The sequence below is a fragment of the Mus musculus genome, chromosome 7 (genome assembly GCF_000001635.26).
Source record: "Mus musculus strain C57BL/6J chromosome 7, GRCm38.p6 C57BL/6J".
Lineage (NCBI taxonomy): Eukaryota > Metazoa > Chordata > Mammalia > Rodentia > Muridae > Mus > Mus musculus.
The window spans coordinates 71,656,404-71,728,492 of record NC_000073.6 but is presented as its reverse complement, the minus strand read 5'-3'; the positions used below and the strand labels follow the sequence as shown (position 1 = coordinate 71,728,492).

The 72,089-nt window shown below is 38.7% G+C and overlaps 1 long non-coding RNA gene and 2 pseudogenes across 2 annotated transcripts; 1 reads left to right on the top strand and 2 right to left on the bottom strand.

Annotated features, from left to right (window-relative positions):
• Gm17988 (predicted gene, 17988) lies at positions 10,121–10,688 on the bottom strand (annotated as a pseudogene).
• Positions 22,416–46,712, top strand: Gm44689. Of its 2 annotated transcripts, XR_003946799.1 has the most exons (4): positions 22,416–22,523; positions 25,975–26,371; positions 40,060–40,146; positions 45,448–46,712. It is a non-coding gene; the product is annotated as a predicted gene 44689 (long non-coding RNA). The 2 variants fall into 2 exon arrangements; XR_003946800.1 differs by lacking the exons at positions 40,060–40,146; positions 45,448–46,712 and adding an exon at positions 37,041–37,434.
• On the bottom strand, positions 31,094–31,801 carry Gm7675 (annotated as a pseudogene).
• Positions 46,713–72,089: the final 25,377 nt, after the last annotated feature.

Here is a 72,089-nt window from a genome sequence, read left to right as displayed (position 1 = left end):
TATGAGAGAATAGGAAAGCACACCCCTCTGGGTAGATCTGTGAGGTCTTTTCAAGAGGACTAAATCATCAAGACCTTGACCTAGTGAATGAACTAAACCCTTGACGGAGCTGTAATGTGAGGGCGTTACTGGGAGATGATGAAAGGGCTTTATTGGAGGAAATGGAGTTGCAGCAGCTATAAATTGCATATTCACTTCCTGTATATACAGGCTGCCAGAAACTGAGAGTTACTCTGCTCTATAATATTCCTCCAGGCATGGTGTCCTGACAGGGCTGAGACCACACACTAAAATATATTTGTCTTCTTGACTGTAGGTTATTCCTGTCAGGTATTTTGTTACAACAGCAAGAAACATAATTAATATGGTGAATACCCCAAAATTTCTAGAGGTTGTGTGATATAGTGACGTCTCACTTTTAACTTTTCTGGGAAAATGTCTCCTAATTAGACAAATCTTTTAGGTCGTTAATTTTTTAGACAGAAATATTTAGTTGGTCAGCTACCAGTTATACCCAAGCTTTTTCTTTGGATAAAATTATATATGTTAATATTCATGAATATTAACATATACAACAAAACATAATGCATATCACAATGTAACATAACATATGAAATATTTTAGTTTGTGCAACTTTTTTATTATTAATAGTTGATGAATACATTAGATGATAATATATAAATGAATATATAGATATGCATGTTATATATACAGATAGATAATTATAAACAGATATACACTTTATAATTGCATATATAATGTGACAATTAGGTATGTAATGCTTTTAATATTATGCAGAAGTACAATGAGAAATGGTATGTGTATATATATATATATATATATATATATATATATATCCATGTATGTAATACATTGCATACATATGTACATGTGCTCAATATTTATACATAAATATTTCTTTTCTCTGTGTATTTATTTCTCCAAAAGCAAATTCATATTGGTGTCCCCAATTCCAACTCAATGTAATATTTCTTTCTAGTCTTCAGCTTTTTCCATAAATATCTTTTCTGATAGTAAGAAATTCACTTCCATTACTTTCTATGTATTTGTTTGACTAATCACTACAAGCTTTTGCTAAACGAAATCTGTCTCTCATCTGTGCTGGCCATTTGGTCACATGATCACCAGCACTGCTTATGTGGTTCTGTTTCTGTCAAACATTGCGTGTTACACACGTACCATGCTGGATACCAAGATGGAGAGAAAAAGTGCAACTGAAGTAAAGGGTGGAGAGAAGGAAAGAATTGTCTGTTTTGTAAAAATATCTTACACACAGATCAGTGAAAAGTGAAAGAGCTAAAATAAACAGGTTCCTTGTTTGTTTACTGCAATTTATGGATGTAAAAACTACTTTCCCAAATCACTGTACAAATGTTTATGTACTAAATGCTTCCTCTCTATTTTGGTATTTATTACACTGCAAATAGGTACTATAGACAATGTAGGGAACAGCGCTAAAATCGTCAACATCCCTTGTGTATTTCTAGATCCATACAAACTTCGTCTTCATTACATTACTTTCTGCCAGTCAAAATCACTCATTTTCATATGGGTGGTATTTGAGGAAAGCCTGGTTATAACTGCACAAGAAAATGAGGTTTCTGATTATTTTATTTTTGGCAATGCATAAGTTCATATTATATAAAGTTATCTGTGACTACGACTTTCAATTTGATACTTTTTTCAAAATCAGCATTTCTCTTCTTTGATTTACATGTATTTATTCCCCCATGCAGGGTTGGGTTATGACCTTTGACAACTTTTTTAAAATTAAAATGCGTTTTTCTTATCTTTATTTACTTACGTGGGAGTGTCAGTGTGAGTGCATGCCATATGCATCGGGATGTTCTCAGATACCAGAAGAGAGCACGGGATCCCCTGCACCTGGAATTATAGGTGGTTCTGAGAACTGAACTCAGATCCTCTGAAAGACCCTAGTGGCAAGTTTACTAAGCCATCTCACTGTCATTTTTAAGTAAAGCTTTACAATTTGATTGGTATGACACATAATTTCCCCTTTGGAAAATACTGTATTGTTTATCATTTGTCTTAAAACATAAGGGGTGGTTTTCTTGGCCACTGTTCAGCTTGCCCCTGCCCCTTTTCAGATGTGTGGTTTTGTATCTTCCTATCCTGTTATTCTTTTTTTTTTTTTAAGATTTATTTATTTATTATATGTAAGCACACCATAGCTGTCTTCAGACACCCCAGAAGAGATTCAGTTATCATTACAGATGGTTGTGAGCCACCATGTGGTTGCTGGGATTTGAACTCAGGGCCTTCGGAAGAGCAGTCGGTGCTCTTAACCACTGAGCCATCTCTCCAGCCCCTATCCTGTTATTCTATCTCCAAAGCTGTGAGGTTGTTCTCCAAGTCCCCTTCCTAGTCAACCATCTAATCCCATAGGTGTATTTTTGTGGCTATATATCTATATATTGATGTTACTTCTGAGGTTTCAGGTTGCTCTTAATTTCATTTCTAAATGTCAAATCAATTGTTGAATAATCTATCTTTCCCTCTGCTTAGAAATGCAAGCTTTGTGAAATATACAGTCCAAACACATGTGGACAGATCTCTGGGATTTCTATCATTTTCCAGTGATATATCCGTTGATCCTCCTAGCCAAAACACACTGTTTTAATTACTTGGAGATTTACATTAGATTTTAATATCTGGCAAAGCAATCTCCCTCCATTATTCTTACTCCTAACGATTCTCCAGTTTTCATGAACTTATTCTGCCAGGTAAAAGTTATTATCAGGTTGTCAAGGGTTTAAAAAATACATTAAGATTTTGATGTGAGGGGCATTGCACTTTGAAGACTACATGAGGGAAATTGACATCTTCACAATATTTGGTTATTTCATCCAAGAAAGAAGTTTCTTGCCTATGATTCAGGCCAGATTTTCTGTCTCATAGGAAAATTTTATTATTTTTCTAAGTTTCATCTATTACTTATTTAGCTTACTTCTGAGTATTTTGATGATACATTTGCCCCATACATAGTTTCAAAGCTATATCTCATAAGTGGACATTGATTTTTTAAAAGGAATTAATTTGTATTACACATGGCTACCATACTTTTATGAATAACCCTTATACCAACTTCATTAATCATCTGAGCAATTTCACTTATGCAAATATAATAGCTTTAAATCATAATCACTTTATATTTTCCTGTCTACTTTTATGAGCATGTATATGTTCGTGTGTCTGTGGAAATGGATGCACATGTGTGTGCAGGTGGAGTTGACCAGGGCTTAGTTCGGTGTCTTTCATACACAGGCAAAATGGACCCCCCAAATTACAAATACCACAAGGGAATTTGTTCTTGCCTTCAGGCGATTTTTAAGTTTCCATCATGTATAATAATATCTCACAAGCCCAGTGAAGTCTTGCATCTCAGCTGCAGTCAGCCAACAAGAGAGCATTTGACTCCTGGCAAAGGATAGGAAGATGTGTATCCATTCTGGAATTTCTCATGATGCTCCAAAGTTGTAAATTAGCTTTTTATTTCCTTCTTTCTTTTCTTTTTCTTTCAAAACAGAGAAGACTGTACCTCATAGTTAGTAAATACCTACAGCATGATGGATACGTTGCAAAGCTATCAATTACACACTCCATTTTATTTTTACAATGTTGACTGTAAATGAGAAAGCTGAAATCTGCATGTGACTTATCCCTCATGACACAGTCAGCGCTGCGATCAGCAAAGAATTCACACTTGGGGCTTCCTGATTTCAAGATCCAAGTCTTCCCTAGAATAAACACCACACTTGGTGACAATCACATGTGTTAGTCACTTCTCTGTCATGGACAAAGTACATAAGATAATCAGACTATGAACAGAAAGGTTTACCAGAGCTCTACCTCAGGTTTCAGCCTGTGATCACTTAGTCCAGTTGCCTCTGTGTTTGTATGATGTATTATAGAGAGAGTATATAGTAGAAGAGGCTGCTCATTTTGTAGTGCTAGGAAACAGAGTGGGGGCAGGAAGAAAAAGAAGAGGAAGAAGAAGAAGAAGAAGAAGAAGAAGAAGAAGAAGAAGAAGAAGAAGAAGAAGAAGAAGAAGAAGAAGAAGAAGAAGAAGAAGAAGAAGAGGAGGAGGAGGAGGAGGAGGAGGAGGAGGAGGAGGAGGAGGAGGAGGAGGAGGAGGAGGAAGAAGAGGAGGAAGAGGAGGCAGTATTGCCAACATACCCTTCAAAGATACACTCTCAGTGACCTGACTTCTTTCTACAAGACCCTGCCTTCTGTATTCTGGCACAAGATCAAGAAAAAATATTCCTTTTGAATATGAGCTACTAGATTCCAATTGGACAAGACTCACCAAAAATTTAGAACCATCTGGTTATTTCCTCCTTCTTTAGTTTCAGAAATGGAGACTAAGCTGAATGTTCAGAAATTTCTACTGTGACTAGAACTACAATAAGGATTTATTGTACCTACACATTTACCTGCAATCTCTGATCTGCACTTTATTTCCAGGGCCACAGCTCTGCCTACTTCCTGGGAGGCCTGCTGTTACCTGGGACAAAAGGTGAGATACCCACTCCCCAAATTTCTGTCCAAAGCTCAGAAGCCCTTGGGTCTGCTCATCTTTCCAAACCTCTACCTTCAATCTCAGATCTGCACTCCACTCCCTGGGCAGCAAACAGCTCTGCCTGCCTCCAGAAGGCCTGCCTCCACTCATTACAACCAGGGACTACCAGCTCTACCTGTAGTCCAAGAGGCCTGCTATTACCAGGGACTACCAGGCCAGGCAACACCAGAGATAACCAGATAGCTAAAGGTTGATACAAGAACACAATCAACAAAAGCCAGTACCATATGGCACCATCAGAATCCAGCTCTCCTACTCCATCAAGCACTGGATATCTTTACACACTTAAAGAGCAAGAGAATGACCTTATATTTCATCTTATGAAAATGACAAAGGCCTTTAAGGAGAAAATAAATGGATCTCTTAAAGAAATACAGAAAAAAGCCGGGCGTAGTGGCACGCACCTTTAATCCCAGCACTCGGGAGGCAGAGGCAGGTGGATTTCTAAGTTCGAGGCCAGCCTGGTCTACAAAGTGAGTTCCAGGACAGCCAGCGCTATAGAGAAACCCTGTCTCGAAAAACCAACCAACCAAATAAACAAAAAAAAGTAAGAAATACAGAAAAATACAATCAGAGGTAAAGAAAATGAATAAAGTTGTCCAAAACCTGAAAAACAGAAATAGAAGCAATAAAGAAAATACAAATGTGACAACCATGGAGATGGAAACCTAGGAAAGAGAACAGGAACTGCAGATGCAAGCATCACCATCAGAACACAAAAGATAAGCGAAAGAATCTCAAACGTAGAAAATACAACAGAAGAAATTGATACATCAGTTAAAGAAAATGCCAAATCTAAAAAAGTTTATAATGCAAATCTTCTAGAAGAGACCAAACCAAGACTAATAGAATAGAAGAAAAAGATTCCCAGCTCAAATAGCCAGAAATATCTTCAACAAAATCATAGAAGAAAACTTCCCTAACCTAAAGAAAGAGATGACCATAAATGTGCAAGAAGCTTACAGAACTCCAAATAGATTGGACCAGAAAAGAAAGTCTTCCCAGGGGTCTATGGGGGTGACTTTAACTGACTGGATTTTGACCTCAATTATAGATATTTGTTCCTGAGGCCCCAAATTACAGGCAATTTGCTCATATGATATCCATAATGCTATATGTTTGGTGAGCACACATATTACTGATAATGCTGGGTATCGCCCAGTGTTTAGAAATAAAAGAGTGTTCCTCCATGACAAGTACAGTGTTTTTCTGTTGTTCACTGATTGACCATCATCTTCAGCCACGATGAATTGAGTAGGAAACGAAAATAGTATATCATAGACACCTGAGATTTCATCAATTTAAGGCATCGAATATGAAAAAAGAAAACACATTTTTTGATATTATAATAGAAGAGGATTTCTCTAAAGCAGTTCTTACTGATTTAAACAACCTTTTTTTTTTTGAGCAAAGTTTGTGCAGTTTGTAATTTAACCAAACTAGAGGAAACCCACTCTCACAGTCTTTGTGACCTCAGATTCTGAGTGACTTATAGAAAGGGGTGGTATATGAGCAGGGACTGGTAAACATGCATGACAGGGACTTTAGGGCTCAGCAAGGAAGAATAAATTATGTCCTTAGACACAGAAAGTGGGTAAGCTGTATGGAAGGTTGCTGTTGACTTAGAAAGCAGGCTTGAAGTGAGTACTCTAATACCTATGTGTTTCAACTCTTGCATTTTCACTTTCTGTCTCTGATTGGCTAAATCCAGTTGGAAGTGAGAAATAGAGACTTACAAGGATAAAGACTTACAAGGATGTGTGTAAATGTTGGTAGTTGGATCTAGATGACAGGCCCAAAAGAGTTATCAGTGGGATTTCATTCCACTCTGACAGTCACCGTCAAGAGCTTTCTCCTTGTCATGACTGCATTATAACATATACGTGTCTCTGTAACCCATCCGGCTACCCTTCCTTTACACTAAGAACCTAACTTTGGCAAGATGGTGTCTGTCCTTCTTTGGTTTCAAGTGCCTTTGGCCTGTGGTTCTGGAGAGCCAGTCTTCTACAATCCTTTCTGCCAAGTCCAGTGCTCTGATGATTGTTGGATACTTGATCATAATTAAGAATCAACAAAATCCAGCAACTGGATGTTCAGGAGACCCCTGTCTTCCGGCTGTGATAAGTCTGTCATTAATTGCTTTGTGATTGTTGGCTATTGCTTTCTGAGAATATCCTAAATTTTTGGGGTTTTTTTGTTTGTTTGTTTGTTTGTGCCTGCAAACATGAAATCTGAGTTTTTGGGGAGGATTGTTTATTTGTGTTTGTTTATCTGTTGCTGTAATAAACACTCTGACTGAAATCAACCCAGAGAAGGCTATGGTTTATTGGCTGATACTTCCAGATTATAAACCATCACGGAAGGACATCAGCACAGGGACCTGAAACAGAAACCATGGAAGAATGCTACTTGCTGGCCAACCCACAGGCTAATGGTTACTACATAACATATAATAGCCTGCCTTGGTATGGTACTTCTCACAGTGGGATGGGGCCCTCTTTAACCAATTAACAATCAAGACAATCCTCCTCAGACGTGCCCAAAGGCAGATCTCATGGAGGTAATTCCTCAGTCAAGGCTTTCTCTTCAGATGGCTCTAATCTGTGTCATGTGGATAGTTAAAGCTGTGATACACAGGGACCTCAGTTTGCTCCTCCTGTGCCTGGTGATGACTTGTGCAAATACTTGTATCATAAGGAGGCAAATAAGCAGAAATTCCTCCAGGTTCAATGGTCAGTCTAGCCTAATGGTGAGTACACCCTGGACCTGGGAAAAACATCTGTCTCAAGGAAAGAAAACAGGAAAACAAAGAGGATGGCTCCTGAAGAGTGACTGAAGGTGGCCTCTGGCTTACAAAAGTAAGTACACACACACACACACACACACACACACACACACACACACACACACACACAAATAGTCATGGGAAACTAGTTAACACAGCTAACTCTTAAGGAAATGAAAATCCCTCTGTGAGTTTCTCAGCAAGTGCACCCATCGGTTGCTGTGCTCTTCTGGCCAGACGGTTGGAGTCATTTTTCTCCCCAATCATTCTACACTTTCTACCTAATGGAAACACTTTAAATGCTTCAACGATCTAACCGAATCTGCAAACCCAGCTACTCTTCTCACCTTTATTTCCTGTCGGCCACACAGCACTCCATGACATACATTGAGACACGGAGACGATGAGTTAAGGTTACATAAAAATGTCCAGAAGATTGAGAAGTGGGAAATTTACATTTTCCCAAATATGCCTGTCTATATGTTTTATCTCATCACCTACCCAAGCAACTGGGAACTCCTTGTAGGGGGATTCCAACCATGAGAAGAAGTAAATGTCTTATCTTACTACTCTGGGTATTTTATGTGTACCATGGAATCATAGAGACTCTGTCGTATGTTCTTCACTTGTGTTTATATTTTCCCAGCTGAAAAAGAGGCATCTCTGCTCCATCTTTCTGTGCTCACTGTGTTCTATACCCAGAACACATTCCTCTATCTTTGTGGGTCCAGCCTGGTGATTTGGCACAGACTATTCCTGCCATCTGGCACATACCCATGTCTATGCTTCTGGTAAATGTCTGTTCACCTTTCCACTGTTCTTTTCCCTTCAGCCTTCTCTCACCCTCCTTTAAGAATTAGCTACAGCCTTATGTGCCCTCCCCAGTGCTTCCATGTGCTCACAGGCATAAAAGACTTATTTTTGTTGGCTTCCCAAACCAATCTCCCGCCTCCTCACATATGCACACATGTGTAGGCTTAAAATTTTTAAAGCCTACTTTTAATAAGGGTTCTCAAGTGCTTTGAACCCCCTTCTAGCACACTTTGCAAAGGTAGTGAAAAGATAGTAAATAGTAATAGATAGTAGATTGTAAAAAGGTAGGGAAAAGATAGTAAATAGGACAAGGGGATGTGGACCGGTTTAGAAATAGTTCCTTAGGACAATTCCAATCTCTGTTATTAGGATCCCAACAGTCCAGTTGTGTCTGTAGATTTGTGTTGACCTTCTAAATTAAAATGTTATCAATTCGAAAGGCAGCATATGTCTTAATCATCCTTACTGTCAAGACTAGACATTTACTGTCAACCACTGGAAAACTGAGAGATCTTTCCATTTTGTTGGATACATTAAACAACCCAGCAGAAACATGGCTAACAGATTCATTAAAAATACAATGCATTTACATAAGTTGACTTTAATCCAGTATTTAATCTGTGATAGGGATTTTCCTACTTTCCTGGCCAGTAGCTGTAGTAATCTTACAATGAATTTGCTTACAGTCTTGATGGTTTGATATCATGGTGGTCTTTCAGCTTTGGACAGTGTTGGTTAAGTGCATTGGTTGATTTGGGGGTATTTATTAATTTTTATGGGTCTGTAGATTTGTCTGTATGTGTGGAGAGAGAGAGAGAGAGAGAGAGAGAGAGAGAGAGAGAGAGAGAGAGAGAGAGGGAGAGAGAGAGAGAGAGAATCACAAGCGTTTGAAACACAGTGTGAAATGAAAGATTCTGGGTATATCAGGTGATGCAGACTCACCCACGTGTTGTTTTGCTAACACAGACTCACATGATTTGCTGAGGCAAGACCCATGGGAGAACACATGATGTTTGGAAAGAGTATAAATACGACTCAACAGACAGGGACAGTGGCTTGCATAGTTAGCCGTGCAAAGCTTCATTGGTCTTGAGTCATTGCTGATCTTCGCTTCATTGAGAGAGGCAAGGTAGAGAACTTCTCCATGTATCTCAGCTGCTCTTGGTTGCTCCCACTGACTCTTGCTGATTAGACAGAGGCCTAGCTGCTTTGGTTAGATCCTGCCACTGTTGCTAATTCTTCTTAGGTACCATGACACTACTGAATTGGACTGCTGGTATCCTGACAATGGAAATTGGAATCGCCCCATAGAACTACTTCTAAACAGGTCTCTATGCCCTTGTTCTATCTACCATCTTTTCTCCCCTACCTTTGGACAGTGGGATAGACAGGGATTTGAAACATTTGAGAATCTTTATTAAAAGTAGGTTTTAAAAATATATAAGCCTATACATGTGTGCATGTGTGTAGAGGTCAGAGGAGGTTTGGGAAACCAAGTCTTCCCCCAGTTGCTCAACACATGATTTGGTGACATAGAATCTCTCAATAGAACCAAGAGATTGCTAATAGTATGGCTTAATCTACCCGTCCAGCTTATTCTGGAGACCCTCTCTCTGCCCAACCAGTACCAGGCTTACAGGCAGCCTCCAGGCTTGGCTGGCATTTAAGTGCCTTCTGGAGATCTTACCTCTGGTCTTCATATGTGTGTGGCAAATGGTTTGTCCACTGAACCAACTTTCATTCTGGGGTTGGGTATTGACTTGCTAAGTGTTGTTTTTTGCCAATCAACTACCTGTTCAAACTTTGCACCTTCCAGTGGAGTATTTTTCATTTTGATATTAAAGAAAATTCAAGGGTGACACATACAATACACAGATATTTTGTCTAGTCATTTCTGCTTTCAATTGGAGCTCTGGGGATTCCAAGTTAATGTCACTCTGTGAGCTTACTATGCACACTAGAGACAGGCTGACCTTAGGCTCTATGTGACTCCAGCGAGCTCTATTTAAATTAACTTTATGGGCCAGCCAATGTCCAGTTTTCCATGGATCTGTATTCTCCTGGGAATATGAGAAGACCAAGTGCTCAAGGGTGGCATCAAGCACAGAAGTCAAGGATGGGTTCTGGGGCCCTTTAGCTTATTTTTCATATGACTTTTAAAAGTGAGCTTAGTCAGAATTGTCCTCTGAGTACTAACGGCTGGACACTTCCCATGGAACTATTTGTCCAATTCACACTCTGACTGGACTTGTGTTTTCTGGCAAGATTTTAGTCAAGGAACTGGCACAAGATTTATGACAGCTTTCTAAGCACCTCCAAATTCAATTTCCTCTGCTGCTGTGACGCTGGGTTCATACTGATGCACCCCAATGTGCAAGTTCATTTCCAGCTCCAATAGCTCCTGGAAGATTCCAGACTCAGCTTGTCTTACTTCTCTTTGACCTTCATAACCTTGGCACTTAGACAGAAGGTGGCCTTTTCCTTACAGAGTGGAGACTTGGAGGAGTTTGATTGCATTATCTCAATTGTGTTAAACAGAAGAATCATTTTCTTCACTTTATGAGCCCTTCATACTCCTTTCTCCATCATACTTCCATCCCTGTCTTTGAAATTATTTGAGAGTTAGAAATACAAAATTATATCATTATCTAAAAGTAAAGAATTTCACTCCAATATATGTGCCTTCTGTTGGTATTCTTCCTAAACTCCACTCCCACAGTTCCTGGCAGCAGCCAGGTATGTTCCTCCCCACAGTCACCTGGCAACAGGTAAGGCTTGGCCCAGAATAAAAGGGGCTGCTTGGCCCCTCCTCTTTCTCTTACACTCTTGCCTCTCTCTTGCCTCTTGCCCCCTTGCTCCCCATTCCCTTCCCCCCTCTCTCCACGTGGCCATGGCTGGCCTCCATTTCTCCATTCTCTCCTTCTCTCTGTCTTTCTCTGCCTCTGCTACTTTCTTAACACCCCTCCCCATGCCCTGAATAAATTCTATTCTATACTATACTGGTGTGTTGGTGGTCTCTCAGGGGGAAAAGATGTCTTGGCAGGGGCTAGCCAAGTTATCCCCTTCCCCCACACCCCGCCAGAACATATCCTAATAGCTCTTTATATTTTTATGATCACAACACCTACTATTTGTGTGTGTGTGTGTGTGTGTGTGTGTGTGTGTGTGTGTGTGTGTGTGTGTGTTTGTGACTTAGCAAAGATTTCCAGCACAACTCAGAATATGAGTGACAGATCAGACATCTTTGGTTCCAGATGAAGGGGAAGAAGTTGCATTTTTTTTTTTTATCATAAGCTAGAATGCAAGCTAGATCCTTCATGAACACCTTCTGTAGTAAGTGAAAGATGTTTTGTTTCCTAGTGTATAGCAACACTTTAGTATTAATGAACATTGATTCTTGTTTTCTCTAAGATAGTTGTATTTTCTCCTTTATTCTACTCTTCAGGAAAATTACATAGAATTATTTTTAGCTTCTAGTCCCACCTTGTAGAGTTTCAGAAAACCTCACTTAGTATTAATATTATCTTTGTTATTGGATTTGACTTACAAATATTTTGTTAAAGATTTAAAACTCTTATTGATGAGGGTATTGATCTCTAATTGTCTTGCCTGATTATGACTGCTCTTGTTGCCATTCTACCTCTGAGACACATCTCTATCCTTTTGCCATGTTTCAGTACAAGGATAGTGGTGACTTCAAGGAAGGAGCTCATTTTGATACTTTATTTTCCTTCGGAAAATTAGAATTAATATAAAAGCAGGGCCTTTTAAGTATTTGCAAATATCTTAGGCATAGCTCCCATGAAAACACAAAGATTCCCTTCTGATCACAGTGTATGGTAGCATCTTTTCCTCTGTATAGAAGAAGGAGGCATTTGAATATGAATATTGAAGTGAATATGAAGACTATCCCACATAAACCGAAATGTGTTTTATCACCAGGAAACTTGAATACTATTTTATTTATTTATTGTAATCATTTACATTCTTGCATGTTTTTGCCATAGACATTACTTATTTTAATTCTGACTTGGAGGACCTTTTTATAAGATCTGAATCATGTGTTGTGAAAATTACCCCAGCATGTTGCTTTCTCAGCATCTTCCAGAAGCACAGTCAGAAGTTGTATGAAATGTGACATGGTGATAAATTGTTTCTACAGGTTGTTCTTTCAAATTTGTCTTGAGAACTCTAATGTCAACATTTATGTTCCAGGATATGGTTATAAATTGGAGAGTAATTTATTATCTTCTACAAAAATAGAAAGTAATGAATTAACTTTGAGAAAAGAGCTATGAAATCCCCTCACTAGCTTCTGTGTGGCTGAAAACTGGTATTAAAGACTTGGCTTGCCTTTGACAACCTGGAGTTCACCTGTGTGAGTCTAGTCCTTTGTTCCCTATGTCTCATTTCAGTAGCACTACCGACTTACACCCCATTCTCCCATATACTGAGGCTGATCTAGCCATAATGGTCCTTTATATTCTAAGAGTTGCAAAGTACATATAGAGCCAAATTAAGCATAAGTGTCTCTCAGAGATTTTCATTATTTACATTAACCTTAAATTTCACCATGTCAAATCAATCATCACATTTGTTCATAAGAATATTTCATCAACCAAGGCAATAATATTGTTTTCTTGTTGTTATTGCTATTGCTGACTTAATCTGTTTCTCTAGAATCTACATGCATGTTTAGAATGGGTTATTGAAACTGATCTAACTTCTGGCAGGGCAGGAATACACATTTCTTATGATTTTTTTTTTTCTTTTGCTAGATGACAATTTTGAGTGAAGGTTAAGAGAATAGTTTACATGGAATTTTGGAATGCTGCACAAACAGGGTCATAGGAGCACAGAGTGCCCTGGTTCAGCTGAAGTTAACGTTGGTGTTTGAAGGAAGCCATTGATCTGTAAACAGGACTTACATCCTTGTGCCTTGGTTTGCTTACTGGTACCTGAGTTCCTCTCCTTGCTTGTACTACCTGGTAGACTCTCAGTGATGTATTGTCCTAGCATCTAATTCCCAACATGCCACTATCTCTCCGGGATTCTTCCAGAACAGCATACCCCACCAGTCTTTGAAGCTTGTATTCATGCCACTTTTGATGTCAATATGCAATATCACATTTATCACAGATCTCATCCTTGCACATGAGCTTAGCTCATAGCCTGAGAAGCATCAGCTCTTTTACATGATGAAATCCTTTTCTTTTGAATAATTTTCTACACTAAATTCCCCTCCACAAGCCATACATTCTCTACCAGACCTGGTATATAGCTGCATGTGAGTTTTTGTTCTGGATACCATGTAAGTGGGAATAGGCCCATGCAGTCACGAATCTGGGGAACACTTTGGAAAGAGAAGGCAAGTGGTGAAAGGGGTAAGAGAAAGCCATAGGAACAAAAGTGGATTATATGCACTTATGAAAATGTAATGAAACCCACTATTATCTTCAATTATTGTATGGGATGTGTATGTACAAGATAAAATCCTTCCTTATGGCAGTTTTGCTCATAAAATAATACTGTCGTATCTCCTTCCTCTTTTTAAAGAATTATATTCTGATGGGATAATGAAAGCAATTCTATTTAACATTACCTTAGTAATACTTTAGCAATGTTATAATATGTAGTTTCACCCTACTGTTACACTTTATTTCATTTTCTGTCAATATTACCATTTATATCTGGTTTGTTTATATATTTGCTTTGTTATTATGCACAAACCCTGGGCCATATGAGAAAATTGTCTACCGAATTTCCTTTGATGAGAAAAGGTTGAGTCCACTGATTTCTAAAGAACTTATAAATGTTATCTTTCCCATCACCAGTGATTAGACCATCTTTGGTATTGGCAAACATGTGCTTTGCTTACCTGTGTTTCTTTTCACATTTCTTTAATGGTACCTGGGTTTTAGATTTCACTTCTCTGAGTGCTAATAGCGTGGAATATGACCTTATTCTTCTCACTGCTACTTTGGGTTTTCTTTCTGAGATGATGCCTGTTGACTTCTTTATCATATTTTTCTCAGGAGCAGTGACAGATTTCACCATACACTGTTAGCCCAATATATAGCACCTTGGTATAGTGAGAACTTTAACCTTAAGGAAATCCAGAAAATTCTAGAAGAAGGAAGATAGCCTTCATCTTGTCCACCCTTCTCTACTAAAGAGGGTCACAGGTACAGGAAAACGCCCCCATGTCCTTTCTCCTTTAAAGTTAATTGTTACCCTAGGTTATCTCCTGCAGTAGTTCAAGCTTACACAATTCCATTCAAGAGCCTCCCTCTCTATATCTCAAGGGAAGGAGTAAACTTTTCACTAAGCAGGGATCAGGAATGGATCTAAGCAGCAGATTTTTGCTTAATTAACTTCTGTTACCACCTGCACTCCTCCACCATGCCCCACTTATTCTCTTTAGATCACAGCTCCACTATCAACCCTATGTCTCTGCCTCTACCCTCTTCATCAAATTTAACACACAAATTTTCAGCTTTCCCTTTTTCTTTGAGCATTCATTGCTTGGCTGTGATTCCCATGTCACACGAACAGTTTGGTGTGCACTTCTTCAGTTAGTTTTGTTTTCTTCGCTTTTTTTTTTTTTTTTTTTTTTTTAGATATAGCCAGGAACCCCATGTTGGTGCAAACACTTTCTCCTCTACAGTCTTTTCTTTTCTTAATATTTTAGAAACTTCAAATGTAGTCTAGACTCCCAATTTTCTGGCTTTGCACATGTTTGAGAAGTTGCCTGTTAGCTTGTCTTTGAACTCTTCTAATGAGTCAGAGCTCTCACTTCTAACTTGGGGGGCTCTATTAAAGTTTCATGTTACTGCTTTCTGTCTTATTTGAAATTCAGGATAAATGAGTTTTGAAAGCACCTACAACTAAGGTGGCTGGTTGCATGAGCCCTATTAGGAGAAAAGTCAAAAGTACCATTGTACCATTGTTTATCTATCTAGCAATGGTTTTTCCTCTGGTGCTCACACAGACACTCATGTACTCCAATGTGTGATGGCAATGATATCGAAAGATCCATCATACTGTGAGTGGTTCCACCCAGTGCTGATGACCTTCTATGGGGAGCTGTTAGTTGTCTTTCCCAGAAGAATGCATATCCACAAATGCATACAATTAATTTCACATAAACCTGTAGAATAGATGAGTTTGTTAGTTCATCTGGTCTCTTCCAGTGCCTTGTGAGGGTAGTATAGGTTATTCGACATTATTCCCATTTCACATAAAGAATGAAGACCTGACTTTGAAAGACACCAGGAAGGTTTCTGAGTAGGCTAGTGGTATAGACTGAGGCAGGAGGTAATGATTGAGTTGCTGAATCTTTGGATTTACAAACGTGTTAATGTGATAAATCAGTTGACAAGACTTTGCAGTGATGAGCTGTCTGTCAATAAAGTAATTTAAACTATGATTCCTATATCAGTACCAAGAGATTAGATACTATGTTTCAATATTGATCACCTCAGCACATTATGGAAGCCATCAAGACTTCTTTTTTCCTATAAATTCTCTATTCATTGTCATGGGCTACCTACCATTAGCTATATAAACAATCTATTTAATTTCATTCCCAATATTTTATTTTATAGCTTAAACAAAAGAAATGTATCTCAGGGGAAGGATTTAGTCATACCCAGCACATTCTTTCATTTGGGAACTCACTCATTCATTCACAGCAACTTGTTTCTCTGCCTTGTCTGTGCGCTTATTAATTGACTATTATTTTAAAAGCCACAAGAAAATGTGTTAAACATATGTGAAAAAAAGGTAAAAGAAGATTCAAGCAACATGTTTAATAAATGTCCAGGGATCATATCTGGAGATCCTGTAAGTGGAATTTCCCTTGGAAATCTGTGTAATGGCTTATAAGTTATCCCCTTATCTGCTTACTTTTAATGTTGCTTTAGGCTTTTAGTTGGCCTATAATGCTGGCTCTCTGGGGACTTTGATGGAGCAGTGTGGGCAGACAGCAGTAGCCTCTGGCAGTGCTACAGGGTTTTGATGATCCAAGTGAAGAAGTCTGGGTGCTCTCCGCTGAAATAGACTGTTAAGAACTTTGTCAAAGAATGAACTCTTCCTGTAACCCACACCTCATTTGTCACCCTGATGGGCTGAAGAAAAGTGACATTTACAAACGGAGAATGAAAGCACATCCATTTCCCCAGCCTGACACCCTGATATAATAACTATTTACCTTGAGAAAGACGCGCTGCGACTTCCGATTCTTGTGAATCTTCTCAGTTTGGCACTTATTTTCTCACTCTGTCAAACAGCCCCAGATTAATGGAACAATTTGTTCAACAAATCATATTAGTAGAATGCACACAGGGTAAAGAGAGAGAGGTGGGGGAGAAGAAATTTTTTACTCATTCATGGCAGTGGCGTCTCTGTAAATAAAAATGTAGTTATGTCTGACATTTACAGAGGGACGAGGCGAAGGGGAAGGGTGTAATGACTTTGGGCAGGAGAGAGAGCATTGGGTAAGAATGGTTGTACTCAAAGGGGAATAGATAAAGTTATACAGAACATCTAGACAGAGGTTCCTTCTGGAACATATTTGTCAAGCAGCAAGATTCACCAGTGTCCAAAGGGAGGAGAGAGAGAGAGAGAGAAAGAGAAAGAGAGAGAGAGAGAGAGAGAGAGAGAGAGAGAGAGAGAGAGAGAGAGAGAGAGAAGAGAGAGAGAGAGAGAAGAGTTTTCCATTAAAATAGAGCATCTAGCGCTTTCTGTGTTAGTCCTTCCTTTTTAGATTGTACCACACAAACCTAAGAACATCATCTGACAAAAGAGACGATCCAGTGAGCCTGTCATGGGCACTGGGTGGAGCCTTGTGATCATGTGATTAGAACCTGGCTACTTAATTCTGATAGCATCTGGTCCACACTCTGCAGACAAATATAACAAAAAAAATAACAATAATTGACAGAGCTACGGGCTTCAGCCGTTCTCGATTCATGACTCTATGCAAAAAGTCCGAATGAGTATTAAGACCAAGTAAATGTCCCTGATCACAAATCGTGCTCATTTCAATACGAGCCACTTCTGACTCCTTTGTACACACAGAAAACCTCACATCCTCCTCTCTAACTTTCAACAATAACACTGAGAGTCAGCAGCAGGGACTCAGTGTGTGTGTGTGTGTGTGTGTGTGTGTGTGTGTGTGTGTGTGTGTTAGGAAAGTCACTTGACTATTATTCTTTATATCCACTGAAGAAAATGACCCTCACTTTTCCAGCTTCCATGTGCTGTATGTAGCCTTGAGTGTCAAGGGGAAATATGGTCTCAGATTTCTGAATGCCTTAAATTTTACTTTCAGTTTCCTCTCCCTCCCCATTTAAGCTTTTTTCATCTATTCCTTTTTTTTTTCCTTTGTAACAAACAGCTCACAGCAAACAAATTTGGATCCTTAGCAAATTTGGAAATAATGTTTTCTCTTTATAATATTGGGATTTTCAACTGGTAATTTTTTTTTAATGGAAATCATGGTTTCTGGTAAAATGTTTCTGTGCTATGAGGTCGACCTGTTTGAGTCACTGAGGAGCAATGAGAGCACTGGAGAAGATTTACTCCTGATCCTTCTTCCACCAATAGGAACAGCAGGAAACTTCCCTGAACAGCCCTGCTGTGATAGCCTCCAGGGACAGTACGAACTCACATTAAATAATTATTCTGTGAGAAAATATTTTGTTCCAGAAAGTTTAGGTCACTCTAACTGTTTGCGCCCCACTTTCATCCAGCAAATGCGTTATCAAGGATGATCAAGAAATTTTGGTCCAGTGAGATGCCTTAGCAAATACAAGTGCTTGCCACCATGGCTGTACACCAGAATGGCTTACAACACTGGACCCCTTTTAATGCAAGGAGAGAATCAGCTTACATGCACAGGCACATACATGTATACATATGCAAACATAGGTGCATACACAAGTACGTACATGTGCACACATGCATACACTTGCACACACATATACTCTTACTCAATTAATAAATTTTCTTTTTTTTAAGAATACAGATTTTCTTTTAGGAAAGCTGATAATTCAACTAAATAGGAAAAATCACTGCTAAACCATGTATGTGATTATTGCTTGTGTGTGTGTGTGTGTGTGTGTGTGTGTATGTGTGTGCAGGCATGCCTACATTTTTTTTTTTAACAGTAAAACTTTAAGGTATTTTATTAAGGTCCTTCCTCAGGGGAACTTGGTTACTCCTTTATTCAAGGGGGTTCTGGGTCTGCAAACTGGCTCACATCTGAAAATTGATTCAGTGACTGAGATTGCCTTGTGCCATGATTCAAAGTAGCCTTTCTTTCATTTGTTTGAGAATTTTTCCACTTATATAGATCAAATATTCAGTAGGCTTCTTATCCACTTCATGCCTGGAAACACCATGACTGATGAGCCAGTACCAAAGGTCCATACAAGTCATGCCATTATGAACATTGTGTTGTCTATGCTGCTCATACAATAGTTATGATCGCCTTACTTTTGTCAATTCAGTGCTGCCACTGGGCTCCTGCTACCCCGGGGCCCAATTAAGCCCATTGCATTTAATTCATCCAATTGAGTAGCAGCATCTCCAACCCTAAGGTTTGGCACAAGCAAAAGGAAGAGAACAAAACTCTTCAAATGTGCTGGTGCCGCCTACATTTATAACAAAGAAAATATATTAATGTTAGAAGACTTGAAATGGGGTTGTGGATAGGGTTGAATCAGTAAAGCCACTGCAGTGTAACTATAAGGACACGAGTTTGACCCACAGCACTTACAGAAAAGCCAGGCCTAGGAGCCCACTCCTGTAACCCCTGGGCTGAGGTGGAACTAGGAGTTCTGGAGCTTTCTGACCAGCCAGTCTAGCAGAGTTGGTGCACTCCAAATTCACAGAGAGAGCCTCAACTCAAAAACGGAAGAGGGAGTTGCTGAGGAAGATAACCCTGCCAGCCTCTGTGCCCACCTTCCCTAACACATACCTGCAAACACCACACATTTGGCCATTTAAACTTGTGATGTCTTCTATATTTGAGCCCAGAAAGTGGGCTCAAAGAAAAAAAAGGGGACGAAAAAGTAAGTCTCCCTTTAGAAGAGAAAGAAAAAAAAGAGCCCCCACTACCATGAGCCGCTCAGCCTCCTGGTGCTTACTGCTTCTTAACCTCAGGACGCGACACATAGGAAGGGTTTCTATGGCTCTTTTTGCATCCCTGTTGTCTCCATACCATTATCTTCTATTACTCTGAATGACTAGCATTTCTGTGTGGGTCTGTCTGATTTTCAAAAAGAGAACTGAGCTGTTTGTGTCCTCCCCTCCCCCCTGACCCCCGAGAGACACCCCACCCTTTGGTAACAGTTCATTTCAGCTGCTACTCACTGGTAAGTAGGGCTGTTGTCTACATTTTTTGCTATTTATGTTCAGTTTCTCCAAGCATGGGTTTTGTAGTCTGTGGGTTAGGAGTGAGGATGGGGGATGGGAGGAGGCAGGCGGTCTTGGGTGGGAGGTGGGTAGAATAGAAAGAAGTGGGTTAGACATCATTTTTCCTAGGGGGAAAAAAAACTGGCCATATTGACTGTAATTGTCTATCACATACAAAAAAAAATCTTAGAAGGAGAAATTCTGGTTCATTTTTAAGTCTTTAAAAAGAAAAAAAAGAACCACTTTTTTCCCTTTGGCTTGCCTACAAAATTTGTCACTGAAAACTAAGGAAGTTTATTCAGAACTAAAGTGCAGTGATTTTGGTCACTCTATCTGTGAGCTTTATTGAATGCATTTTCTCTGCTGTTGCTGCTTCAAGATAAACTTCACACGCATTGTCTGCAGTCCCCCTTCAGTTTCTTAGGCACACATATCTCTTTGGAATGCTGCAGAGACGTAGATAGCTTTCCTTGTTCAAGGTTACGCAGTGGCAAGAGGACCATTGAGTTATATTTAGTCATGCATTTGCATCCTGTTTCCACTAATGGTGACCTCTCAGTTTGAATGTCTAATACATATTGCCATTTCCTGTATCTTAACCTCAAATAACAAACAGTACGGACCACAAGTCAATCAACAGTTCCTGGAGAGCAGCTGAAGTAGCCACCGGTTCACAGGGATTCATTGATTCCTTCAACAACACTGAGAAGGAGTTACCAAGAGTCTAATTTTATATATAAAGAAACAGACACAGAAGATGAAGTGGGCTACAGCTATACTACCTGGAATACACGTGATCCTCTCAGATCTTGGAATAGAAGTAGAGTCTGAGCTGGTTAATACTTGAATCAGAGGTGATTAAATAATTTGCAAAAGACAGAATGCAGAAATGGGGTTTGTCCCTGATTCTTGGACTCTTTCTTGAGTTCTTTACTAGTTAGTTGAGAACAACTCTGAGAGACCATAATTTCTGCCTAGCCCTGTCCTCATGGAGAGCCTCGGGTACTGCTCCGTGTATGTAAAGGCCTCCTCCAACTGACAGTAAAGAGATGCACCCAGTTCTCCCTGCCCTTCCTCATGGCCTCCCTTTTCACTACAGTGCTTTTCATTGTTGTGATGAAAGAAAAAAGAAAAAAGAAAAAGAAACAGTCAAAACCCTTTTCCTCCAAGAGATGAGAAATGATTTTATAGAATTGCTATTGATTGCCTACAATTTACAGAGTTAACAAACAGCTCAAAGACAGTGAATAAGGCTACAACTATTGTTTAGGAAGGTTTTCCCACTTGATGAATTGCCATCAACTAGGATACTTTCCTTTTGGCCCCAGCAGGTCTTTGGTGTAGTCCTGGGTTGCTCATTTGGCACATTATATACAGTCAAAGACAGGCAGGTAGCTTCACTTAAGCTACTATGCAATGAGTAGTCATGCACACCTTAGGGCTCTCTGAAGTGTTCTACTCTCCAATCTCAGGGCTGAATAACCACTGATGAACACCTCCCTAAGGCTGATGGAAAGCAGGAACAGAGATGCTGACAGAGTTGTGAGAAACAGATGTAGAAAGGCAAACTATCCCCGCAGCTCTGGTTCAGAGCTGCCTAGAGCAGGATGGGGTAGGAGTGATAGCCTCTTGCTTCCTACCTGGCATCCATCAAGGGCCAAAACCATACCATATCACTTTATTTTATTATTTTTTTTTAGTGGCTAGATTTTATTTGTTTATAAAGCCTCTTATTTGTTTCTGCCTCTTATTTGTTTGTTTGTTTGTTTATTTATTTATTAGGTATTTTCTTCATTTACATTTCCAATGCTATTCCAAAAGTCCCCCATACTCCCCCCCCCCACTTCCCTCCCCCCCCCCACTCCCACATCTTGGCCCTGGTGTTCCCCTGTACTGGGGCATATAAAGTTTGCACTCTAAAAGCACTACCATTTCCAATCACAAATTGCATGAAAGCTGGGTTTAGTGCTGCACGCCTTTCATCCCGGCATGTGGGAGGCAGAGATTGTGGATCTCTCTGAGTTTGAAACCAGAGTTCTAGGACAGCTAGAGCTACATAGAGAGACCCTGTCTCAAAATAATGCATAAACAAACAGACAGACAGACAGACAGACAGACAGGGGGATAAAATATTTGTTGCATTTCTATTTTTGAAATCCTGTAAGTATCTTATAAATAATAAATTTATGACTTGCTCACTTCCTTGCATAGGTAGTGAACACACCAACTTTTGGGTCGACATTAATTTTATTTTCTAATTTTCACTTTTTAAATGAATTTCATTAGTCAGAAGTCATATGAATGCATTTATAGGCTTTATTAGCTTATGACCCAGTGCTCAACCAGGAGGCCACAGGAAGCCTTGCTCCACTAGACTAGAAAGTTGTCCATCCTGGACAAAAAGAGTCCCAGGAATTTTTTCCCCTAGGCAAATTACTCTAGTTACTAGCTGTTGGACGTCCAGGGGACATATCTCAAGGACAACATATTTTAAGAGCCAGACAGGGAAGAGTGCTAAGAAAAGCTATCTTCTTACTATGAAGCTGCAATAGCAACCAGGAACAACAGCATTTGTGACTACCCACTGAACACAAACACACGGACACACAGAAGGACAACTGACAGACAGAAACGCAGTCCCAAGCACATTCCCATAAACATATGACAAATCATAGGGGAGGGGGCTAGATGAGAAGTAATTAGGTAGGTGGGATGAAAAGAGGGGGAGGAGGTGCGACTGTACTAGTAAATGTATGGCTTTTTTTCCCCCTCTAGCACTCAAATAGGTTGGATTTTGGAGAGCAATCAGACCAGGTGGGCAAAGTCAAGCTGAATACAGAGTGAAAGAGTGGGCAGAGTGGAGGTGGCCAGCCCAGTTGTCAGGTGTGTACGGTGATCTGGTTATGGACAGCTGGGTGTGACCAGAACTAGTCCAGTGTGGGCCAGGTGGAGTGATTAGGTGGAGTCCCCGGTAAGCGGAGGTTGGCGATCAGTGTGGGCGGTAATGCCTGCGGTCCTCGCCCGCAGGGCCGCTTGCAGACAATGGCTCCCCATCCTTATCGCTGCTCACAGGCCTCCCCAGAGCACAGCGGGCGGTGGCTCTCCCTCGGTCCGGACTGCCGCCCCGCCGCCCGCCGCTTCCTCCAGGCGACCTCACGGCCTGGGGCGCGGCGCGGACGGCCGGAAACGCTTGGTGGGATGGCGCGTCGGCGACACGCGCGGCCCGGCGGGGAAACAAAGGCGGGATGTGTGCGGCCAAGAGTCCGGAAAGCGGGCGCCGGCGGCGCAACCCCCGCTCCCCGCCCATTGTTCGCTGCGCGCGGCCACACGCGCCCAGGGCGAGCTAGCGCATCCTGCCCGACCTTCCCTGAGATGCCTGCCTGCGCTGGCTGCGCTGGGCAGGTGACATTCTGAGCGACCTTGTGATTTCAGAGCTGTCTTTGTCTGAGAGCTCCACATGGATGACTTCCTCTGACCACCATGCTGAGAACGGAGTGATGTTTCACTCCTGTTTTCCACATGAGAAGAAAAACCAACAAAAAACAAAACAAAACAAAAAACAAACTTCAGTAGAACAGGCTAGGTCTACTCCTGCTAATTCCAGGGTCCCAAATGAAACCATCTTCCACATGACTCCACATCTGAATTGCCATGGATTTGACTGTAGTTTTAAGTCAAGCATTGCAATAAAAGGAGTTTCTTTAGCCTGGTCCTTCAAGGCTGGTTATCTAGAAAGTCCAGTAGGAACCTAGAATTTCCGAGCTGGGATTTACTAATGACTTCCTGCCGTTTGCAAGATTGTCCTTTCCCCTATTGTTTTGGTTTCTGGCTGGCCCATTGAAGGAGAATGTGTCACTAATACAAAAACTAAGTGTTGTCTGTGGCAAGTGTTCAAGTCTAAGGCATAAGTAGATTGAGGACCAAGACTTTCAGAGTCAACAGATTAGTCAACCTGCAGTTTCCATCTTTTGAGTCATCAGAGTTGGCCTCCCCTAGTTAATCCACGAATGCACATATTTATGTGTTTTTTGACAACCTGTGCCCCCCGGGGGAATGAATTCTGGATGGTTGTTGATCCAGTCTTCCTTTGTTGTTAAGGCAGCCTGTGTCTCTTAGCACCTGAAGATGACCCTAGCTCCCTTGGCCTGAGGTCAATAAGGACCAAATTGCTCTCTTGTGGTACTGGATTTGTAAAGAAACCGGACTGTTTCATGCCAGAATTAGATGGAGCCCTCTGGCTAACCAGAAGAGGTTCTAAGGACTGGTGATCAAAATTAAATATAGTGAGCCTTGTGGAACATTGACCAGCTGAGGGCACGGGTAAGGAGGAGACACCAATCCTTTTCCTCGGGAGGTCAGAATGTTACAGAGAGGTTCCAGTGCTTCTAAACATCCTCTAGGAGGGGCTGTGAAGTCATTTATTGGAAAAATACTTACCAAGTCTTACTGTAGAAGATTCTGAGGAGAATAGAACAAAACAAAAACAAAACTGGAAAATTGTCTTAGATCTCAACCTCATGGTTTATAATCTAGTAGAGAATGTCAGAAAAGAGTACTTGATGTCCATATGCAAATAGTGAAGGCGCTGGCCTACAGGAGACGGTGTGCATGGCGGTGCTAAAGGGGCATTGCAGAAGGAAGGCTACCATGTGAGTAGTTTTTCCAAGAGCATCCTAGGCTTGGGAAAGATTATTTCAGAGTTGGCTGTGTGGAGGTTGGAAACACTGTCTGTTAGGAGAGAACTAAAGGACCCTAGTGTGGCTACAGCTTCTGCGTGTTTGGTGGAAGGAGTCCTTGGCTGATTCAGAAGCTAGTTTATCAGATCAGATCAAAGAGGGCATCTAGATTAGACTAGAGTAATGGGGATGACTAGAGATGGCAACAGATAATAGAAGAGGAGGATGGAAGAGGTGAGCATGAAGGAGGTTAGTACACAGAATGCGTGCGAGGGAAAAAGGATTTAACAAAAGTAGCCCCACCAGTTACTGGCTGAGCAGTTCCCTTGGAGCAATAATATGGAAGAAAAGGTCAGGTGGGGCAGTTATGCATTATATCTTGGGCACATGAGATGTGAGGTGACTTGAAGTGATTGAGATGTCATCAGAACACTGAGGTGGGGAGTGGGAAAGGAACAAACTTTGTTGGAAGACAGATGTCGCCTTCAATGTGACAAAGCAGGAATAAGTGGGGTGAGGACCTAGGTAGATTCATACATTTGGTAGCAGGGAGGCCCAGAAATGGGTGGCTTGAATACTTAAGGCTCAGAATAATTGATAGGGGATAATAACCAGTAAAAATTAAATATTAGGAGCTCATTTATTATAATATATAGTTTTTATTTATTGAAATGGAAAATCCAGATGGAAAAGAGAAGGGTAGTTGGTCAAGGAAATATGAGCAACTTAAGATAACTAAGAAGATGTAAAGGAGAAGAGAGACAGCATCATAGAATGAAGGGGGTCCAGCCAAGACTAGATGACAAGTGATGGTTAGGGGGCCATATGACTGATGCTCGCTTGGACAAGGACATGGCCAGGATCAAGACTGAGTCAAATAGTTATAGGAGTTATTGGAGAGGAATTAGTTAGGAAGTGAAGCCCCTGAGGTTTTGAATCTTCATCTTCACACATTTAAGGAACCTAAGGTAGCAGTAGGGCTTAGGTTAAAAAAGAAGAGGCTTCCAACTGGGGCCTCTCATTTTTGATGATGGATGGGAAAGAGAGACAGAGATGGGGAGGAAGAAGAGGTATCAACACATCTGTCAGCAACAGAGGCAAACGGGCATTGAGGAATCACCATGAGTGGGCAGAAGAGTCTGGGTGGGGTGAAAGAGAAACTAGAAACCTCTTCACCGATCTGCCCACTTCAGGCGTCCACCAGTAACCCTTGCTAATATGAGCAATTAGACCCGAAAGCACTTTCATCTCTGAAGTATTTCTGGAAAAAACATCTTTCCCACGTTGTATTTTTGAAAATTGACAGAAGTCACTGAATAGGTTAGCTCTCCAGAGGACTGTGTGGAATCTGTGAACTCCAGAGCCAGAGGAAAAAGCACTTAATACACAATCTGGCCGTTGGCTGTTATGGCTATTCTTAGTAAGATTTGTAAGCAGACCGCTTTTTGCTCAGAACGCATCATCTTTTTGATACACATGTACAACTCTTCATTTCTATTTAAAATGGGCTGGAATGCTATTTTTTATCTGACTATCCACCCCCTTGTCTATGCATACACACTGCAGTCAGTCTCCTGACTCATGTTGTACTCTCATGTCTTAGCTTTCATATGAATTTTTAGGGCACATTCAAGAGAAAATATATGTTCTTGCTGTAGGAGAAAGACTTCAACAATCTAAGAAAAAAGAAGGAGGAGGAGGAGGAGAAGAAAGAAGAAGAAGAAGAAGAAGAAGAAGAAGAAGAAGAAGAAGAAGAAGAAGAAGAAGAAGAAGAAGAAGAAGAAAATGGGCACCAATGGAGCAGTGACGTGCTAGAAATCAGAAAGGCAGCCAAAATCTGCTACACATCATTTAGTCTTGTGCCAACCAAGGTCTCCCTAATCTCTGAATCTGAGATAAGAGTGTGCTGCATGATGTGATATGATAATATATCTCCAAAATATTATCTGCTGCTGTCTAAGTCATTAATTCTTTCTTCATCTCTCCTACATGCTGTGCTGTGTGGCTGAGAAATATTGACCCATGGTGCTCACCAGGAGAGGAGCAGGCTTCTATGTGAGTTAGTCATGTTTATTTTTGTGTTTCTCTCTCTCTCTCTCTCTCTCTCTCTCTCTCTCTCTCTCTCTCCCCTCTCTCTACTTCTCCCTCTTCCCCTCTCTTCTACTTTCTCCTCCCTCTTTCCCCCATTTCTCTGTCTGTCTTTCTGTCTCTGTCTGTCTGTCTTTGACTCTCTGTCTCTCTCTGACTCTCTCTGTCTCTCTTGTCTCTGTGTGTGTCTACCTCTCCCCCTCTCTCTCCCATTTCTTCCTCCCTCTCTCTCTCATCTCTGTCTGTCTGTCTGTCTGTCTGTCTGTCTCTGTCTGTGTGTGGGGGGTGGGGGGGGTAAGGAACAGAAAAGCTATATCCCTTTCCTTCAAATGTTCCTTCAGGTAAAGATATACTGGGAGATATATGGCTTTCTCCTGACCTATTTCTATGTCTCATTACTCAAGTTTTCGTTTGTGACTAGATCTGCTGAGGACCTGGATTTTTCCTTAAGCCTTGCATCCCTTTTTGCAGGGTTTAAGGACTTCTAGAGGAAATGTGGAAAATCAGGTTTCATCATTTTCTCCTTTCCCACTGTATACCAGAACCTGAAATTAAAAAAAAAAAAAATCAACAAAACAGAGAAACAACAACAATAGCAGCAGCAGGAGCATCAGCAACAACAATAACAGGCCATTTTCCATTATCATTAGAGCAGAGAGTCAATGCATACTCGCCAACCTTAATTGAAGACTGTTAACACTCTGGGCAAATCCCACAGGGATTTCCTGTAGGGAACCCAACAGTCACCAGCACCAACTCAGAGCTTGAAAACATCCTAAGTAGAGGAGGAGGTCACTGCTTTGCATGGCAGTCCCAGTCCCAGCAGAGGCTCAGTTCACATCTGTGCTAGAAAGAAGGTGACCAGTGGTCACCTCTAGGACAAACACTTTTCACAAGACTTTTCACAAGATTGTTGGCACTCGTCATGAATTCTGTCAGAAACAGGACTCTCACTAATGAATTCTGTCAGAAACAGGACTCTCACTAATGGTGAGACAAGCTTGGTTCCTTTATATAGTCTCAAAGGCCTCTGCAAACTGTTCTTTAAACCTGCTATCTCACACATAAAGTTAGAGGTCTCGTCAACACAGACCTTGCATTAAAAGCCTAAGCAAACATCCTTTTGCCGCATACTGCATGGGTTTCTCACTGTGCAAATTTTCCTTCTTTGCTTGATTTGTGTAAGTTATAGGAGTAGGAATTTGGCACCATTTCTCAGGTATGATTGACAAATACCAAATAAAGACATGAAGCAGAGAGCCTTGGTTCATCCAACTACCAAGTTTACCTCTTCAAAATCACCTTCCTCAAGTGCAAATTGCCTGAGTTTGGAGAAAAATGTGTCATGATTCAAAACTGAAACATTTTATTTTCCTATCCACCATCTTGATGGGCATAGTCAGGTTTTTAAAAAATGTGGCCCAAATGCCTATGATTAATTTATTTACCTAGCAGTGTTGGGTCTTTGCCATCATTTTATACTCATGGGGATCATGATCCAAAATAATGTCATTTCTTATGAAAAGTTTTGCTGTGTGTGTGTGTGTGTGTGTGCATGTACAAAGGTGCATCTGTTTATATACATACATGTGTTTGGCAGCCACAGGTCAACCTCAGTTGTCAATCCTCAGAAGAGGCTGCCCACCTTGCATTTGAGGTAGAGTCTCTCACTGGGACCTGGGGCCTGGGCATTAGGTTTGACTAGTGGCCATGATGCCCATGGGCTCTTCCTGTCTCTATCTTTTCAGTACTGGGTTTCCAAGCAAGCACTACCAGGCTTGTGTTCCATATAGGTTCTGAAGGTAAAGCCAGGTGCTTTTCCACCTGTAAGTGTTTGAGCAGCAAGGCCCTGGCCAACTGAGCTGTCTCCACAGCCTTGCATCTTTTAAAATATTACTTTTGCAGATTTACCAAATTTCACTGTTTTTGATGGATAGTTTCAGGCTTTTCACAGTCATCTATAGTCATAGATTATACAGATATAATTAAATAAAGCATAATCAACACGCAAAACAGAAAATCACTAATACTCTCCATTTCCACTTTAGAGGGTACAGACCAGCCCCTAATCCCCAAAGAATTTCTGGAAAACACTGGCATTTTGTTTTTCTAAAATTTGCTCTTTCCAGAATGTTATGTGAGTAAAATCACACAGTATGCAGTTTATGTCCAGTTCCTTGCAACTATGGATAAAGCTGCAATAAATGTTATATATAGCACTAGTGAAAGCATACATTTTCATTTCTCTACTGTAAATACCGTAGGTTAGGGAGAGGTTCCTGGATTCTATGGCAAGCACAGGTTTCAGGGAAGAACAGACTGCCAAACCATTTTCTGGTATGACAGCATCATTTTGCATTTCTTCCAGGCCATATGGACATTTGTTTATACATCTTCCTCCCCATTGTCTTTCTGACATCTATGAGGTGGGGAGTGGTGGCTTGTTTTGTGTGTCCCTCATTTCTATCCTGTCTTCACTCAATTTGTTTGATTACATGACTGGAAGTTACTGTATTTTCTTGATATTTTCAAAGAAATTGCTTTAGGATTTGTTGGTCTCCATATTTTAAATTTCATTAATCTCTCTCTCTATCTCTCTCTGCCTCTGTCTATCTCTGTCTCTGTCTCTCTCCCTCTCTCACTTAACTTTCTTCTGCTTGCTTTCAATTTAGTTTAATTTTCTTTTACTAATTTCCAAAAGTGAACGTTTATTTAACTTTTTCTGTTTAGATCTTGTCTTCTTACTCTATGTATTTTATGCTGTGTGTTTCTTTCTAAATATCTCTGTATCCCAGTTCTTTTAACAAGGTCTATTTCTACTTATGTTAAAATGTTTAGAAGTTCCCCCTTGGACTTATTTAATTGACAGGTTATTTACTAGTGTAACTAATATGTAAACATATTTTACAGTCATCTCGGTTACTGATTTCTTGGTCTGGGAGTGATGTCTTTGCCACCCATTCTTTCAATGTTGTTATCAACCGTTGTCTACATTAGTAAATATTCCATGTTCATTTCAGAACACTATATTGTTGTATTAAATATTAAAATCTTGGCCTGGGGTTTCTACCCCACCTTGGTTATTGAGTTACCAGATGAAAGACATATTCATAGCCTTTATATTTACAATAAGCCTTAAGCAGCACAAGAACTGGGCAGCTACCTACCCTCAATGCTGTTAGAACCTATCTGCTTTCCTACCAATAACCCCTAGTTAAAACTTACTATTTGCTATATTTTATCTGCATCATTATTAAGTCCAATTGGGAAGACTGCCACCCCACCCTGCCCCCAGCCATGCTTTCTTGACCCTTAATCCATAGCCACTTCTCCTTTTTCCTCTCCTTCATCTTCCTCTCCTCCAAGCCCAGGAAACCTCAATTCCACTTATGTCACTTCTGTTCAGCTATTGGCTGTCTGCATCTTTATTTACCAAATATAGGGCAGGTCACAGGGGCTAGCAAACACGGGGTCTTGGAGACCTGCATTTAGCATTCCAATAGACAGTAAAATACAAAACCTCAGCACTATGTATGATTGTATGATCTTGACATTAAAAGGAATATTCTATAACTTTTGAGTATATCAACTTGACTTATATTCTTCAATGTCCTTCTTAATTTTCTGCTTGATTAATCACACTGATTACTGAGAGATGAGCATTAAAAATATTGATTTCTTTGTTTTATTAATCTTCAAGTATAAATGTTGATTTATCTGTTTACTTTGAAGTTATGCTACTGTTTTTGTTTTTGTATTTTGACAAAATATTGTTAGGTGCATGTATATCTAAGGTTACTATAACCTCTAAGAAAAAATAACTATTTTATTATTAAATAATATCTTTAACAATTGTTTTGCTTTCTCTGAAGTCGTCTTTGTCTGAAATTAATACAATAGGGGTGTTTCTGTTTCCTTCTGGTTAGTGCAAGCATGAGGTTCTTGCTTATGTCCCTTTACTGTGAACCTAGAGCTTCATATTTAGAGTTTCACGATGACATTTGCTATTTCATTTGTCTACCTATAAGGATTTAAATGCCTTGTTGCTATTATTACTTTATGAAGTTATCCTTTATTTCAAATAAGAAATACAAATAAATTTACGTTGCCTTCATTGCTTTTCCTAGACTAACTTTCTATTTTTGTGTGTAGACATTTTCTGATCAATATCATTATTTTACTTATAGAGCTTTATGTTTTTGTTTTCTGTAGGGCACACCTATGTCCTACCCCCAAAGTTAAAGTGGTTTTACAATAATATGCTGTTACATTATACTTGCTTTAATTAATGTCTTACACTCAACATCTTACTCTAAAAGCCTAGCCTGACAATGAACTCACTGCCTGCATAGCCTGGCCTAGAACTCACCATGCCACTCTTCTTTCTCAGCCTTCGGGGCTCAGGAATGACTGGTGAACCACACCAACTCCCTCCTTCCTCCAACAAGACCACAGTTCCTAATCCTTCTAATCTTTTAAAATAGTGCTGTCTCCTGACTAAGACTTCAAATAGAGGATCCTGGGGGACAGGGAGCATTGTTATTCAAACCAGTACAAGCTTCAGCAAGAAGTCAAAAACACAAAATCATTAGCTCATTAATACTAATTTATCTGCTTAGTTTTTTTCAATTTACCAAGCTGTGGCTGTATATTGACTGAGCAGATTACAAAAATACCATGAGTGACACCTTAGTTCATCAATCTAATAAGCCTGTTCATCTGGTCTTCCCTGTGGCCTGCATCTCTACCTTCTACAACGTGAGTTGTCTTTTTCTTCATTCTTCCTCAAGGGGAAGATAATTTGAAGGGACACAGAAATTTATTTACTTCCTTGAAGCATTTCCCAACTGTATAGATCTCATAACCTTGATCCTACATGCAGATGATGCCAAATTTACCAAGAGATCAAACAGTCAAGGAATTATTTGTCAAGACAATCCGCTTCTTATTGATTTTGCCATAGCCTCACCTGTAGATGAGCTCATTTACTGACTTCAGGTTGATGTAGCCCCACACAATGTCCTCGGCATGTTAACTGAAGCCTTGTTGAGCTTAACAAAGGTGCCATTGAAGATCTGTCAAAGACCAAGAAGCTCGAAGACCAAGAAGGTACAATACCTTCCGGACCTTTGGGCTTACTCCATTGACACCTCGGATTCTGATGACAAAAGCCAATTTTGGTTCTGTGGGCACATAGAAGTTCTCAGCTTTCCTTGCCATCGTGAATCTCGGTCCAGTACTTCTGTGTGCACTCCTAGTGATAGTCCTTGCCTTTCTCAATGTCTTCAGGGCTAACTTCATCTGCTTCACCTTCAACTCTATGAAATTCCTTTACTTTTTCTTAAGGGTTTCTGGCACAGCGGCAACCTTCTTTGCCTTCCTTGGAACAACCTCCATGGCTCCAGCCAGAAAAGGAGAGCTATCTGCTTAGTTTTAGGAATTTGCATTTCTTCACATTCTCAATGTGTCTTGGAGCTTCTATTTAGTATCTATTATTAGTTTCTTGTTTTAGAATAGTTCTTAGGTATTCATTTTTAGTATTTTCCCGCTCTCTCCCATGTTATTTCAGGCTTGGAGGTGTGTGTTGTATGTGGGTGTGGTGTGTGTATGTGTGTGTGTGTGTGTGTGTGTGTGGTATGTATGTGTGTGTAAATGCATGCACACACATGCGTACAATACCTTTCGCTGCCACTCCTTAGTTCTTAGGCAGTTTGAGCTGCTCCTTTCATGCATCCTTCTCTACACTCAGGTGTATACTTATGTCTGTGAAGTTGCTGAATGACTTTCCTTCGAGCCACTGATCCTTCAATGACTGTCAATTGCACCAATGAGTTGACTTATGGCACTGTGCATTTCTGTATATCTTAGTGTCTCCAATTCCTTAAATTTAATTACATTTTAACAGCAAACAAATTCTGGACCTGATGGTACACACCGTTCATCTCAGCACTGTGAACGCAGAGGTATGAATGAGGATCTGTATGAATTTAAGGCTACAGTTGCCTACATGGAGAGCTCCTGACCAGCCAGAAGCATAAAATGAATCCCTTTCTCAGAAAATGATGGGGGTTGCATAATTTAGGACACATGTTCTTAGGGCAAAGGACTAGTTTGTCCCCATCCCCCATCTTCTGCTATGTTAGGAGGCTGTGTTCCAGGTTTCAAATGTTACAATATTCAGGAAGTTATCTTATAAGAAAATTACTTCTACAGACATGGCACATGTTCTTTGTCCTTAGGTTTCTCAGCTCTAGAACCAAACTGGTATAATCATCATTACTAATGAGAAAAGATCTTAGAGTCCCAGATGAGATGCAGAACAGGTCCGTGTATTTTTAGACTGTATTATATAATATTTACGTAGGATTATTTGGTTATTTCCATGAATTGACACAATGATAGTTATTTTCTCTAGGCATTATCCCTTGTTCTGTCCATCTGTTCATTGGGCAGAACTTTTATATAGAGAGAGTATACCTAGAGTAACTTATTAGTGCTTCATATTGACTTTGTGTTCATCAAGACAGCAATTAAAAAAAAACTCCAGCTAAGATCTAAATCTTCATCTTCATTGAGAATATTCAGAACATTTATATTGCATGTAATTTTATGTAGTACTTTAAAATTAGGTTTTGCTACTTATTTACTGCTTTCTGATCTGCTTGTTTCCCTCGAGAGTGTAGCCTTCCAATGTTGTGCATTTATGTGTTCATATAAATGTATATGTAGTTGTGAAAGGTGCAAACATCTGTGTGTACATGCATATGGAGGACAAAGACCAGTATTATATGTCTTCAATGGCCACACTACCTCCATTTTATCTCACTGACCCTGGAGTTCATCTGACTAGGCTAGCTGATCAGAGAGCTCCAGAAATCAACCTGTCTTCCCCTTCCTAGCACTGGCATTATAAAGGCATGCCATTATATCTGGCTTTTATGTGGATGCTAGGAATCCAGACTCTGGTCCACTTTAGGGCCTGAGCCATTTCCCAATTTCCCTTTGCCATTTTGATTAATTTGAATTTCAGTTTTCTTGTTAATATCTTCCTTGTGTTGCCTTTTGGATTTAGTTGGTACCTTAATTTTTCAACATCTACTTGTTATTTATTTAATTTACCCAAACTTTGTTCCAATCATAATATTTTATTTCATAATTAATATCTTGTGCTAGTTTCTTCCTTGTCCACTTGACACAGATATACTCATCTATAAGAGGGAACCTCAACTGAGAAGATGCCTTCATTAGATCTCCCTAGAGATAAGTCTATTGGACATTTTCTTGATTGACAGTTTATATGGGGAAGCCCAACCCACTCTGTGTGGTACCATTACTGGGAAGGTGGTCCTTGATTTTATAACAAAACAATAACAACAGTAGCAACAGTAACAGCCACAGAAACAGCCACAGCCACAGCAGCAACAACAATAAAAGCAAGAAGAGAGAGAGCTATGAAAAACAAGCCAGTTAAGAAGCATCCCTCTATGGTTTTTTTTTTTTTTTTTTTTTTTTTTTTTTGCCTCAGTTCCTACCTCCAAGTTCCTGCCTGCTAGAGTTCCTGACTTAGCTTCCCATCAAGACACACTACAAGCTGTGAAATGAAATAAAATATTTTCCCCCAGTTTACCTTTATCATGATGTTCTTATCAAAGCAATAGAGAACAAACTAAGACAAATACTTGAACATGTAGGTTTCTCATTTCTTGTATCTCTCGTTCTGTTTGCTTATTGTGTCTCATAAATGGTTTATATGTATCTCCATTATTATATATGGAGATATATTATATTTTTAAATTTAAAGGTATGGATTATGGTATAGGTTTAGAGGCAAACCTACCCCTATAAAACCTAGCATCATGATCAGTGACATAATATTATCTATTATCTCAGTGCTTCTTTCCATTGGTTAGAACATCTAACTAGGATATAGATTGCTAGTTAATTTTTATAATACAGTAAGATATTCTGAATTTGAGGCCCAATGTGGTAGAGTGGACCTCTAGAATTTATTGTATAAACTAGATCTTTGACAAGCTCATGGCCCCTTTCTAACCTCTGGCAAACTCCAGTCCATTCTACTTCTTTGACTCTTAAACCCCCACATATGAGTGAGCTCTTAAGGCATCCATTTCTCTGTATGAAATCCTCAGGTTAATTGTGTTCCACAGGGCAGAATTCCCTTCTTTGAATTCATGGGCACTATTCTACCTGGTGCATTTTATTTCCTTTTGTTGTCCATCCGTGAGAGTTTAACATTTTGTTCCCACATTTTGAGAATTGTGAACTAGTCTGCCTGAGACATGGGGTACATATACCTCTTAAGATGCAGATTTCTACTTCTTTTGCTATGAATGTGATATCTGGGTATGCAGTGTTGCTACCTGTAGTTCTGCGAGGAAACCATTCTTTTCCATGATAAAATTATCCTTATAGCTATAGCCTTCATAGTTAGTTGATGTAGAGCTATAGTTGACTTATTTTTCTAAGCCATGATTTTTTACCTTGTAGGTACCTTTTTGCTTTACTCGGTGCTCCAGCAAGCTGTGCATATTGAAGACAATATTGTGTCATCCCCATTTCATTCAAGGCCAGAGAAACTGAAGGAGCACTGCTCTACCATGGAGAGCTCCATACGGATGCTCTTTTCTCAAACCTACTATGTTCCCTTGGCAAAAGAGATTACTGCACACCTCCTATAAAGTTGTTTATCTATTTCATGATTGTAGTATCTCCCTAATGATTCAGTTTTAAATTCCAGCCCACTGGAAATTGGCCTTATGACATGTATTTGTCAGTTTGACTCAGCAATTTATCGGCAGTCATAACTCCTTTGCCTGACATTCACTATCCAGTGGATATGAGGAAGTCAGGTAACGAAGAAAAGTTCCTCCAAAGTCATGTGATCCCAACCTTTCTACTCTATTATATTCTTTAAAAGTTTCTAAGGAGACATATTTAACTCCCAAAGACATGGTCACCTGATTTATTATATTTGGGGTAAAGAAAGGCAATGTTTATTCAAGCAATAGTGGAATTAATTAAGACTTGAGTTGAATTTTTTTTCTTTTCTGTATTTTCATTTTCTACCTCTCCCGATCACTTGACAAGACACAATTCTGTATTTGTCCTGGACATTTTGTAAATTCTCTCTTTGTGTCGTGTCTTCATCTTTCATCTCTTAAGCTGTCCTCCTGCTCCTGCAAATTTCAGTTCAAAAGGTTCTGATGTAGTTTAGAAAATTATCTGCTTAGTGTCGTTCTTCTGTCGTGTCTTCTGAGATGTGCTTTTTCCACACCAGGAGAGGTAAGCCAAGGGTTTGGAATACAAATCTCCATAGCATTCCCAATGTGTTTCAATATAGAATTTCCATAAGTGTTTGTGTTGGTATTGTGGACTATATCAGTAAAGCATTTTTAAGTACATTTTTAATAAGCATTTTGAATCCCAGTTGACCTCTTCAATTCTATAATTAATATAACTGCACAAATTCTATAATAAAAACATACAATTTCTTAGAATTCATAGGAAGTGAAAAGAACTTCAGAAGTCTCTCCAAAGATTCTGGTGTACCAAGAGTAACCCCAGAGTTTTCTGAGACAGTGAGCAGGGTGCTCACTGGGGCCAAGGTAAAAACTGCAGTATTGACAAAGCAGTATAGGCACTTGTACCACCACTTAAGTGAGCCTCTGTATGATTCTCCCTGGAGGAAAGAGATGTTTCCATGCAACAAGCTTAGCAGTGTTATCACAACTGGAGCTTCACACCTTTTAAATGCAGATTGGTCATGCAAATCATTGCTGCAGAATATTACAAGGCAAATATACAATTGAGGATGGAAATAGAATGAAAGATAATCACATTAGTAAGCTGTGCTGCATCAGTGTGACGGTAATTAGGATCCTTATAATAAAAATTAAAATTTGAAATATGCATTGTGCTGCTTTTCTTAGTTCAGATTAATATGGTGAAGTTTGTATACTTTGAGCTAGATGGGCATGCAGTGTTATGCTATTGTTCATAATAACTGATATTGTTTAGTTGTAAATTCAGTTATGTGAACTAATAGTAGTATCTGATTATTTATACTCACTTCTACTTGTTTTACTTGGTTTTGATAGAAAGTAACAGTAATGAAGAATATGTATTTGAACTTTTGATGAATCACTTGACATGGATTATAGTGTATAAAGAATGCTAGGTAAGATGAGGTCCTTCAGATGATAACCTGTCATGTGAGATGCAAGGACAACCACAGACTCTGCATTGGAAAATTTTAGGTGTTTTCTGTCCAACATCAGAGCAAGGCTCATTTGCAAGCTTATTGGGTTTATTAGTTTTCATTCCCTGTTTCTCTGTTACAGTTGGTTTATCATCCTTAGCACACTCTTCATCTTACTCAACTAATAATAATCAGGTCCTTTTACTAAGTTGATGGCTAGTTTTCCCAGGCATTGCATGTATGTCATATTTTTTGGCCTGTGTAGTTACTTCCATTAAATCAGAATTATACAATTAAATAGAATGAAGTAAGCTTCATAGAAAATATGTTTGTTATGAAGCCAGTAAAAATCAGTCGACTTGGTATGTTTCTTTGTGTTATTGATCTCAAACTTTTGATGCTTTCCTACCATATCAGATCCTCAATGAGAGTCACCAATCATGAAAGGACACAGAAATAATAATGAATCATTAGAAGTGGTTACTAGCCCAGCAATGGACATGACGGTCTGTAAACATTTCATATACTACTATATTATTTGACGTCTTAAATAATTACACTTGTTATGTTTTTTCAAATAATTATTCCCTTTTATGTTAAAACTTCCATTTTCTAATATTCACTTATTAGTGAGTACATAACATACATGTCCTGTTGGGTCTGAGTTACCTGACTCAGGATGATATTTTCTAGTTCCATCCATTTGCTTGCAAAACTCATAGTGTCCTCATTCTCAATAAATGAGTAGTTAGTATTCCATTGTGTAAATGAACCACATTTTCTGTATCCATTCTTCCATTGTAGGACATCTGAGTTGTTTCCAGCTTGACGCTATCACAAATAAGGTCACTATGAACATAGTGGAACACACCCCTGTACATGGCAGGGCATCTTTTCGGTATATGCCCAAGAGTGGTATAGCTGGGTCTTTAGTTAGATCTATTTCCAATTTTCTGAGGAACCTCCAGAAGACCAGCAGTCTCAATCAACCTGGATCCCAAGATTTCTCAGACACTAAACTACCAACAGGCAGCATACACCAGCTGATAAGAGGCTCCTGACACATATACAGCAGAGGACTGCCTGGTCTGACTTCAGTGTGAGAAGATGCACTTGAGAGACTTGAGGCCCCAGGGAGTGTGGAGGTCTGGTGAGGTGGGGGAGAGGGGGTGAGTACATCCTCTTGGAGACATGGGTAGGGTGGGGAAGGGATGAGTTATGGGATGGGGAGTGGTCAGGGGCAGGCCAGGAGGGGGATGAAGTCTGGACTGTAAAAAAGGATTAAAGAATAAAAAAAAATCCTTTCCATTGTATAAATATATCACATTATGCGCCCACCAATTCATTGAGAGGAATATGGTTTGTTTTCACCTTTTGACTATTATAAAAAGGGACACCCTGAACATTCATAAGGAAGTGTTTATACAAGTATCTTTATCTATTATTTTTGGAGTTACTATCTACTACTGGAATTATGGTACTAATGATAATCTGTTTACATTTTTATGAACACCCAAATGGTTTTGCTCATAGAGTCACACTCGGCTCTGCCTTTTACTGTCATTATGGTATCCTTCTCCTACACAACTAGGAGGCAATGGCAATGTTGTGCAAAGAGCTCTGGATGTGGGAATTGGCTCTGTCTCTTCCTGGGAATTTGGGTAAATCATTAGTTGTCAGAACTGCAGTTTTGTTTTGTTTTGTTTTGTTTTCCTGAAAATTAAGATAATCAGTGTTTCACAGAATGTGGCAAAGACTAAATGCCACAAAGTATATTAAAGTGTCCGGGCATTTAAATATTTGAATATTCTTCTAAATATGATCTGGGCAGAAGCAGCCAGCTCAGTGAGACAAAGGTGAAAGTTGTCACATTCTTAAATGTCTTTCTCATATATTTTACTTGTACGGCATCCATTTACTAACACACAACCACACAATTAGAACTATACCCAGGTTTGAGAAAGAAAGACAGACAGACATAAAGAAGATTACACCAGTTTTATATTAAGTCCAGTTCATTTCCTCAGGACACAAAGCATTAGAAGTGTGTTCTATGACTACAGATTCTGAACAGTAAGTATATTCTTTTGAGGCATTTCACTTGATATTTCTAAAATCATCAGAAATCTTTGGATCAGAATTCTTGATGAATATCAGACTCCATTGGATGGGAAATGTAGAGTCATTGTTATGGCTGGGAAGCCCTTTAGAACCCCCTTCCCAGTATTCATTGATGGATACATCTTCCTTGTAACCTGTGGTTCATTCTATTAGAGCGAGCCTTCTCGCCAAATCATTCTTTATATTTCTTCTTTCTGGAAAATTTCACAGCCATCAATATAACTGATTTCACAAGTTATACTAATAGTCAATGAATTCTATAACAGAGAACTTGCCTATTAAAAAATCCAACATAATATAGGTCCTATACTCTTTACCATTTTCTGTTCATGTTATTAAAACAATTGTGTTTACAAATACTTGATATCCTCTGTGATAAATATCTTAATTTGTATTTTCATCTCATAGATGTTGTTTATTTTTCACTAGAATTTAAATTCCTTAAGGCATAGCCTCAGTTCTCTTGCTCATTGATCTTTAACCAGTACCTAAAACACTAAATGGAATGTTATAGGTCTCTCAGTAAATATTTCTATAAAAATAATCTTTAATGCAATTATTAATATTGTAAATAATTAAGTTATTTTTCATAGCCATCATGCTCATTATGCAAAAATAAATTGCTCACTGAAGCAAAATTAGAACTTTTGTCAAGTTGCCCCCTCTTGTCCCCATGAAATATGAGAAATGTGAAGGTAGAACACATGTTAATGTAGGTTATAAACTCCCACAAGGCTGAGAGTATGTCTTTTACATTTGGTATAGGAAATAGCCTATTATGAGTGCTGCATTAATATGCATCAGGTCTGATTTAAAATGCATAGTGTTTTGCACTGGTATTCAGCCAACATCTATATTCAATTAAATAATCATTACAGTTGCCTGCATTTGTGCATTACACTAATGGCCAGGGCTTTCCTACTTGTCAGGACTGGATTTTATTCTGGGAGATTATGGGTGACATCCCAAGTCTGAGTGAAATTGGAGAAATTTGAAATTCCGTCCTCATAAGGCAGTATATTGAAATTCCGTCCTCATAAGGCAGTATATTGAAAGGGGAGAGTCAACTCATTTGAGTACCTAATTTAAAAATCTTGTGCACATCAAAAGAAAACAAAGGAATCCGGTGCTGCTGTTGAGCTCTGGGGCTGAGTTAGAAAACAGGTTTGCAGTCAGGCTAACTGCAAAATGTGTCACTTTTCCCCAAAGTTGAATCTGCAGGGAATGTTTTATTCGGCAGCTAATTCACCTGCTCTGCCAGGTGTCCTCACCCACCATATGTATAAATATTTGTCTCAATTCTTCCCTTTTTTAGCTCTCTGTTTTGGTGTGTATTAGAAGAACCAGAGCCAGTGTGCCAGGGAACAGCCTAGTCTCTGGCTGTCTCTCAGCTGCTGATAAAGTAAGTCCCACTGTATGATCCCTCTTGTACTTGGCTGGTGTAAGACAGATTCCCCTGAGCTAAACGCAGCCCCAATGCATTAAACAGTAAAAGGAAATCTAACTTATTATCTTTCCAGGAGTCTCAAGTTGCATATGTGTGTGAGCATCTTTTCCACATACTTCTTCCTATGGGAATTATTTCAGGCTCACTTTTTTAAAAAATGTGATGACAAGATTATTGACCTCATAGTCAGACAGACTCAGACTTGAATTTCACCCTTTTCACTCCATACCACTGCCACCTTGAGCCAATTGCTTGATCTTTGCGGATCTCTGCTACTCTGTGAGATGTATAAAACTGAAGGGCATAGGTATCCTGCAGTTCTTATTCTGCCTTCCTTCTCCAAAAGGCCTTTTTTAGGGCACACTGTACAAAAGAACATCTTTGCCCTTAGTATAGGGATCATCGACAGTGATATGAGGTCCTTAATGGAGGTTCAATTCACAAATCTAGCCTCACCATGGCAAAGTTAGCACAACTAGTCCTAGGACTGTAGAGAATGTTAGTCAGGTACTTCAGTGGATGGATGAAATCTGGTCAGCGCATCCAATGTAGGCACACATGTTTTTGAAAAGATATGAGAGTTACCCATTTCAGTTGTCCATTGTCCTGTCAAAGAAACCTTCAAAACTCTCCCTAAGTGAAATCAAAGAAAAAGAAAAAGTGGCTGGGCTGAATTAAAAAAAGAGTACTTAGAACGTTAAAACTCATTGATCTGTATTGGAAGCTAAGCACTCTATTTACTGAGTTGTTTATATTTCAAAAAGGAAAAGCTCTTCTGAACCCATTTACTGAGATTTTTGTCATTTTATGTTGTGAGTGTGTGTGTGTGAGTGTGTGTCTGTGTGTGTGTCTGTGTGTGTATGTGTTTGTGTGTGTGTCTGTGTGTGTGTGTGTGTGTGGTGTGTGTGTGTATGTGTGTGTGTTGTGTGTGTGTGCATGTGTTTGTGTGTGTATTTTATCTAGTAACAGGTGTGTGTAACAGAAATGGGTACAAAACTAGCAACTAAAACATTAGTTCATTTTTTCTTGTATTACTGATTAGTCAAATGAAATTAGGAGAGTTGGTAAATCATATCTTTTGAAAGTAATCTTGCTTCATTTCATTTGTAATCATTATAATCTGACCGCAACAGTGGTAGTTTTGAGCTGTTTTCTCTTTTAGGGCCCTGGTGAGGCTTGACATCCATGCTGATTTTAATTCTAGAAAATTGGCAGGAATTGTGAGGAGCGTGTGTATGATTGAGCATAGACCAGCCTGGCCCAACACGTGTGAGCATAGCAGACATGTTCAGGACTATTTACATTTTATGCTTACATCTGAGTCGTTATGAAAGTTTTAAAAATACAAGCTATTGACTTTGAAGCATATCCGCAAGTAAATGAATCTATCTAAAAGAACACAGAACATTTTCATTTAAGTCATGACTTTGTTTTACGTACTTTCATGGATTTGGAAATAATTTAGTATTCTGTGTCTTAACGGCTTCATCTGTAAAAATAGACACAATAATATCTACCTTTCAGAGATACAGCTGAAGTTATACTACCTCAATCCAGCCCCAAGATACTTGGATTGCTTTTTTTGTAATAGTACATAGGTTTCCTATACAACCTAGGTTCCTGCTCTCAGGCAAGGTGAATTTTATTATCTTATTTTACTCTTAGAGTAAAGCATAGTTTTTCATGTGCTTAAGTTCTAAAGGTTTCATAGTAAATGAAAGTAGCATAAATACTAGGAAGCTCAGACACCACCACAAAGCTCTGCCGTCATCTACTGTCCAGCAATGTCTGCTTATTATTTTATAAGGAGACTTATTTGACCATGCTAATCCTTGTATGTGGCATTTGTTTTCCTTTCTTTCTCTAGTGTTCTCTGGCTCAGCATGCATGAGAATTCCTCTGTATGAGTTTTGGAGGCCTTCTCAGCTATGGCATTTATAAAAGGTGTTTTTCAGTTTCTCTGCAGGCTGTGGACTTTCATGCTTTTGTGAGATGTACAATTACATGCAAAGAATTACAGCAAGTGATTTCAGGTAGAGTAATGCCACTGTTACCCGGCCAGGCATTTAATATCTCTTAAAGAGCTCACAGTGCAGCACTCATTTTGCCCCTGCCTTCTTTGAATGAGCCCAAGCACTTTTGACTTTGCGTTTTGCTCATTAACTATATATATCTGATATAAACTCATTCATAAATATTTCCCAGAATTAAATTCACAGCTCCAATGTAGGGCTCTCTAATTTCTTTCTTCACTCTGCTTTGCTACCTTTATGATCTTCCGGTGTAATAGAAACTTTTCTTGATTATATATATTCACTCAACCATCCAAAGACCACCTCAGCAGGCCCTTCCCATGAACCATGCTCTCCCCATCTGGTTGTAGGCCTCTCTGGGATTCTGTACCTTCCTGTCTTTAGATTACTATTTGCCTATGTTGATTTTGCTGGGATATCTTTGAGGTCATGCCAATGTCCTGTGGTCTTACACACATCTTATTCTGTAAAGGGAGAGAAAGGGGGACATCTGTACAGAATGTTTTAATTCTACCAATAGGTTCACCTTTTAGTAACTTTGCTTATACAAGGAAACCCCTTTACAAAGCCATTTTGCTTATTGCAAAACAATACGCATCTGGAAGCTGCAGAAATTCTATGCTCCCTGTGATGGTAACACACGTTATTTATATAGCCAAATTCTGAAAAGAAATATATTTGAGTCTTATAAACCCATCTGTTCAAACTGGATGTAATACAGCTAACTTCACATAGTCTTACATTAGTGAACATTAGGACATATAGACTTTACAGCTAGAAATTAAGCTAAGTTTAATGAAATAAATTATTCAACTTCCAAATTGCATTTGTGATACAGTGCTCAGAGTTTAGATGGAGATCAAACTTTGGCCTAGAAATTAAACATTCATTCATTTCCAATTCCCAAAGGTTTCTAGCAGGAAGCATGCAGGCTATTGCCTGCACTCTGGTTTACTAAGATACACTGGCCTCGAATGTTTCATTTCTATTCTCAGATTTAGATGCCCTCTGTTGCCAGGTTTAAAATGGAGGAAGAATAAATCAATCCTCTGGCACAGAAACAGAAACATTTGGTCTTCTGTAATGCTCAGTTCATAACCTAATGTGGCAGCTCACAGAGAAGCTGTCAGATCTGCAATCCTAATTGCTCCAAGTGGCCTCCCATGAGTCCACACGAAATGGTCAGGACTCTGAGCATTGACAACTCACCCTCCATCTTCCATGATTCGGCACAGACTCAGCGCGTGCAGGATTTTACCTCTGACTCTAGGGTGGGTTTTACAGTGGGATCTATTAATTCTGGTCAGCATAGAAGCTGCTCTAATCTGAGGTATCCCACTGGATATAGAGATAAGCATAAAATTATGTATGGCATCAGTGGTTATTGAGCCACATGGTGGGATGAATTAAAAAAAAATATTGCTCACAAATGCTAAATTCACTGAGAATGCCAATCACAAAAGTGAAGGGCCCTAGTACACATCTTATGCCTAAAAACAAACTGAAAGATAAGAACAAGGAGCAAGAAGGGATGTTCTCACAAAAATTTACCCCAAGGCTATTAAGTATAGAATCTTATCCATAATGGGCTTATGTATGTGTATATACATGTGTATACACATATATGCATGTTTTGTGGTATTACTGTTAAATACAGATATGCAAATTGAATGATAAAACATGCTTGTTAAACTGAAAATGTGCTACGTGCAACAGGTATTTTATGATTTTATCTAACTGTAAGCAATAGGATTGTGATAATACCTGTAATAATAATTGGCATGGCTACTGGGAGTGAGAAAGAAAAATTTCCAAATCTATTGCTAATTGGTTACACATTTGAAATTTATTGCAGAAAGTTGGGACTTAATAACAATTATACTTTTGAAAGATCTGTTCAGATGTCAGTCACATTTCATTTTCTAATCAATGGCTGGTCATTTATTGGCAATAATAGAGTCAGTGAGTAGCCTTCAAAAATAAGATATTAATAAACTCAGCAGTTCTTGATATGATTTAGAATCAAATAGAATAGACTGTGCCTTGATACCACTGCCAACTCCTTCCCAGCCTCTTCCTTACTTTTGAAACTCAATCGTTGCTGAAAGAGAATATTCTTCATTGGGTGCTATACTCACCAAAGAAAGCAAATTTGTTCTCAAAATTTCTCCTTTTGGAAATTGGGAACTGGGTAAATTCAAAACTGAGCTAGTGGCTAATGTACTGAGGTCTCATCACTTCATAGGTACATAATAGAATCTCTCTGTCTTCCACATCAGACATCAATCTGCTCTTCAGTAGTCTCCATATTATCCCTCGGGCTGAATCCCTCTATTTTCATGGCACAAGAAGGTAGAAATATTTTATATCTCTGGGGATCATTAAAAATTCTGTAGCCCACAAGAAGAAAGGTATTTGTCTTTTATCTCTGCATTGCCAGAATCTGGCATAGTCTGTGGCCTAAGTGGATGTTCAGTAGCCGTTTGTCCTTAAGTGGATCAATGGATTAACATCCTTGGCAGCTTTACATATGAAAAGTGCAAGAATCCATCTCAAAAGTCTGGCAGTACTAAAGATTCCATGATTATAACTTAATGGATAACTCTCAGCATGGAGAGGAGCCCCTGACTGACAGGATGGTATACATTAGAGGTGTTTCCTGAGAACAGTACAGGTACTGTGGCTTTTTAAGGCTCTTGCTGGAAAGAGATGGACCTGAGATGAATGAGGGTCAGTATTTATTATTATCATTATTATCTAAACTCAACATCAATTTATAGCTGGGTTAACTAGATCTTCTATACAGCAACAAATAGACAATTCTGGCAAGAAATAAGGTGGGTATCTGAACACATTTCAAGGATCTGCTGTCATACAGAGACTTTAGGTTTATCTAAGATCTGTGAGGAGCATCAGACATCATACATGGCCTCTGCATAAAAGTCTTAAATGCTGTGACATTAGTCACTTGCTTATAATTAGACTACGCTGCCATTTCACCAAGCTTTCATTCACAGGAGAAAGTGCAAATCCCATTTCCCTTGAACTTTAGCTACTTCCAACTTTTTTCTTTGTTCTTTTCTTTAAAGCTTTGCAACAAATGCATCCCCATATGCTTATATTAGTTAATCTACTATTAAACATATTGGCTGTGCAAAATGTTGGCACCCACTAATAAATGTTTTCATTTTTTCATTCTCTCTCTCTCTCTTTTTAACTTTAGATTCTTCCTTTGACTACACAAGCAACAGCTGTCTAGCTGCCTGCACAAGACTGGATCTACTGCCTCTACAGAAATCTAGGTCAAAACACTTGGAATGCATGAATATCAAACAGAGTTTTCAAAACAGCAAATGAATACATCTTTAACTGGTGACATTTTCCTGGAGCATATGGCTGAAGCTCAGGGGACTGAATGCTTTTTTGATGAATATGTTCCATCAGAAACTAAGGGACGGCAGTAGGCTCTTGCCACCTTCTGTTTTGCCTTATGAAATGATAATGCAAGCTCATGGATAGATACAGCGATCACAGGGCTTTTACCTCCGACAGCCTAAGGAAGTGCTTTCCCCTGTGAACGAGTTTCTTTGTCTTTAGTAGGATTTATATTTGTACATAGTTATCAAGTCAATGGAACAGAACAGTTTTCTTCCTAGGGTAGAATTTGATTGGTTGAAAATGTAAAAGTACTGAACTGAAAAGCAGTAAGAAAATCTTAGGTTGGTATCTAAGCCAATAAGTTATGGCCACAGCTGCGGAATGCTGTTCCTAATCCTGTCTCCGTGTCAATATCAAGGGACTAGGTGATCATCTACCATGGTGTATCAGAAATAAAAGCCTTGGGATGATTGGCGGTTTCTCACCTGGTTCAGAAGTCCACCACCAATGATTCCAATGTGTCTTGAACATGTTCTGTTACTGCCATGACTTTGTTGACCCCATGCTTAATGAAACTGCAGAGCTGCAATGATTTCAAAGTCTTTTTACTGGTTCTAAAGTTCCAGGTTTGCACGAGTTTATGAAACCAGTTTATTCTTCATTGCATCATGCTTAGAATCACACAACTGGGAACAATAGGAGTGGACTCGTTGGATGGTTTTGAGTGGTTTGCTGTTCACTCTTTTCTTTAAAAGAAAAATTCCCTGAAGAGCATTTTCTACTTCGCATTCAAGAAAGCAAAGCAGAAGGAAGAAGGGAGACCATCCCTCGGTCTCCTTATTCCAGCTCAGTCCAACAATCACTGGTTTTGGATACAAACACACATAACTAAGCTGAGTTATGGCAGACAGAGCCTACATTTCTGTTCCTGTCCAGCTAATGAATTTTATCAGACTGAGAATGTGTTAGTGGCAGCTTATCCTTTACACCTGACTTTCTGTGTTTGGATGTTGTTTGAATAGAATTTGTGATTGTTCCAGGAACCCATCAATACAACATTTTGACAGGAATATGCAATCTTCTTCCTTGATTTCAATAATTCCTTGAAATTATATCTAGAAAAGGCATTCACACAAAAGCAAATGCTCCCTCCTAACAGAGCTGTTCTCTTCTAGGGGTTTTCTCCTCAGAAGCCACCACTGTGACCAAGTGCAGAGTATCACACTTAGCATTGTGAATATGCATTCCTACTGGTGTGTAGAGGTATGCCCAGGATTTTCTATCACAGAGAAGTGGCCGAGTATAGTATATTCACAAATATATTTTCTTTTCAACATACTAAATCTCCTATAACTCCATGAGCATGTACAATGTGGACAGTTCTGTTTCTTTTTCAGAGAATTGAATCTAGGACCTTGTGCATGCTAAGCACATGGCCTACCAACTACTCTACCTTTTAACCACCAATTTTGCTTTGATTTTTTTGAGATTATAATATTATGACCTAATTCACCATGTCAAAAACTTACCCTTACAATGTAACTAACTATTCTTGCTCACTTTTCAACTCATAGCCTCTTTTTTTATTTTCCAGTGCTGTTGCACATATTGTGCATCTTTTTAAAAAAGACCTCATAGGACCTTATGTGGTTACATAAGCTAATCATCTTAAAAGACATTTACTTGGATTTTCTCTTTCTGCCCTTTTTCCTGACAAAGTAGAAATGAGTGCTCACTCATTTATACATTTATAAACAGATGCAAAACCATCTGAGGGTCAATATCATAGTCATAAAATTTGGTAAGTATATATTTAATCTATATTGATATGTCAAAAAATTATGTTAAACTATAGTTATTATTTGAAGTTTTTTAAAAGTATGACTGAAGTTGAACATCTTTTCGTATGTTTAAAAATGTATTTTATGCAAAAACTCTGTTCATATCCTATGTCCATAAATGGAGCAGGAACAACTTAGTAGCCATCTGGAAAATAAAACAAAATTGTATTTTACTCTATTTCCAGCACCAAAATAAACTCCAGATGGACTAAAGACTTTATGCTAAAAATAAGTGCATTTTAGTACTATTAGAGAACATGAGCAGAGATCTTTTTGTAAGGAATCCAGAACTGAAGAGGATCTCTGTAAACAAAATACAAAACTTAGGTCCTGAGATGTTCAAGGTGCCTGCATTAATAACTCAGTACATATTTAAACAAGTAAAAATGGGTGGGGTATTGAGATGAATGAAAATGACCCACTTGGCAAAGGTTGATTGCGTGGAGTGATTTATGGCACACATGCTCAGTCTGTGGAAAGTTAAGGAGCCAGCTATTGATCTCACCCCAGCTACCATATCCCCCATAGGCTACCACATCAGAATTTATTTAAAACCATCAATGGACTGGGAACACAAAGAAGCGGAAGGAAATCAATTCTAGAAAGTGAAGATCCTGGCTTAGGTGAGAGTGGAACCAGAGATGTTTGTTAAGAAAACACAGAGTACAGGTGGAACCAGGAGAAGCCAGCTTAACCTTTCCATGTGTGCTTCAGACTCCCTGGACCAGCATGACTGCAGCAGAAGTCTGCAGTAGATAATTGGCCCACATTTCTTACCAACACTAGGTCTTCACTGATGGCTTGTCTACTCGGGAGTGGGTTTTCAGAAGTTACTGGTAAGTCCGTAACTTTGCTGATCAGAAGAGCAATCTACACTCCATTTACATGCAATCCTTCCTGAAAGCAGGCACCCAATGCACACAGAGACACAAAACCATCTCAGTGAATAATAAGCATTTTCTTTGTTTTGAACTTTATAGTTTACTATTCTGTATGTATTCCTCTGTGTCTTCAGTTTTCATCTAACTTATATTGACAATCATTCATAATGTTAAGTATAACTGTGTTTCAGCTTTATTTTATTTTCATTTTGTTTCTTACTCCAATCCTATTTTCTGACTGTAACTCAATGCTCTGACTGTAACTCAATGCTCTTATCCTCTGGTCTAAGAATGCTTATATTATTTTCAGGTAACTAAAGAGCCATTAATGATCTTTCTTGTTCATGTCTTCTGATAGGTAGGTAGGCACAAAGTTTCCATTGTATATTTGTGTGCATACGTCAGATGTCTCAAGGTATGCAAAAAATTAAATTTGCAACATGATGCATATATATATATCTACATATATATATCTACATATATATATATATATATGCATGTATATGAAATGGATTGTAGAAATTAACACTAGCAACAGCAAAGGGAGACAAGTCTTGGAAAGCCCTAGTCTTTTTTGACTCTTTACAAATATGTCTGGATTTTCTCTGGATTTTCAGTCTTAGAGTTGTTGATGATGTTTAGTGGATGAATAGGATTTTGTTATCAATGAACAGAAAACCAACTCAGTCCTGGAGCAAGGTGTCTTGGATTAGATCAGCTCTGCACACAAAGGAATGGAGGTTGGGGTCAAAGGTTAACCAAGTCCTTAATAAAGTGAACACACACCAACAGTTCTTTGCATGGGTAAGATAGAGCGCTAGGTGAGAACCAATTGCCTTGGTCTTTGTCTGCCTTTGACTTTGACTTTCATTTTCTGAAAACTGAGGCGGAGTCATAGTGACATAGAGCATGATCCTTTTAAAGTGAAAAAACTTGCTGAGCCTTTCTGGGCCCTGAAGAGGTAAATTCATGTGAAGAATGTGTGTGTTTTCTGTATTCTTTTTTACCCACTTAGGGACAGACATGCACTACTCAAAAGCACAATGGGTAGAATCAGAGTATGTGTCTTACACAGGTAGAAGTAGCCAAGGACATGTTATCACAATTGATGGTTCATTAACTTTGTGGTCTGTGATTAGCTTTCTGGGGGGCTCTGTTTCTTACAAGAAGAATGCACTTGAAAATCTGCTCCCTTCCTGTCCTGGTTTTTGAACTTCCTGTTGGCCTTGAGCATTTTCTCTTCAGTGAGGAAGGTGGCTAGGTCTTTTTCCAGGAGTTTCGTTTCTTTATTCATTTTCCTTATCATAGCGTCTTTTCCCAGTAGTCTCACACACATTGATCACATGTAGAATGTCTATCTAATATTCTTATTTTCAATTTTATTTTGATATTCCATTTGCCTGTCTGTTAAGACTATGCTGTTTTAATTGCAAGAGCTCAGGCCTTTGTCTTTTCGTCGTTACCAGGAGAGGTTTTTATCCTTTCCATGTCAGAAGTATGTTCCAGTGGCCAATTGTCTTCTTCATATAGACTTGTAAAAACCTTATCAAATTCCCTTTTAAAAAAAAAGTCAACCATGATTTTGGATGGGGATTAATTAAATGTACAAATTAATTTAAGGAGATTTGATATCTGCAGGGTGTTCTTTATTTTCATGAATATGTAGCATCACTGTGTTTATTTATAGCTTTTAATAACCAATGATAAAAGTTTAAAACTAAAAAAATTCAAACACGCCTTTCTCATGCATTGGTTAGATTTATGGTGGTAGTTTATCATTTGAGTTACTGCCACAAGTTGTATTATTTAAGAAAAATATACTTTCTAACTGCTAGTTGTAGTCCACACTCAATTGGCTGTTGAAATGTAGACATTTTGTCTGGTTCTTCATAACATGGTGATATTTTAAGCATATCTATACAGACTATCACACCAACTGGAAAGACTGCTGTCTTGTGTCTGGCTTTCTTGTATTATTGTTGATAAGATGGAAGTACTAAGAGGCTGCAAATGTAATTTGAAAGGGTAGGCTGATGAAAGAGAGGGGGGATTTTGGGAAGGTAATTATTATCAAGCACATGGCAATTTTATACCATTAAATCTTTGTGCAAACCTTAATTCCATCCTGGCTCCTAGAATGCCATCCCATTCTGTCTGAGTCTCTGGCCCGTCAAGGGCCAGCCAATAGTTACTTCTCTTTGTGGTCCACTCTCCAATCGCAAGTCTTTCCTGCATCCTTGAAAGGCTACCTCTCTTGTGCCTTTCTTCTTCAGATTTTCATTCTAAAATCTTTGTCCTTTTAGGTGTCCTGATCCTTTTCACTACAGGTGCATTGCTAACTACTGAGAATATTGGAGTGTTTCTTCAGGATATGTTCTTTATAGCTACTGACACAAACTAGAGCTCCATACCTGGATATTAATCAGTAAGCTATTCTAAAGTTGATCTTCAGCAAAAGACCCTAGAATCCATTCAAAGTCAATGTATTGATTGCTTGTCTTGTTGCTTCTACAAAATACATACAAAGCCAATTAAAGAAAGAGGGGTTGTCTTGACCCATAGTTGCAGGGGATATAGTCTATTGTGATAGGAAAGACAAAGCAGAAATAACAGGAGAAATATGAGATCTTGAGAATCAAAGGGTGGTGACAGATGGTACGTAGATCCTTTCACCTTTATATGGATATAAATCCATCCCATAGGATGGTGTTTGTTGTTCACATTTCTGAAGAATCTCAGAGTTATCTATTATAGACAATCTATCACCAGCACAACTAGAGTCTTGCTTCTTCAGTTATTCTACATCTTGTTACATGGTAATCAGCATCAACCATCACACAACCAGCTTTCCAAGAAGAGACATGCCAAAAAAGAGGTCTCCTTGTCTCTATAATAACTGTAGTTGAGAGTGTGTGCTGTGAATGTGTATGTGTAAATGTGTGTATGAACGCACTAGTCTCTGTGTGTGTGTGTGTGCATGCGCATGCACACTCATGTTGAAAAAACTCACCTGGTGAAAGTCACAAACAACCTCACTCTAAACATGGAAACTAGAAGAGCCAATCAGTTCACTACTGCCTGCAAAATCCTTCTCACTCCTCACCATCCAGTCAAGAAGTAACTTCTCCTGTCTCCCTTTCCTACCAAGAGGCTGCAAAGATGAAGTTAAGTTTGCCTTCAGGGACATTGAGGGTTTCTCTAAAACAACTCTTTATTTTAGAACAACCCTGGTGCTACAGTCTCAGCATCTATGCCAATTCAGCAGAAAGCATTCTCTTGGCATCACTGAGATCCATACTGGCTCAATAAGGCTGGTTCCCGCCCCCACCCCTGAGATCTTTAGGGTTGTTGTTGTTGTTGTTGAACAAAACTCTTGATTTCTACACTTTCCTTATTATGTGAGTGTCTCAAAAATCATACTGAGTAGAAATCATATTGGATTTTTCATGACTTCTTACTAGTTCTCCATTTAGGTTGATTTTTGGCATTATTCAAGATTAAAATAAGTCTATTTTTTATCATAGGGAGAAAACAGTGTATATTTCCTCATCTTTTTTAGTACTCTTGCCTCTAATGTATACTGCAGTCCATATTGCATTGGCAAAAATAACTATTATTAATGGTGGTGACATTCAAAATTACTCCAATAGTTTACCTTCATTTATTGTAATGGTTATTGCCTGGAATTAAACTATTAATTCTATTTCTTTTTAGGGAGTTAAGAGGATTCACTAAACCACTCTAACTGTGAAAACTATCCATAGTCCTGTTTTTTTATTTTTTCTAGTACATGATTTAACATTTTTGTTGAATTTTTAAAAAATATTCACCCAGAATAATTTGTATTATATCAGCTTTATCCTCATTTTTTTAACTAAGTAAAACACAATTATTTTATCTTAAAAATGCTTTGGACCAACTTTACATCCTAGTAAATAGTTTTGTTTCCCAGATGATCTTATGCATCTTTACAGAGACTTAAACACATTTTCTTATATCCCCAACATCTTTGTATCATTTATAGTTATCATTAGCTGGCTACCATACCTGTAAGTTAGAATATTTTTCTCTAGAGAAGTCAACTACAGGTTTTGGTGGTAAGAGTCAGCTGTTAATGTCTGTTTCACTTTTTTAACTATCTGTAGTTAGTTTTTTTCATTAGTTTCCTCTGTGCATCATCTTCAACTTGATCTGGAAACTGGAATACAGTGTCCTTTCTATGGGTGCTTATCTTCCTCCTTAAAAAACTGATGGCTCTACATCTACAAGCATTTAAAAACTATGATTTAAACTTGAGGCCTGCCGGGCAATGGTGGTGCATGCCTTTAATCCCAGCACTTGAGAGGCAGAGGCAGGCAGATCTACTACAGAGTGAGTTCCAGGACAGCCAGAGCTACACAGAGAAACCCTGTCTTGAAAAAAACTAACTAACTATTTTTAAAAATAAATAAGTAAAAATAAATAAACCTGAGGCCTGTACCTTGGTCAGAAGTTTATTTGATAGTGTCTGAGATCTTTTCAATTGGTATGACTTGCAGTAATTTTGGGGCAGGGGAGTGTTACTGGCATGGTGGACAGTGGATATAGGACACTGAACATAATACTATGCCATTGGAAGAAAAATCTTACAATGTACATGCCTGATTTAAAAAAATGAATAGTCACCCAAGTCAAAGTATCAGCGGTGCCTCTGTTTGAAGACCCAGATGTATTCATTTATACTGATGTTGAGATAATCGTTCATCAATATGATAAGCCACACTAAGTCGTCACAGGCTTTCCCCTTTGTTTTCCTAATTACCATTTACCATGAATTCCAAACAACTAGCACTCACATGTGCTTTGTTTTACTAGTGACATACTCTTAAAAATGATAGAGTCCTGTTGAGTAGGGTACAGTCTGGTTAGTAGGGATCCATTGTATTATAGAAATATTTCCAGTATTAATATACAATATACATCCATGCTTAATAAACTTTTATTCATAGTTTTACATATGCTTCAGAAGTGATTGACTTTATCTTTTATGGAAAGCTGTATTAAGTTCCTACATGAATTATAGAATAGCTACTTTTCCTTCTTAACCAATTGTTCTATGATCAACTACTTAATGTTAATCTTATATGATTGATACATAGATGTAAAAATCAGACTGTGTAATTATCACTGAAAAATGAAAAAAAAAAACAAGTCATATTTTCAGACTGAGAACTGATACTTGAAATTTTCATAGTTTGTCCAGTTTCACAGTAAAACATTTAGTATAAAAAAGGAAATACAGTATTGTTTTATGGGGAAATGTTAGATCCTTGATTTTAAGGTCTGAGAATTTTCCCAGGATTTATTTTTAATCTCATTGGGCACACTTTTCCTTTCTGTAGAAATGGATATAGTGATTTTGTTATGTATGCCAGGAAGAAAAGAGAATTCATGAGTTAATTAGGAAATTCTGTCTATTGCTTACCTTCTTGTCTTTACCTTTTTGGCTCAGTGAATAGAGAGATAGACAGAGACAGACACAGACACAGAGACACAGAGAGAGACACAGACAAAGACAAAGACAGAGAGAAAGGAAAAGAAAGAGACTTACATGAGTACCTGCTTCCAGAGAACAAATATTTTCAGTTAGTCACTACTATAGTAACTGAAAGCTGGTTGTTGTTGTTGTTGTTTTTGTTGTTGTTTTTCACTAGGAAAGTGAATGAACTTTCCAAACTTGAATAAAAGCAACAGCTTGAATATTAAACCCAAAATGAGATGGTAAGGTTCTGAAAATTCTCCTTTCCTTTTCTAACATGTTTTCCCGTGATTTTGTCCATTTTCTTTGCCATTTGTTTAATGTTTGAAATAGTAACTGTGGGACAGAAGGGCAATTATGATAACCTACTTGACCAGAACATGAAATTCAAAACTCATAGTTTCTTCTGCAGGGAGCTGAGGGAGAGAGCCGTGTAAACCCTCTGAGTTTGGAAGTCATTAAATGCTGTCTCCTTTGGAAAGGACCTCAGAAATTAGTTGCTCCACAAATTAAGGTGCAACTCCCTCCAGTTTCTACAAGAGGCTAACATAGCTGTAATGGGAGTCATATGTCTTGAAAATCAATTTAGTGGTCTCATTCTATGCAGTGTCTAAAGTTTGTTCAGTAAGTGAATTGAATATAAGGCTGTAATTTTGAATAACACTCATGACTTTATTTCCTTAGTATTTAAAAGACCAGGGATGCCACTGAACCATTGCTACAATAAAAGTTAAAATAAATTTTGCTGTTTTGTTATTGTTGTTTTGGTTGGTTAATTTGTTTTGGTTTGCTTGGTTTGTTTTGGTATGTTTTGGTTGGTTGGTTGGTTTATTGGTTAGTTGTTTTGGGTTTGGTTTGGTTGGTTTGGATTGGTTAGTGTGTGGCAGAAAGGAGAATGCCAAAATTTTAGTTTGGCACATAAGAAATTCACTTATGAAATTCAAAAAATTAACAGCAGGCTGAAGACTTCCTGCCTGTGTAGGGAAATACAAAACGACAAAATACACACACTGTAGGCTTCAGTGAATTTACAGACTATAAGCCAACCAATGATATTCTGTGATTAAAGAAAGGTAAGAGATACAGGTAACATCAGTAGCTCAGCAGGTTTAATTTTGTTCTTACTGAGTATGTCCCTTCTGCAGTGAAAATCTCAAGTATGTTCCTATGATCCCTGGATTCAACTAGGTATTTTGAATATCCTCATCATAGAAAGAGGGAGGTAGTAGCATTGCCGAGGTGGCTTTGACTCATTAGTGGTAAGGTGGCCCTTGCTCCCAATGCTTCCTGAACCTCAAGCTGAGGTTCTGCTGAGCAGAAATGCAGTGGTAGAGGATTCTGGTATGCTGTTCACAAGATCTCAAGAACCTTCTCCAGGAACTGCAAACAAAATTGAACAAAGATTCTATGATTTGTCCTCATTCCACTGGGGAACCTCTGCCTGTGATTCAACGTTGACTCTCATATGATATATTTTAAATGTTGAGTGTGTCCAGAGAGTAATCAGAATGGCAACCTATCTGTCAGTCATACAGTGTGAAGAATGGGGAGGGTATAGCAAGAAAGTCTTGCTAGGTAGGTGGGAGAATTGGAAACAAGGAGAGCAGTACACTTGAGAGAGTCCTGCTGGGTTGAGGAGAGGTCATATTCAGTATGTGTCCTGTGCTAGCAAGACATCGCCCTACTTCCTGAAAGCGAGAAAGAATATTGATGTGGTATTGGAGTAGCAGACAGGACACATTTTAGAACCATTTAGCAGACAAGTGTTAAACCTGGTAGAGAGTGCTTGAACTGTGGATGGACAAGTGGGAGTAACGTGGGATGCTTTGTATGATTTCTGCCTTGGGTGTGGCATTGAGGAAGGGGGATCCTAAGTCCCCCTCAATCGTAAAACCTGTAATTTCCTCTTTGCCACTGGTATTTGAGCCTAGTAGGGACACGGGCTTCATTTTATTACATAGCTTCTTTCCTTACTCACCAACATATGCTTCAAACTCAACAATGTACATTAACTAGCAAATGCAAGAGCAGAAAATTCACAGGGAAAAATCACTGAGCATTAAAATTGGCTTAAGTTTGATTCACAAGCGGGAAGAATCTTATTAGAAGACCTAGAAGTCAATAAAATAGAGGACATTGTTTCAATTTCCGTGATACTTTGAAATGTAAATATAATGTGAGTATGATAACTAAGTAATATCTTGACATCAGAATGCAAAGCAGCTTCAAAAGTGATGCAAACGCCATCTTCCCTTCCTTCAGTATTTTGTTATGTGGCTAAGAAAAACCACAATGGCCAGACAGGGTGGCTCAACTATGTCATCATCTGCTCAGAATGGTGAGTCAAGAGGGTCATAAGTTGGTTATGAGCATAGACTATATATTGAACTACCAGCCAGCCCGTGCGGCTAAGGATGTCCTGTCTTGAAAAGGATTCTGAAGAGTAGAGTGGTTCTAATTCTGTGATAAAGCTTTCCTTATGTGTTGTATGCCCTGATTTTAATCTCCAGTATTCAAACAAATAAGCAGAAATAACAAAACAGCACTTAGTGTACTAAATACACAGAGATAATAAAATAGAACTACAGGGGAAACTTACCACTTGTCTTTAAATTCACTATCAATGATATGTAAGTAGGAAAAGAAACTCGATCACATGGAGCCAAAACTTGACTGGGAGTGATGGAGAAGTTGACACAGTTTACACTTTAGGATATAACAATCAGTTGGTATTTGGACATCAGGAACCCTGTGCTTCTGTGGGAGGAGAGCAGATAACCATGTCAGACGTCCAATAGCAGAGAGCAGACAGGGCAGAGGATCTGTGGCTTCATTTCAAATTAGAGATGCAGGCCAAAGTGTGAGGGATAGCCAACTTTCATTTCTAGCTTGGACTTTTTTATTTGGGTCAACTTAAGCATGGCAGTTCTTACCTATCACTGCGGAAAGACATCTCCCATGTTGAACAGATGTTACTTGTTAAACAAGAAAGGACATGTGCTCCTGAGTCCTTTGATACTCTGTGAACTGTCATGCATATAGAGTTTGGCTTTGCTCTAAGGAGACAGCTATTCTAATTTCACTCCTATTCTGTGATGAAAACCAATGCTAAAAGCAACTTGGGGAGAAAATGGTTTATTTGGCATATAGGCCATCATTGACACAAGACAAGGTAGGAACTCACGGCACTAAATGGATGCAGGAATTGAAATAGAGACCATGGAGAAATGCCTGTCGACTGGCTTGTTCCCTGTGGTTTGTACAGCCTTCTTTCTTATAGTCCCAGGAACTACCTGCCCCAGAGTAGCAGGATCCTCAGCGTACAGGCAATGTTTTCAGGCCAATCTCATGGAGGTAGTTTTTATTAATTGAGGTTCCTTCTTCACAGGTGACTTCAGTTTTTATCAGGTTGACAAACACTAACCAACAAATCCATACGTTTGATTGGTGAAAGGTGGTTTTCTTCCAAGCACTGTCACAGCTGTATCATACACTTGAAGTGTAACACTGTCCCAGTATAAATCTGCAGTATAATAACAATTCACACTGGGGTAACTGGTCTAGCAGGGGTTGGATATACAACACTGGAAACAAGTGGTCCTTGTGCTGACTCAGCTCTGTAGTACTTGGCTTAGAGAGGCTGAACACACAACTGTTCTTTCATAGTTGAAATATACTTGATTCAAGTAGTGAAGGCCAGATCTTCCTTAGTTAGTGCATACCCAACACACTCTGAGCAGTGACCATACTCAAACAATTCTCTCATGACCACTTTGAAATGACATTTCTTCACTCATTTAATCAAAATAATAGATTATTTATAAAGCATAACATTAATGGTTATGGTTTAGTGTTTCATTAAATTACTCTCTTCCAGTGTTTAAGATAGTTTCAGTGAGACAATATTTTAAACACAGGCATTACCTTGATACAAAAATGATGTACATACTTAGGGCAAAAATATCTGCTAGTCATTTTATTATGTGACCAAGGCTTCAGGTGTCATCTCTACAATGACCTCACCTTTATTAGACATAAAATATGCTCCGATTGAAGCACTGACTCCAGAGAAAATAGCACAAACAGGAGACGGGCAGTCACAACTAATCGGTGGTAGCTGTGCTGATTTATGTTCTGTGCTTATTTAATTTTATTTTTTAAATCAACATTGAGAAGGAAAAGTTGAAATATTAATTACCCGTTTACTGCCAATGTAGCGGAAAATGTAATTTATAGTCTACTTGTAGGGGGAAAAAAGCGCTGTGGTTAATTTAAGAACTCAAATTATTCGAATAACATTTTGAATTTGATTATTTGTTTAATTGAAATGTTGCTCCTTCAGTCAGAATTGCTTCTGCGATTCCAATTTCAGCAGTATTAACTAAGAGTGTGGAAAGGGTTGTGCTAAGAAGCCACAGGTGGAAATGCATGTGTGAATGAGTGAATGAATCTCCTTCACCTGCAGGAAGTACTCTGTTCATTATCAGCCATTCTCTCTCAGCCTTGATGCTGCTGCAGAAAAGATAGGACTCCTAGAATATCTGCTGTGTGAAAGAAACAGTCTTTCTCTTGGTGTGATGGCCCCTGCCTGTTCCTGGAACTCTGGACATGGAGGGAGAGGATAGGATATTTAAGGTCACTCTCACATACATAATGTGCTGGAGTCTGTATTAGGTACCTTTCTACTGATGCGACAAAACAGAATGACCCAGGCATCTTACAGAAGGAAGGGGCTTACGGTACCAGCAGGGCTAGAGGGCAGGTGTGGCGGTGGTGGCTGGAGCTGGAAGTTGACAGTTCACATCGCAAACCACAAAGAGAAACCAAATAGAGAGGGAGAGGAGGGAGAGACAGGAGAGAGCTAGAGAGCAAGCATGCCCGAGAGAGAGAGAGAGAGAGAGAGAGAGAGAGAGAGAGAGAGAGAGAGAGAGAGAGAGAGAGAGAGAGAGAGAGAAAGAGAGAAAGAGAGAGAGAGATTGAAGTCCTTGGAAACCTCAGCGCTCACTGCCTACTCCAGGATTTGTAATAGATCTGAGGACTACAAAGATGAAATGAATTTTTGAGGTTTAAATTCAGAAGGTGAATTTCATGGTCTTCAAAATCAGTAACACAGTAGAAGAGCCCCTGCTTCTGCATTCTCCTCTTCCTGACACCGTGGTGTTTCACAGCTGGCTATCTAACTAGATCTAAACTCCAACCCTTCACAGGAGTATTCTGGGAAACACTGAGAACTGTAATTTCTTTTATGGTTGCCAGTGTATTTCACTCTTTAGAAACTGGTGCATTGAGCACTCACCATTAGTAAGTCAGCATTGGGGGGATTATGATCTCTGTGGCTGTCAGAACTTAGTATAGTCAACATACAATGTATTCCTACCAACCTGGAGTTTCTCTGTGGTCTATACAGACCATAGATGTCCTGACCAAAAAAATACCAACTAATCTCCTTATCATTATAGATCTACCTTTACTAGAAACTGGGCAGTATTTTAATATGATATTTATGATTTTATAATATCCTTGAGTTCTGGTCATAATTAATGGGACCATAAACATACATTATGGAATCATGGGTAAACAGTGTTGGATTAACCCTGCAGAATCACTTTCCTGAGTCAGATAGTAAGTAGAAGTTTAACTTGATGAGACCCACACAATTTCTTTTTCAATGTGGTAACCAGCCGTTTTGTATTCTCACTAGCACGACTTGTAAATGGAATGAAACAGCTCATGAGTTTCCCACTACTTGGCCATGCCAGTTTCAGCCACTCCTATTGGTGTGATTGCATTCCACTGCAGAACCATTTGTGGTACCCTGGTGACTGGTGGGGTGGAGGATATTTCCACAACCGCTACTATGAAAATATCAGCCTTACCAAACTCTTTGAGCAAATAAGTTGACTGTTTAAATATGAGTTGTTATTATATTACTTAAGTACTTATAAGTTCTTCAAATAAGCTCATTGACATACAAGTTTTGCCCATATTTTCCCCTGATTTTCCAGACTTAAAGTCCCAGGAGGAACTATTTTCAACCTTGAAATCATTATTATCATCATTGTTGTTATTTTCAATCTGGGAGGTTATGATTGATTATATATTGTAATCATTCAAATTTTCCAGTTCACAGTCTTATTTCATTCTGTTTTACAGTTTTCTGTGTAGAATGCATACTATGATTTGTGACATTAATGTTATTTTCATTTTCCCATGTCATTATAATTGGAGGTAATTTTAAACTTTAGTTTTATTTACTTATTTTCAATATTTAGACATTGAAATGGCTTCACTTTGGTTTGTTTCATGAATAAATCTCATATCTGTCTATCTTAGTAGAGTTCTATTAGTTTTCAGTAGATTTCCTACATTGCTTAAGCAATATAGGAATATAAGGTTTCTTTTTCCATTTCCATATTGCATACAATTTCTTTACTCACTAGTCTGACAATGTTGTTATAAATTATAAATATGCTTGTAATTGTTGGGATTGTGGTTAATGTTTTATCATTATTTAAGGACATCTCATATTTGATTTTCTTCCTTTTTCTCTTTTACTTTTTCTTTCTTTTTATCAAAGCATTTGTACTTGATGACAGTAATTCTATTGTATCATTACTATTCCTGTCTGTCAATTTGCTTGTACTAAACTTGCACTTTTATTTGAAGTATGCCTTTTGTAGAGAGCATATATAGTTACTCTGCCTTTATTTTTTGATATTAGTTATTTTTATCTGAAGCCGGGTCTTATTACTTTCTATTTCTTATTCATGGTTGTGTATATACCTTTATTGAAGTGAGAATAACTACATGTTATACATCAAAATCTTTGCTCTCTATTACCAAAATTTCAGTCATCTTAGATTCCATTTCAGAGTATTTTCTTCTTTAGCAAAGGTTCTATCTTTTCTAGTCATTTCCTAACAAATAATTTCCTACTGTATTTTAGAAATTTTAAAAATCAAGATGCCAAAATATAGAGATTTGTATTTTTATGAATATTGCTTTCTTTGTTTAACCAAAACTATCATAGCTGTATTTGAACTCCAAACACCTTGTTGGCCATTTGTATTGGTCTCTACTCAAAAACTTTTGGCTTCATCTATCAATTTGCTGCACCAATGTTGGATTAGGCACCTTCAGAGTTTGAGAATCTTGCTCTGGCCTTTCCCATTAGATGATATCACAAACTCCACCTAATCATGGGCTACCAAGTTTCAATGTCCCCAGATGATAAGGACCCCTTCTGACTCATACTTTCAACATTGAGAGAAAATGGGCTGTCTCTTTAGTCTTGATCTCCTGCTGTTGCCTGGTGATATCACATTATGTTTTGATATTTGATTGTAGCACATGAGTCAGAATAAGGTTGCTTACTCTGGTAATCTGAAACTGGAATAGATAATACTAATTTCATAAATATTTACTCACCTTTATATATGAAGTGTAGATAGAGTCTTGGGGTTCCCTGATGGACACCTTTTTTGTGTCCCAAAGATTTATTTTTATGTGTATGAGTATTGGCTTGCATATATGATTAGGCATCACAAGCAAACCTACTACCCATAGATACCAGAATAGGACATTGGATCTCCTAGAATTGGAGTTCTAGATGTTTGTGAACTTCTATATGGATCCTGGGAACTGAACCTAGGTCCCCCGTAAGAGCAGCCAGCGCACTTTAAGAGCCATCTCTTCACTTCCACCCCAAGGAAACTCATGTCCTAAGGGTTAGTTTTCCTGTTTTTCTTTCTTTTGATCGACAACATTTTATTTACATACATCCTACAGGAGGGGATTTTCTGGAGTTTTATCTCCTCTCTGTTACTAGGAAAAATGTGTCCCCTTAGATCACAGCATTGAGTAATTGTATGATACATGCTTTTTGAAAGAATAAAGACTCCATTCTAGCAGACACTGTTTGGATTCAGGTGTGAGTACTTGAGAAGTTGTCATCTTCTGCTTTTCATAAATTGTTCACATTGTGAAATGGGTTACTATACCATAGCTATTTACAATGGTACTTCTCTCTCTGTCAAAGGGAACATAAAAGGCACAGTTGTATCTTGGGCTGCCTAGTGTTTCCTCAGGCTGAAACTTTGAGATTTTCCTACTTTATTATGCTCCCTTCTGCTGCCCCAACTTCTAAGCAAGATTCTTCTACCCCAGCTTCTTCGTACTGCCTAAAGTTAGGGTCTGTTTTCATTATTACAGTGGTATGAACCCATACAAACCTGCCCAAATTATGTACTAACACTTCAGTAGTTGGACTAATGAAAATGGCCTCCAAACATACTTTCCTGGTTGTGTAGAGTAAATATCTTCATTCTACACACACATACCCACACATGTACACAATATACATATACATACATACACACACACATATACCACATAACACAGACACACTGACACACAGACTCACACAGACACACACACACACACACACACACACACACACACACACACACAAAATGACCTGACCAAGTCCACTAACTGGGACATGTTTCCATGTAAGAAATGAGTTTAGTATTCAAAGTAGCCAAAACCATGTCTTAAAGTTAGGATGGTATTCTGAACAATTGAATAATAAAACTTACCTGTGTATTTAGATAGATTATTTCATACATAGATAATCATTTAAGGCTTAACAAATTCCCATAGAACTGGATAAGGACCTTGCCATAAATTAAAATAAATGGGCACATAAACAAATAATAAATACAAGAGAGATTGTAATTTATCTAATTAGGCATTTAAATGCATCTTTGTTCTATCTATCTCTATATATCAACTATCTATCTATTCAGCCATGTATTTTCCCACAGGCTAAACAGGTGAATCCTTAAAAAATACTATATGATAAAGCAAAGAACACTCCTCGATTTGTTTTTCATTTGTAAAATAATAAATTTTGGGAGCCTCTTTTTCAGACAAATTCTCATGTAATCTAGGCTGACCTTGAACTCCTTATCCTTCTGCTCTCACCTCCCAAGAGTGGGATTACAGATATAGAGCACCACAGATTGCACTTTAAAAAATATCAGTAGAGATGAGTTTTATGCTGATTGAACTATTGGGGTCACTTGCACTTTCAGGAACTGGAAGTTTTCTGCAGAAGAATCATTTCTTGTCTTGGCTTCTGACCCATCGACGCTCCCATAGCCTAGACTGCAGTATTTGTATATTCTCTTTCCGTGGAATGATCTAGTCAATATCTGCACGTGTGACCAGTCTCACTCTTTACTTTAGGTTCTCTTGTCAGGGTCTCTTCAGGCATCTTCTGACATTTCATAGCTGTCAGTGTTAGGGATGAGAGAGGAGGACTCAGTCTGGGTGTCTTTAACAGACATGATTGGTCACCATCACAGAGATCTCCAGTCCTGTACTGAACCTGAGCTGTTCCACGGGCAATACGCGTCCTTCACTTCTAGCAAATATCTAGCCAATTCCCTGTGTGAAGCTCCTTAATTCACTTACATTTTGACTTTATAAATATTTTCCTATAATATGCCTTGTGATACACGAAACAGTTTTGCATATTCTACGTTCAGATAATATATTAATAACTGACACAATGATTATTTTGGTTGTTGTTGCTAGAGAAACTGAAGACAACAGAATGTAGTATGGGGGAATGTAAAACCAGTGATATAAAACAGTGTCAGGGTCCAGAGAGGTGATTCCATCAGTAAAGTCCTTGATACACAGCATGCAGAGCTGAGTTCTGATCACTAAAGCCCATATAAAATAGTAGTCATGAGGTAACCATACATGATGCTTAACTCCAGTGATGGGGGAGCGAGCAACTGGGAGCTCTGGAATTCATTTTTGGAATAGCACAGATCTGATTTGATACATCTGACTGATAAACAATCAGAAATTCTATAAGCTGCTTGTTCAATAGAGGCTGCTTGACATTAGTCACAGTGGAAATATTTACCTGCCATAAAAGCAGGCAAAGGCCACAAAACAACATGCCACAGAAGCAGGCAAATGCCCCCCAACAATTGTTTTATTTTTTTAATTATTTTTACTTTCTTATTTCAAAGAGATGAGTTCCTAGCTGACTTCTTAAAATATGCTGATCACTTTATTTGTGAGAATATAGTTGCTCATTCTCAATATTAATAAAAGTTTCAGACCTTCTTCCAGATGCTATTCTCTGCTTGGCTTCTCAAGTCTGCTCGAGTGACTGATGCAGAGATGACATAGAATTGGACCTTGTGGGTAGACTGTGCTAACTTGCACAATGTCCTCCAGCTGACCATTAACTTAACAGTATACCCAAATTAAGTGCTCCTGTGACAAGTCCTAGATTCCTAAGAAATGCAGCAGACTGTCAATACCTAGTCCCAAAAGTCTCTGTCTCTGGTGGAAGAGAAATGATCTGAATTCTAGTCACTTGAGCCACAGCAAAAATCTATCCTATTTCTTGGCTATTGTCTCATCTTTTGTAGATGTCATAACAGTACTGTGGATATGTCAGAGCCAGAATGGAAATTTCTCTCTAGCTTCACCCAAACTGAAAGTCCAATAATTTTCTCCACTTTTATATGTGCTAAACATTTTTTTCTTGATATATGAGCATATAGGCCAGATACCATAATTTTCTTCATGACACTGAATATTGAAGAGTCCAACAAATTTCTAAGGAGTACCTACTTATGTAAAATATCAAAAATGCAGATAGGATTGCCAAACTTTGTTCCAAAATTAATATGTTAAATGTTAATGATGTTTAATTAAGTATAAAGACAATGCATCCAGAATGTCACAGTAAAATGTTACAAAGACAACTTTTAGTATTTTGCTAGCTCCTCACTTTATATTAAATACCCAACTTATTCTAATTTTCTCACTTTTATTTGAACATCATTTTTCATGCTTTCTCCCTTGTCTTTCTCAACTGTCTTGCTCACAGTTCCTACTGCTGTGATAAAACACCATGACCAAAAGCAACTTGTGGGGGAAAGGGTTTGTTTCAATTTACAGTTTATGATCACTTAGGGAAGTTAGGGCAGAGACTCAAAGTGCTATCCTGGAGAGAATGACTAGAGCAGAGGCCATAAAGAACACTGCTTACTGTCTTGCTTTCTATGGCATTCTGTCTTTCTGTCTCTCTCTTTGTCACTCTGTCTCTGTCTCTGTCTCTGGTCTCTTTCTGTGTGTGTGTGTGTGTGTGTGTGTGTGTGTGCGTGTAAGAGCGAGAGAGAGAGAGAGAGAGAGAGAAGAGAGAGAAAGAATGTGAGCACACATGTGCTAGGGATGGATGCATGTTGAGATCAGAAGACAACCTGAATGTTGGTCTTCTCATTCCACCTTGTTGGAGACAAGGCATCTTGTTCACTGCTGTGCTCCTCTAGGCTAGCTGGCCCGTAGACGCCGGGACTTCGTCCTCTGTCTTCATCTTTCTACAGAAACAGTGGCATTGCAGATGTTCACTGTCATACTCGTTTATGTAGGTATTGGGCATTCAAACTCAGGTCCCCATGCTTGAGTTGTGAGCATTTACTTACCCAATGAGCCAGATACTCACCCCAAATCAATGTCAGTTTTCAGATTTTTTATGTTGAAAATAATGTCATTTTCCTATAAAGTGATGCTCTCTCTCTCTCTCTCTCTCTCTCTCTCTCTATGTATGTGGGGGGTTGTTTGTGTGTGCACGGGCAGGGTGTTTAGTAACGAAAGCAAGAAAGAAAATATGGCTAAAATGTACCTTCCTGCTGCATACCCTCCTAACAAACTCCAGGGTAGTTATGGATGGGACTGGTTAGGTTCCAGCAATTGGCCTGGCTCAGTGGTCATTGCTCAAATCCAGCTATTGCTTATAGGTTGAGTTGCTTTGAGGTTTTCAATTCGCTAGAGGGAGCTTGCAGGTAGGGGTGATGCAGTTCCCACACAAGGAAGATTGATTGCATTCATTCAATCCCCACAGCCTGAAAAAATACTTTCTATTTATTTTATTCAGGAGCTTGTTGTAACACATCCCAGAGTCACCCAGTCATTTTTTTCCACTAGTGAGAAGTCTAATTTCCCTTTCCATTTTTTATTCTTCCATGCAATTCACTCGATTCCCATAACATTCTACCATGCGGCTGCACTGAACTTTGTACGATTTTATCAGCTTTTAGCCCCCATTTTCCTTTTGTCCCAGAGAATGGCCAGTAAAAAGCACTAATCCCATTGGACTAGATGTATCTACTTGTTTCATTTTTGAGTGATGGAAAGTTTTTCCTGATTGTTCCATTGCTATTTGAACAGTAAGAAAATAACCAGGAACAACACAATTTTCTTCACAACAAATTTGATAGCCCTCTTCTGCTCTTTAGCAAGCTCTGTGGAGCCCAGGCATACATTTCCCACCCTTGCCTTTTACATAGCATGCAAGTAAGTGAATCTCTTAGGTTTCTGTTGTTGTGACGGAACACTATGACCACAGCAATTCTTATAAAGAAAAACATTTAATGAGGGCTGGCTTACAGTTCAGAGTTTTAGTCCATTATCTGTGGTCGTGGCAGGAAGCATGGCAGCACCCAGGAAGACATGGTACTGTAGATGTTGACAAGAGTTCTACATCTTGATCAGCAGACAGCAGGAAGAGAGAGTGACACTGGGCCTGGTTTGAACTTCGGAAACTCCAAAGCCTAACCCCAGTGCCACACTTACTCTACCAAGGCCACACCTCCTTATAGTGCTACTTCCTATGATCCTACAGGGACTATTTTCATTCAGTCCAACACAGTATGATTTCAAATGAGAGAAATGGGTATAACTTTAAAAGAACTAATTGCTGGTTATTGGTTATCTTAAACCAAAAGGGTAGACAGAAGTTCAGACACAAATTACAAAAGGTTTTGTTTGAGTATGTGTTTGTTTTAGGAATGCTAAAACAACGAATGTTGAAAGAATATTACTATGTGTGCTGGTTAGTTTTGTTTTTGTTTTTCAATTTGAGACAAGCTTGCTTTATTTGAGAAGAGAAACTTCAACTAGGAAACTGTTCTTACTAATTTTGCCTGTAGGCATGTCTATGGGGGAATTTTCTTAGTAAGTGACTTATATTGGAGGGCCCAGCTCACTGGGCAGGTGGTGATCCTGGGTTGTGTAAAAAAGCCAGCTGAGTGAGTTATGTAGAGCAAGCCAAGAAGCACGAGCATTTCTCCATGGCTTCTGCTTCAGTTCCTGCCTCTTGGTTACTGCCCAATTTGAGTCTCCCCTGACCTTTCTCAGTGATGGACTGAGACATAGAAGTAAAAGATAAAATAAAACCTTCACTTTTGAGTTATTCTTGACCCATGCTTTCTCTCAGAGGAAGAAATGAGTAACAAGGATCAGGTGAATAAAACTGTATGTGTCGCATGTATTGTTGTTTAATGTTAGATATGTTTAACTTTTAATTTGGTGAGTGGAGTTTCTCCAAGCCAGAACTAGCAAAGACAACTATTTGTGAAACATTTGTTTTTATTTTTTTCTTTCTTTTTGTTTACTTGGTTAGTTTTTGTTTTTTGAAAATGCATTCCATTGCATGATCTCAAATGTTTCCAGTAAGTGAGGATGACCTGGAATTTCTCACTTCTTTACCTATCTACCAAGTGCTACGATTGCAGGCACGTGCTATCATGTCAAGTTTTTGCAATGCTAGGGATAAAACCTGTGGTGTTATGCATGCTGGAAGCACTCTACCAACTGAGCTATTTCCCCAGTATTTCAGTGAAATATTGAAAACCAAGTTAACAGCATAAACCTGGAAGAGGTATCTGATAATATTAAGAGGAATATCACACTGCATGTCACACCCCTGACATCTGCTCCTTCATCCACTATATCATCCTGCAACTCATTTTTTTCCCACTTACTTTCTAGCTAGTATTTTCTTTGATTGGGGAAAAGTGATTTGTTTACATGTAATTAGTGATTTAGAGTAATATGAAAGGCAGAGTGAGACCTTAAGTCTCCTAGGTGGACGCACACGCGCGCGCACACACACACACACACACATACACACACACACACACACACACACACACACACACCCCAGTGGACATCTGTGTGCTAACTTAAAATTACTAGAACTGTTCTTTACTGTCTTGGGTAGGGTCTCTATAGTTGTAACAAACACCATGACCACAAAGCAAGTTGGGAAGAAAAGGGGTTTATTCAACTTACACTTCCGCATCACTGTTCATCCTGGAAGAAAGTCAGAACAGGAACTCAGACAGGGAAGGAATCTGGAGCCTGGATGCAGGAGATAACGCAGAGACCAGAGGGAATGCTGATTATGGAACTGCTTCCTCTGGTTTGTTCAGCCTTCTTTCTTCCAGAACCCAGGACCACCAGCCCAGAGATCGAACCTCCAGCAATGAGCTTGGATCTCCCCCGTCAAGCACTATGAAAATGCTTTAAACTAAAGCTTATGGAGGACTTTTCTCTGAGATTCCTTCCTTTAGATAACTGTAGTTTGTGTGTCAAGTTGACATAAAACTAGCTAGCACATTTATCATTACTTAAATCAAGAGTGATAAATATATTTATTCGTGAAAACTCAGGTGTAAGAAAATGTTTCCCAGGAAAGCTTTTTACTTAAACCCTCAGTAGTACCAAGGAAGGTCTGTTTGCTAGATTGACTTTTGGCTTGTAGCCTATGGCAGATAAATTTGGGTTATAAAATATTATATCACAAGTGACATATTTGGTGTCTTAAGCACTGCTGTGCCAGTTTGACTGCATTTTTTCTAACATTGTAATCACTGTGAATGCTGGGTATTAAATTCATATCTTCACACTTGCCAGGTATGTGTTGTATCACCTGAGACATCTCCCTCACCTCTTACTGATTGTGTACCCTAAAAGAGATCCATAAGTATAGTAATAAAAATCAATGTACTTTTAACAATTATATTTATTTTAAATGCAACCTTTGAGAATTTTGTACAGTCCATTTTGATTATATTAACTCTTTTCCTAACTCATCCAATAGCTACCCTCTTCTCTCTTTACACAATTTTTGTCTCTTTCTCTCTTATTTTTTAACCTAACAAGTCCAGTTTGTGTTGCCCATATAATTTTGGGTGCGTGGCTGTCTATTGGTGTATGGCCAACCAACCAGGGCCATATCCTTAGAGCAAACTGACTCTCCATGTCTTCACAGCCATCAACTTCCAATAGACTTCAGCTAAGGGGCGGGGGGGACTTCATGATCATCCCCTGCTAAAAATTTTGCCTGGCTTGAGCTTCTACAGGCCGTATGCATGCTGTTACCACCTCAGTGAGTGCACATGCGTAGCTTCCATGCTGTGCCTGTAGATGTTTCCTTGGGAGAAGGGGGTCATGGTACAGATGTTCTATATAGGGCTGAGCATTCTTTCTTCCATTATTTTCTTCACTGTGGCCATTTTTGAGTGCCTGTGTTAATCACCACCTACTTGAGAATCTTCTCTGATAAGGATTGAGAGATGCACACATTTAGAGACATAATGATAAGTCATTAAATATTGGTTTAATACTGATGTCTTACCCCTATATTTTTTTATCTAAATGATAAATGAATAAAATAAGTAAATAAATTCATGAATAGATGTAAACATTAGTGGTATAAAGAGGTTTAAGAGGAAAAGTGGAACAAGAAATATTAAATAAAATTATAAGGATTAGTATAATAATAGAGAGAGAGTGTGTGTGTGTGTGTGTGTCTGTGTGTGTGTGTGTGTGTGTGTGTGTGTGTGTATACTGCTTATTGGGTTATCTGCCCAAGGCCAAACAAACTGTATTTAACCATAAACATATAGCAAAATATTCTTGAAAAAGTTTCATATTGACTGACAAAATAATTTACCCATTGCTGGAGAAAAGTTTTTCACATTCTCCAGGACTGACTAAAGCATGCTAGAATTAATTAGAACTTAGTCTCGGCTTGCTAAAATTCTTATTGTAGCTGATTCTACCATTTTTATTTTATGAATCTGCAGCAGAGCCACAAATGAGAAACACAGGCAATGTGAAAGGCAATTTGGAATTAGCAGGCAGTCATTTGAAATGTTGGCTTAAAAAATATCTTATGGTCCCATTAATGTAATTTGGAGTGAAAGGTCTCTCCCAAGCATTTTGTTTCATATAAAATCGTGCAGTGCACACATGGGCTTTTCGGAGACAAGAGAAGGGAAATGAAGCCGGCGTGTTCACAGGAAGATGTCTCAGGGTTCAAGGATTATGAATCATTTATTTAGCTCTGAGCTCTAATAAAACATCCTTATGAAAATGAAAACGTGTTCCATTACCCAAGATATTTTTGATCTGATAGCAAACATGTTTTCTCATATTTATTTAGCATATGCATCACATATGTTTTTGACATAAATATTGGGGCATAGAAAAATAAATACTGTCCAACCAGACACATTTAATCTGCACAGTTTGTGCATTAGATATATACATAATAAACAAATGAGAAGCATATTGTGTTATTACTTTAGTATGAAATGCTTGTTAATATATGCCTTGTGCATTTTTTGTCCCATATCAATGTCAATTAAAAAGAAGTCCCCTAAGCTCCACCTACCCTTCTGTGGTCCTGGAGAGGTGATCAGGAACACGCAGTAAGTGTTTTACTACTGAGCCACAATTCCAAACCATGTAGGTTTTATTTTTTTTAAAATAGAGAATTTCAGAATTTCTCTATTTAAATAAGATCTTTGAACCTTCACATTTCCATTTTGAAAAGTAGATTTTGATGGAATTCCCTTCCTACAGGTAATATGATATATTGAGTCAATAAATGTGCCATGATATTTAGCAATCTCAGAGTTGAAGCTACAAGGATCAGTAAGAGTAAAACCTGATGGTGCACGCTATTTGTTAATGTAAGCCAATATGGCATAGAAATGTGAGGCAGATGAACAAGGCGCCTAATGAAGAAAATAAAGTGCTTTATGTTGAATGCTGAAAAAATATGGAAATTCTGCCACAGCTTTTCATGGTAATAAAGGCTCATTGGGATCTTCTGCAGAGCGTCTATCCCTCAAATATTTGAAGAAGTCCAAAGATAGGCCTTTCTTTGTATTTAGACACCAACGTGCCATGGGATTTAACCTCAAATCAAGTGTGCTGTAGACCTGACGGGCCCATGAGGTCTTCTGCAAATGGCAACAAACAGGGATCTTGGGATTTCATTTGATGGTGGCATATGAAGAGAATTTAACCCAAAACCTTCAAACACACAGGTCTACAAACTGCTTTATTATGATTTTTGTGCATGTCATATCAGTTTCAAAAATTAGAGTATTTCACATCAAAAATATATAAAGTCTTCTTACAAAAAAAAGTTACTTTAGCAGCAAGAAATATGATAACTAGACACTGGACTTTCTGGAATTAAGCATCTCTAAGACAGGGCTTATCACTTTTTTGAAATTCTATCTGGTAGCTATACATTTTAAAACATGTTTGCAACTGGACAAAGTATTTCCAGTTCTGTGTAAGGATGTAATTAAAAACTAATAAAAGATCATTTTAAAAAAGAGATCATTGAATAGTCTTCATTGAGTGTTTATGAAACAAGCACAATTCATGGCCTTCCTCTGGGAAACTGTGGACCATAGTCCTTATTCCTCTAGTAAGGACAACTGTCTGGTCTACCCCTCCATGTAACTCCATGCACCAGTCTAATGATTAGCATTATTAACACTTCTTCCAATCAGAAGGAAAGAAATTAATATGAGAAAAATTACTGAGTATTTGGAATTTTAAGATCTGTCTAGTCTAATCTAGAAGTTGAAAGTTAATTTGCTTTTCCATAGTTTGGAATTCAGGAATAATAGCATGGAGGTAAATTGAGAAGGGTGACTGTGTGAGATGGATTTCCAGGGTAGTGATTTCCCTGAAAAGCACATACCACGGAAACCTGGCAAACACTTGATGTGCAAACTGACGTTGCTTATTCTGTACGATGTCTCTGCCACGTGTGCACAAAGATGCAGGTGCATTTTGAAGCCAGAAGTTGGTATCTGTTTTCCTTAATTACTCCCCACATTGTCTTTGAGACAGGGTCACTCAATGAAACTGGAGTTTGCAGATCAGATAAAATGGTTGGTTAGCAAGACCAAGGGAAATTCATGTCTCTGCAGCTCCTCAGTGCAGAAAGTATAGGTATATTCCACTATGCCTGGCTTTTGATGTGGGTGATGGGATTCTAAAATTAAGTCTCCATGTTTTTAGGGAAAACACTTGATTGAGCCACCTTCTAAGAGCCACC